Source organism: Ostrinia furnacalis, unplaced genomic scaffold (genome assembly GCF_004193835.3).
Source record: "Ostrinia furnacalis isolate ACB-3 unplaced genomic scaffold, ASM419383v2 OfSCF3507, whole genome shotgun sequence".
In the NCBI taxonomy this organism is placed as follows: Eukaryota; Metazoa; Arthropoda; class Insecta; order Lepidoptera; family Crambidae; genus Ostrinia; species Ostrinia furnacalis.
The window spans coordinates 228095-300183 of NW_021133746.1; the positions used below are offsets into that span (position 1 = coordinate 228095).

The following is a 72089-nucleotide window of genomic DNA, read 5'->3' on the forward strand; positions in this document are numbered from 1 at the left end:
AAAGGTTTTTTGGTACTAAGCTAAATATGCTTGTATCAAGAGTGAGCTCACCACAATAGTCGAGCGGCGGCGGGGACCGAACCCGCGTTCCCCGGATCACGAGCCGGCCAGTCCTATCCACACCCTTCGGCTATCGTGACTAAATGAATTATTATGTATGTATCACAATTTTATCATTACACAGTGAATGTTTGATAACGACGCATGATACGGAGGGCCGACTCCAAATAAAATGGGAATGGACCAGGTAAAAAAGAAGTTAATGTTTGATAAATTAACCAATAAGCAATTTAGTGAGCTGGCTTATGTCTCTACGCTGTGGTATCACGATCGTTTATCGATATTTGACAACTTTACCTTTGAACACTTAGTCTAGCCACCTGTATGCTGGTAGTCGATCGTGATAGCACTCTATTCCTTTAACTTAAAGTTGATAATTGAACAGCAAAGCTCCACTATCAAGGCAGTAGATTTGCGATAGAATATTATTAACCCTAGATATTTAGTTCCTAGAAAGTTATTTAGGAAATTGTGTATGAGGTGGTCTTATTCTAATGTAACAGCTTTTCTGAGCGATATTAGTTTTTGCCAATACTAATAGAGTCAAAGACAAAGTCAACATTTCTTTATTTGTTTAGACTAATAAATAGCTCTTACAAATCGTCATTTTGCTCTTAAGAAGACCTCAAGATAGAGCTGCTGGCGGTTCGTTCGTTTCAGCGAAATGACGTCCACTGCTGGACGAAGGCCTGCCCCAAGGTGTTTCACAATTAATGATCCTGCGCTGCCCGCTTCCAGGCTCTTCCGGCGACCTTTACTAGATCGTCGGTCCACCTAGTAGGAGGCCTGCCCACGCTACGTCTTCCAGCCCGTGGTCGCTGCTGGCAGTGTCTCGATGAAAAACGTATAAGATCTTACCTATTTTGTGGAGTTTTTTGTCGAATGCTAACGTCCAGACGTGGATTACCATTGGCTGAAATGATGATCATTATAGTCTGGTCCGGGAGCACGTAGAATTTTGTCCAGTGACCCCAAGCTACCCATCCTTATCGCTCGCGCGTAATTATATTGCTATCGCGACTATGGGACGGGCGCCCGCAGTGAGTGTGCGAGCGTGACAGCAATATAATTACTTGCGAGCGATAAGGATGGGTAGCTTGAGGTCATTGGACAAAATTCTATGTGCTCCCGGACCAAACTATAGTGAACTCTATTTTTGTATTAAGCCCAAGGCTTTTCTAGTCCTGTCATGTATGTTGTAATAACTTACCCTGCTCATGTACCGATATCGCGATAGAGTGAGCTATTTTATGGTTCAATCGGATCAACTGCGTAACATGACCTATCAATAGCTTATCATGACCAGTGCCCACGGAACTAAAGAGCAGTTTTTCAATTTCCCAATAAAAATCGAACCCAGGACCTCAGTTTCGAAAGAATCTAAGCACTTGACTCTGGGAAGGCTTTCAAAATATGTAATGTATGAAGACATAGCAGTCTTAATACCTGTACAATTTGGCCTTTGACTTTATATTACAGTTTATCCACACATTATTATACAGATGCCACAACACACTGTATCTTATGCTACTTGTGATAAGTGCTATTTTACTACAGAATATGTTGACTGTACGTCCCACACAGCATCAGTGACGTCACAATTATCCCGCTATGAGGAACCTGCGGCGAACCGGGATGACTTAATACGGTCTATCTACATTATGGTTGTAAGGCTTAGTGCAGAAGAACAACAAAGTAATGAATGGACTGCGTTCCATTTTTGAATCATTAAAAAAAGAAAGAAATACTACCTATTTGGTAAATAATATCAAATGGAGAGATAAAAACGATTGAAAACAGATTTTTTTTATCAAGACTTAGTGTGTGTTAAAGTGTCAGGGACTGGGCGCGTGAGTGAAACAAGCTGGCTAGAGACGGATTTATTTTCTATCATTGGTGGTTTACACTTACCTACACATTGAGCAATATTGTTGAGGACAGTGAGGGATCAGAGTTTTGGCCGTATAAAAGAGTGAAAAATATCCAAGTAAATTTACTTCGCGTTTATTTCGTACCGTTGCTAAGACACTACCAACAAGACAGCAGTCAAAATAGAACTCTTAAAGAAAAAAAAATCAAAAACAAAGAGGTTCGGTTTGCCACAAATATAAAAATATTGAATTGCTCACAGTGTGGGGGTATGCCTCACACTAGGTGGTTCGAGATCTGGTGAAGGTCATGGGAAGTACCTACCTGGATGCGGGAAGCGTAGGAATGGTCCTTGTAGAAATCCTTGGGTCTCCCCCAGTCCTTTGTCTAGCTGTGGACGTCATTTGGCTAAAACGAACGACTGAACGAACGAATTGTTTAATCTATGATGATGATGATCATTACTAAAATATTATGTAAAATTATTATGATGTGCCTTGAAATGTTAGTTTTCTACTTTATTGCAAAAAAGTCTAAATCAGTAGAAATATAAATCAACAGACTTGATTCCGTTCTGATGTGGTGGACACAGTTTTAACTTCTTAAATTGCATCATTACAGCTTAATCCATCGCCATTAGCCAATACACGTGAGGCAATAGTCATTACAAAACTAGTTATAGCTGAGCTGATGATGAGGCTGTGTACTCCGTGCTTTATTATTAATGAATATTAAAGTGAAGTAGCGTTTAAAACATCCTTTAAAAATAATAACTACATTTATAGGGTTCCGTTTAGGCAAGACTTTCTCGCTTAAAGAGTGGATTAATTTAAGCAGAGTAGGTATAAGGTTAAATTTTCGCGATTGATGATTGACTTTTTCTAAACTGAAAAAATCTGTGAATAAATATTTAGTCTTACCATATTCTGTAAGAATGAACTTTGTAACAATTCGCAAATTTTGCAACTAATGCACAAGTAGCTTTACTAATTTTGAAGCAGCAGTGTATTTAAGTTTCACAAAATGTATGATAAAGGTTTTATTGACAACAAAACCCGACGGAATCCTTAAAGAAAAACAACATCCAGCTCTTGAGCCCCAGGCCTTACAATTAATGAAGTTAGTTACACAGCGAGTGGATCGCCCGCTAAATTGCTCATCGCGCGAGCGTGTCCGATTTTATGTCCGCTAACAGCCCGTTCAAATGCACGATAAATGAACTTTTTGCGTCGGAACCTACACTGAACGTGTATTCTTGTCTTTGCTTTGGGTTTTGACTGAGCGCTTTCACATTTTGGCGACTTTAGACAAACGCGCGACTGTTGCGCTGTCGATAATTTCATACTATGTGACAGCGGATTATAAAAACGCCGCTGCCGCGCTGCTGTCGCGTTTCTCACGCCCTAAAGTAAAAGCGCTCTTAACATCATCAAAATCTATTTAGATCAAACGGGGGTTGGAAGTTTACACGCATCGCATTGACATCCTCCGACACGTTAAAACAACTCTTTCTTTTATTTTTGTAATGGTCTTTTGAGACAGTATAACAGGTATATTACAAGTATTATACAGCTTGTCATTTATTTCTACAGCTTGGAGTCACATCACTTATCACGTTAAAATAACTCTTTCTTCCATTTTTGCAATGGTTCCTTTCTACAGCTCTACGACAGCTTGTTTTCTCATTTAGCTCTACAGCTCACCTAACGCAATAAGCTGTAAAGGTAAATGGGCTTTTAGATGCTTATATGGGCTGTAGGCATACCCTTTATACAGCTTCTAGTATAAATGTGAACCGTAATACAGCCCGTATACAGCTCAGAGGTGGTAGTAGCCAGTATTATAATTTATTGGAAGCAACGCGACTAGGTAAATTATTGCCTAATTGATTGCGAAGTGCGTGTTCATTAGGTGAAATCACATTAGAGGGCGGCCACGCACACTGTGAACTAAAGCTACGAAAATAACTACAAAGTTTAACTTTAGTTGAAATAACAAATTTCAACTAAAATAGTAAGTAATACACTGCAGCATATAGCAGCCGAAGAGTCAAGCCGTGAGTACATAATGTAACTCATTAATATTCGTCGCGTTAAACCCGTGTCTTACTATTTTAGTTAAAATAAATTAGTGTGTCGATAAAAACATACATTACAAGTGTGCTATATCGGTCTTATAAAACAAGTTACAGTATTTAAGCATCAGAATCACCTTTCGAACAAATTCGAAAACTCTTAAAAGAGTACTTTATTTACTATTTTTCATAACATTCACTTAATTTTTGCAAGAAGGCTTATAAAAAGCATTTTTACACGTCCCAGAATTACTATAACCACTAATGCTTCGGGATATTAAATGGGCCAGTGCCGAGAAGAAGCAGCGCAAGAAACTCAGTCACTACTGTCGACCTTTTTATAAGTGCACAGAACTTAGAAATCTAAGGCTGAGTTGCACCATCTTACTTTAACTTTGACAAACGTCAAAAATCTGTCAAACTCCATACAAAAAGCACCGGTTATCGTTATAGTTACCGTTAAAGTTAGGTAGTGCGTATCATCCTAAGTCTATGCTAAATCCATGGAAAATAGACCTTTTCGTGAAGTCTTTATGTGGCAAACCGAACCTCTTTGTTTTTTATACTTTTTATTTTATTTTTTTAAGAATAATTCTGTTTTGACTGCTGTCTTGTGTAAGCAAGATACAAAATAAACGCGAAGTTTACTTGGATATTTTCTGATATTTTTCACTCTTTTGCACTCTGATCCCTCACTGTCCTCAACACTTTAGTTTAGTTAGGCTTCGTATGAGGCCGAGTGTACCGGGCTTCTCGCCGGGCGCGGGTCAAGCTGTCCCCGGGAACTAATTGCCGTGACTGTGTCAATATTGTAGGTGATCGTAAGAGGCTCAGTTAAAATAGAACAGACAGATCCAACTTTAAAATTAATTTAAGAGAAAATCGTAAGGCTAATTGACGATTTCTCAGATTTCTTCCTCGTCATCATGATTATCATAATTATTGTACCAGTGTAGTGTCTACTGATCAGAACAAAGGCCACGTGTAGTGTGCAAGTTTACAAAAAGGGCTGCAGTGCGGAAAGAATGACGATGGATTGTGAAGCTTGCCACCAAAGTGTGTCGACCATGACCACTCTGCCAAGAGTGTAGCGACGGAGAAGAAGAAGAATGTCCACTGAACTTTTTAACTGCTGTGTCGATAATCTAGCGAGGTAAGAATCTATTAAACTGTTCATAAGGGATAAATTAAATTAAGAGGTAAGCCATCTTCCTGAGGCCAGTAACTTTAGTAACTTTTAAGTAATCTGTGCCAGTAGTCTACAGTTTTTCAGATGATCAACAGCGAATTGCTTTCGTTGTTGTTAGCTGTCGTTTCAAAAACAGGCACACAAGATTTTATTTAGCATATCAAAATGCTAAGAATGAATCATTTTGTGGAAGGCTCCCAGATTTAACAATCCACCGTTTCACTTAAAACACCTGTTTCTACTCGCCAGTTCTGTTATGGAGCCGTATAAAAAGTGTTCTGGCTGTTGTTTTCTGACTATGCCCAGAACATCAACCGCTGGCCGCCCAAATCTCTTGTATTCCACACACACAATCGGTCCTTTGTCTTTCTGAGTGCCTGCTTCTGGTTTTAAAAATGTAATTGATTATTTGTCTTTCTAATTGACGAATAGCTTATTTCTTGTGACTTGGAAACTTGGAATTTAGGAAAAAATGCATGCACAGTTAAGTTGATTTTTGCAGAAATGAACGTAATTTCTGCAAACATCATCATTATCATTTCAGCCACAGGACGTCCACTGCTGAACATAGGCCTCCCCCAATGACTTCCACATCGCACGGTTGGTAGCGGCCTGCATCCAGCGCCTTCCCGCTAACTTTATCAGGTCGTCGGCAAACATAATGAGGCAAAATTTGTAAGTTTGTTTCAAGGAAATGATCCCTAGAACTGACCTCAATGTTTTAGTATTGAAAGCTTCATTATTCTACGTAGAGTAACATAAATGCTCAATCCGCGGGCAAAAGCTAAAGTGTATCATAAAGTACTTATTTACTTATATGCTCTAAGGCTGAGCTGCCTTATAACCGTAACAATAACATTTTTGTATGGGGTTTGACAGATTTTTGACGTTTGTTACAGTATAAAGTACGATGGTGCAACTCAGCCTAAGCCCCTATAGGTAACCTCCCTGAGTTTAACCTGGATGCGGGCAGCGCAAGACCGGTCATTATAGAAATCCTTGGGAGACCTGTGTTCAGCAGTGGACGTCATTTGACTTAAACGATACGATACGATACGACCTAAATTAGTATAGGCGTTAGGATTTTTAACCGACAATGTAAGTGAGGAATGTTTTTGTGTAAATATTGTCTTAAGTCCGCAGTGTGGCCGGTGGCCGTCTGGGTCGGCTAATTACCGTGACCGGGCCAATATTAGATGTCAATTAGAAGATTTAATTAAGTGCCCAACTGGCCACCCCGGCGCTTACTTACTGTTCAACACTGCTCATTGTTTGGTAAATTATCGCACTTTCTAATTGTGATTTTAAACTTTTCAATATTACTAAAGTACCGAAAGTACGTGAAAAACTTAACATTGACACATATTGAAACAAGATTATCTCAAAGAAAAATAAAAACTGCTACATTTTGCCTAGAGCAAAAAAACAGCAAAGTGGGAGTCCCTTGACAACCACACCATCTCGCAAGATTGGGCTCTACTCGTATCAAGTAAGTATAATTTACTTACGAGTACCTACTTAGTATGTATGTGCACTTGTAATTCGAATGCAATAAAAAAACGTTAAATAATTAATTGTTGTTACACCTATTTATTTAGTAAACATTTTGTACTAAAGGAGAATAAATGCATCACACATGACCAGTAGGTAATATTAATTCGAGTTCGACACTCATGTTTGCAGTGACCGGCCAGATGTTTGCCCGTCGGGATTAGAGTGCGCGAGCGCCACCGTCCACAAACACAGCGATCGGCAATCTTCGGCCACAGATATGCATTGGAGCTAAACACTGGATTATCTTGAACAAAACTTCAAGATAGGTCCTATTTTGTAACAAAATTGAGTAGTCTGATGTGTCGGCTGTACATCTTGTAAGCTAGATCCTCCCTTCTCCCTTTATCAGAAAGAAATTATTAGAAAACCGTTTTAGTTAGACCTGTATTAAAACTACTTTGTATAATTATCTTTTGTTTACTTGTGATCGGTCAGGTCATTTAATCTCCACTGTAGGATCACGAGGAATGGATTTAGACTACACTTCTCATCCTACGAGTTTAATCGGTCAAATTACTAAAATTCAACCTCTCGAATCTATGCTTGAGTGTTAAACGTCGTGACAGTCCAAAGGTTGACCACCGCTGACCAGTGTAGACGCCGAAATTTGTCAAAGGCGGCGTTTTTGTCGGCGATGACGCCGTGTGAGTCATTTGACGAGCCGGAATCCAATTACCTTGTTTAGAGGCTGCAGTGACCTCCAAGGTCAGGGGCGTGCAGTGCACAGAACAGTGCAGTGCAGTGCATATTTAGGCAGGAGCAGGGAAGCACCTGGGTCCTGGATGTGGGCAGTGCAGGACCAGTACGGCTAGCACGAAAATTTTTCGAGTTCAAATCGTTTGCGTACTCGAATCGCCATCAAAAGATTTAGTAAGAAAACTACAACAGCGCCCTTGTGAACGTGTCGTAAAGTGAACTTAGTATGAGATGTGGTTGCACGAAACTTATTTTGAGAATAAATATTGTCACGTAATCGTTTAATTCGAAGATTTAGTATCAAATTTTATTGAATACGCAAAACGATTCGAAGACGAAAGTTGTTCATGCTAGAGGTACTGACGTTGTGGAAATCTTTAGGGGAGGCCTTTGTCCAGCAAAAGACGTCCGTTTGTCATTTCTTTTTAGATTGCTACTATGTATTTACGTACGTACCTAGCTATAGTACCTACATAATATTGCTTGGTAAGTAAAGGAACAATGGATTTGCTATTTCTAGCGTAGCCAGGCTCTACAACTGATCGTCAAAGTCAAGGGGGAAAGTTGGATTGTTATTGGTCCCACAGCGAAATTCATATTGAACAAAACTAAAAATTAGTCAGAAAACATCAACAATGAACAACAGAACGGTGGTCCGAGACGTCACTACCTTATTTATTGCCTCAGCTTCATTTTATGATCATTACATTCTATAGAAATTAAAAAAATAATGACCCGTGCCCACTTCTTAACAAAACCGACACCTGGCGGGGACAAAAGGCACTAATTTGCCTTTTATTGCATAGATTCTTTGTTGAAGACCACCTTGGAAGTACCTACCACCAAAATGTACTTTTGGTGGTAGGTACTTCCAAGTACTGGTACTTTTCCGACTGCTTTTAAGAAGGCACTAGTTCATCCTATATACAAGGCTGGGGACAGATGTAGTGTCAATAATTATAGGCCCATATCAGTTTTACCTGTCCTTTCAAAAATTTTGGAAAAAATATTGAACAGAAAACTAATACAGTACCTAAATCATAAAAATATTCTATCCTCTAATCAATTCGGCTTTAGATCAGGAAAATCAACAGAGGACGCCGTTCTAAATTTAACTAGTACCATTGTTAATAATTTAAATCAAAAGTCGACTTCACTATGTATTTTTCTCGATCTTACAAAGGCTTTTGACACTGTGTCTGTCCCCTTGCTTCTGTCTAAGCTTCATCGGATTGGCATTCGTGGTGTGGTGCTCGATATCTTTAGGAGCTACCTTAGTGATCGGTCGCAGTGCGTCGCGGTTGGCGAATTTCAAAGTGATAGTCAATCAATCACCTACGGTGTACCCCAGGGCAGCGTCTTGGGGCCAACCTTGTTTCTAATTTATATCAATGATCTTTGCCAACTAAGCCTGCCCAACTGCAAGATTATAACTTATGCCGACGACACTGCGATTGTTACACATGGAAAAAGTTGGCAGGAAACTCGCTTGTTTGCAGAATCCGCTCTAAATAGTGTAATGTTTTGGCTGTCTCGTAACTTGCTAACATTAAACTTAGGAAAAACTAAATTTATCACTTTTTCTCCTAGGCTTTCGTCTCAACCGGACTCTTCATTTAACCTTATTGCTCATACTTGTAATATGATCCCAAATAATTCATGTGCTTGTGTCTCAATCTCTCGTACTCAAAACATCAAGTACCTGGGTGTTATAGTGGACAGCACTATGTCTTGGACCGAACACATTGGATCTGTTACAGGAAGAGTTAGAAAACTTATCTTTGTTTTTAGTAAGCTAAGGGTTGGTGCTGATCTTGGTACGCTCAGGATTGCTTACTTTGCTCTTGCCCAGTCAATCATATCATACTGCATCACAGTTTGGGGTGGTTCTGGCAAGACAAAAATTCTTCCGCTTGAGAGAGCCCAAAGGGCTGTCTTGAAGGTGATGGCCTACAAGCCTATCAGATATCCCACCAAGACGATACATGATTTCTGGGAAATTCTTTCAGTACGCAAATTATTTGTTTTAAACGTTGTACTCCGTAAGCACAAGCTTCTTATTTATAGTCCCGCTTTACTGGAAGGCAAAAGAAGAAAGGATAGAATTTGTGACACTGTCATAAGTAGAATTGTATTAGCTAAGCACCATTTTGACTGCATTTCATCTTCTTTATACAACAAAGTAAACGCAGCACTCCACATCTACTCCCTTCCCACTTTCAAATGTAAAATCCTTTTAAGTGAATGGCTTCTTGGTCTTGATTATGACGCAGTAGAAACTTTGATAAAGTAGTGGTAATGGTAATTGTATAATTTGGAAAAAATTGGTATTAAAATTAAAATAAAAAATAAAAATAAATCTAATCATAATGAAACTTGCACTCTCAGCACGAACTATACACACACATCACTCACAGTTAGTTACCTACTTCTAAATAATGTGTAAACTTAACTATTTAATTTATAAATTATAAGTTAAAATTAAGACTAAAATTAAAACAAAAATACTTTTAAGTCTGCAATGTCAGCCTGTATGAGGTGGGCGCTAGCAACTGCGACACAGTCCTTGACTAATGCAGTTGCTAACGCAACAATGTTTGTGCATGTAAGTGTTTTTGTTGCCAATAAAGATTTATTTTTAAAGATTTTATTTTTTAATATCAGCTATTGTGGTCGCACAATAGAGCTTCAAGATGCTAGCCGTAAATTTTGCGTAAAATACCTTCAAATTGAACTTAATGTTTTGGGTCAATTAAAAGCACCCTTGGTGTGGAAGAAAAAATTGTAAAGGAACAGTTGCACTTACAATAAGAATAGTTATAATAAGTTGACATTTTACAAGATTTGCTGGTAACGTGGCGCAAAACTGTAGATTACTTACCTTTTTAAAATATTGTCAGTATTTAGGTACTTGGCTACTTTAGATTTAAGTATTTATTGTGACATGGTAGGTAATCAGAAAAATAGTATAGGTATCTACGAAAATTGCACCCTCTAAAAAAAGTATTTAAGTATGTTTATATCCGTTGTCTAGTGCCCATAGCACAAGCTTTGCTTAGTTTGGGACAAGAAGCGTAGTGTAAAAATGTCTAGCGATATTTATTATTAATAATTTATTTAAAAAGTTTTTCGTATCTTTTAGATGAAATTTTTTTCTAATAAGTACTAACTATGTACTAGTAAACGGGACTATTTCTACCTTTCCTTCCCACCGCTGCAACTCCGTCAGAATTTACTTTTTGACCGCCAATAAAAACCCAACCAGTGAAGGTCAAGTTCGTCCCGGGGGAAAGTTAAACTGTACTTATTATAGTAGCCTTATAATATTCTTAATAGAAAAGTGTATGCCATACAAAGAACAGCAATTCTTCATCCATTACCAATAGAAATGAGCGAATAGATCACTGTCATAGTATAAGTGAAAACAGATTCAAGGGCACATTCGGGGCATAATGGGGCATTGGGCGTATAATCGGGCCATCTGCGGGGCGTGACGGCCGTTACTCGGCAGGCGCCGTGCGGAGTTTGTCTTGAGCTCTTGACTCTTTAATTTGACCGCTGCTATGTAGGATATGTACGGAGGAGAGATAAAACAGTATCTGAGTTTTTTGCACAGCATCTTTTCAGCAATGGGCTTTGTCCCAAAGCAGTTTAATTTTTTTAAGTCAATTTGCAAAAGCTTGATTAATTTTATGACTTTTGTAAAATATATAAGTAGGGTCATTGCATTGGATTTTCGTAATTTATTTCGCATCACAAAGCTGGCAACTCCGATAATTGGACTTTGGCTGGATTGGATTGGAAAACCAGCGAAATGACCCTACCTAAGTGGGTACTGTAGAGTTCACTTAGAGAAAATTCGGCTACGTGCGAAATTTTTCTCGACTTATGCGACTGTATGTTTAACTTCAAATTATAGTTTTATTGATTACTTTATGAATCGCTCCATCTCCATCGCTCTTGTTCATTGAACGTTTTCTCTCCGTTTTGATTATTTTTCAAATGCCTAGTTTTATCTCATCTACTCGCATATACTACCTCTAGGCAACTTTCAAACATCGAGGTCCGGCGAGACTGAGCGGCGTTTGCGAACTTCAAACGACCGCAAACAAACGTGGGCCCACACAATGGCCGAATTTGTTCTAATGAACAGGCACACGCCCCGCACTTTTTAAATTCGAATTTAGAACAACCGTGGAACATTAGTGAATGAAGTTTCGATTGGTTTTAAATGTTTTTTTTTAAACATGACGCACGATTTTTGGCCAGTATTGTCAGACTTGCAGGTTGGAATCAACCCGACTCTTTTGAGAATATTCTGTCTTTTGTAGAGGACGTGTAGTATCTTTGAATTTAGAACGAGCGTGGAACATTAGCGAATGAAGTTTCGATTGGTTTTTAAATGTGGCGCATGAACTGGCCAGTACAATGGAGCGGTCCAAAAAGTTTTAGCACATTGCAGGACTTGCAGGTTGTAATCAACCTGACTCTTATACCATAGACAGCTTACCTGCCGTTACATAAGATGCCATAGTGTTTGATGTGATACTACGGACTCTGTACAATAACAAGCGAACGTAAAAGACTAATAGGGAGGTAAAGTGAAGGATTTCCTTTGTGTAGTAAAACTTTCTCAATTCGATAAAAGCTGCTGTATGTAAGGGAACAACTTTGATCTTGAAATCTTGGAAGGAGAAGTTTGGCGTTCGTTAGTACGAGCTTTTGTAGTAAACTCTAAAATAAGGTGCTTAGTGGTGTTGTTAGGTAAAGTACCTACTGCCAACTGTACATTGAAAATTGTAACCTTTCCATTCCATATAGATATGGCACAGTAGTAAAAAAGAATTCAGTTCTTTTTCGGACACTCCCATAGACCTATTGAGTTAATTCCAAATATAACACACCTTAAAAAAAGTCACAGAAACTCCAAGCTGAACTTCATAAGAGCTATTCAAACCAATAAAATTAAGTGGCGTGATTACAAAACAATGCAACAACGTTTCTCTCGCGTATTAATTATAACAAATACTATTAAAATACCGCGAAACGAGTCTGTAACTTTTTTCCATCATGGCGGTTCCCTCCATTTTGAGTTTGAAATTTTAATTGGAACGCAACGGCTAGTTCGCGGAAAGAGGTCCACCAAAATAAAAGTTTTTATCTCGCGCCGATTAAGATTCCGTGGCCCGGTTGAACAAATGAGCAGTTTTTGTTGGACCACGCCTGCGTAACACCTCGACCACCAAGATGGCGGACTCACGAATTTGTAGTTTTGCGAACTCATGAATGACTGATTGTTGATCAAATAATGAGAAATGGCAGGTGGTTTGTGCTAATGAGTTTTTTGAGCCGCACTCTGTTTAGTGTTACGAAATTGTGTCACAGGTTCGATACCTGGATAAATAATATGACAAGGTTTCCGTGTTAGGTTTGATCTTTGGTCATATCAATGGTAGAAAAAATCGTTCGATTAAAATTTCAATGGTCGACGATTTCAGTTTATAGCATAAGAAAAGACGCAGTAAATCACATACAAGAGGTTTTAGAAGATTTAGTACTAAGAATGCAAATACTCATAGTCTTCTTTCGTTTCTATTCTGTACCTGAATTCGAAACATACGTAAAAGCGAAATATGGCGATGCGTCAACAGTAAAAACTTCCCAAAGCAAATTCTTAACCATTGCTCTCACTGAAATCAACAACCTTCTTAACTTGGACATATACCAATCATTGCTTACACCCCACTCTAGATAACAAAAACATGATAAATGTCATACAGTTGAAAGTATCAGTAACACATTCCTGACATGCCACTGCGCACCTGCGCGCTATTAACACTAATGTCAAAATAGAATCGACCACGAAAATATTTCCTTCCAAGTCTAATTAAGCAGACGACTTCACTAAACCGTCAATAAATGACGAAAATTCTAATTTGAACTCTATTAACTGGTTCGTAGGGTTCGTAGTCGAGTGAAGGGAACAGTGCTATAGCATATTGGTATGGAATAGGCAAGAGTGCTTAATAGACTCCCCATGAAAGCTGTGGTTTGGATTTCTGCTTTTAAGTTAGATTTTGACACCGATGATGGTTATTTATGCAGTATCATACAGTACTTATAACTACCTACCTAATTATCTACCTACAAGAATAAAAAATAAAAAACTTTCCTATTACCCTCTTGACAGCTCTTGAATGCATGTCCGTTTCTTATCAATACTAAAACTACAGGGCATGCTGTGTAAATTTTATCTTTACATCTTTAGCAGCACGCAGTGCTATACAGTGTGTCCGGGCATGTAGTGATCAAACTTAAAGGGCGTAATCTATGGACAATTTTATCGATAAAAAAAACTTCAAATTTGGGGCTTGACCCATTTATCGCAAAATTACAAGGATTTAAGTTTTTAATTTTTAGTTTTCACCTTTTCCTTCAAAAACAATTGAAAGCGTGGGTAGCTTAACATTAATAAGCAAATATTTTATATCATGCAATAGCAATAAAATTATCTTTTAGTAGAAGTAGAAAACAGACACAAGTTTCATACATTTTATAGGAGTAAGAATGGATTTAATTAGAAAAATACATGACTTTTTCACTTCTTTTTCAGTTATTTTCCAACACAAGAAAAACCAGGTCGTAAAAGTATGTTTTTTTTGCATTGTATTATTAGTATTTGAGCTATTCTACAAAACCAATGTAAANAATGAGTTTTTTGAGCCGCAATCTGTTTAATGTTACGAATTTGTGTCACAGGTTCGATACCTGGAAAAATAATATGACAAGGTCTTTTTCCGTGTTAGGTTTGATCTTTGGTCATATCAATGGTAGAAAAAATCGTTCGATTTAAGTTTCAATGGTCGACTATTTCAGTTTATAGCATAAGAAAAGACGCAGTAAATCACATAGCATAGGCCTACAAGAGGTTTTAGAAGAAATAAGACAGCCTACTAAGAATGCAAATCCTCGTAGTCTTCTTTCGTTTCTATTCTGTACCTGAAATTCGAAACATACAAAAAGGCGAAATATGGCGATGCGTCAACAGTAAAAGCTCCCATCAAAGTCTTCTTAACCATTGCACTCATTGAAATCAACACCTTCTTAACTTGGACATAATACCAATCATTGCTTACACCCCACTCTAGATAACAAAAACATGATAAATGTCATACAGTTGAAAGTATCAGTAACACATTCCTGACATGCCACTGCGCACCTGCGCGCTATTAACACTAATGTCAAAATAGAATCAACCACGAAAATATTTCCTTCCAAGTCTAATTAAGCAGACGACTTCACTAAACCGTCAATAAATGACGTGAAACCTGATTTGAACTCTACGTAACTGGTTCGTAGGGTTCGTAGTAGAGTGAAGGGAGCAGTGCTATGGCATATTGGTATGGAATAGAAAAGAGTGCTTAATAGACTCCCCATGAAAGCTGTGGTTTGGATTTCTGCTTTTAAGTTCGATTTTGACACCGATGATGGCTATTTATGCAGTATCATAAAGTACTTATAACTACCTAATAATCTACCTACAAGAATAAAAAATAAAAAACTTTTATTTTACTCTCGTGACAGCTCTTGAATGCATGTCCGTTTGTTACCAATACTAAAACTAAGGGGCATGCTGTGTAAATCCTATCTTTACATCTTTAGCAGCACGCAATGCTATATAAAAGTCGAATGGAAGTTGACATCCATGATCCAAGTTCCTGAAGTTCCTGGAGCTATCTCAATACTTCTTAGGACACTAAAAATGTAAAAAGCAACCACGAAGCTTACGAGTCGCTGTCAATCAGCTGAACCTCACGCTGTTTCCTTTACAAGAGGTGTTGACACCACCAATCAACTGACGTACTTTTTAAAACTGACAAAACGAGACTCTCCCATAGATTTTGTATGGCAATACAAGCAAGTGACGTCACTATTTTGTCAACTAAAACTACTTTTGTCCATTACAATGCAACCAAAAATCTTAATTTACAGGTAATTTAACATTAATTAAGTTTTTATGAAGTGTCTTTCTAAAAATGTTGTGATTTCGTATTTTTGGTGAATGGTGTCAAACAGTCTAGTCAAACAGGCGAAGAAGATGGAAGGGCCGTCTATTGGCTTAATTTGTCTACGCCTTCAAGCAAATCTTAATTACTGCTGAAGTACGGACACATGGGTAAATCTCGGCCCCGTAATAATTACCAGATCGCTTCCCGTATCAGATGTCCTTTGGTACGCTAATGGCATAATTATGGAAATGTGCTCTGTGTGTGTCTAATTATCGATATCTGACGATATAAAAGTGGGCGGTAGGATATAGAGTTAAGATATAGAACTTGACACTTATCTTGAATGAAATGGTAACGTCATAATTTTTTTATCCACAACGAGGAAGCTCTTGGCCTGTATCTCACCTGATGGTAAGTGATGATCAGGCCGAAGGTGGAAGCGAGCTTCACCCGGAATCCTCAACCACGGAGGAACTGGCTGCCTTACCTCTAACTGCCGGAACACAACAATGCTGTTAACATTGTTGTTATGGCAACATACTTAGGTAAGATGGTGGTAGCTAGCTAGGCGGACTTGGAACAAGCCCTACCACCAACCAAACCGAACAGAAAATTCTGCCCCCACTGGGAATCATCCCGGGACCTCTGCTTGCGGGATAAACCTACTTAACCTAGTCAAGGACATTCTTTTGTCCATAGAATTATGTCCACTGCTGGACAAGGGTTTCCTCCAATGATTAGGTAGTCTTACGCTGCCCACATCTAGGGGCTTCCCGCGATTTTCGTCAATCTGGTTAGGCCTGGTCCGTGGTCGACATCATCATCATCATCATCATCATTTCAGCCACAGGACGTCCACTGCTGAACATAGGCCTCCCCTAATGACTTCTACATCGCACGGTTGGTAGCGGCCTGCATCCAGCGCCTTCCTGCTACCTTTATCAGGTCGTCGGTCCTCTTTGTGGGTGGACGTCCCACGCTGCGTTTTCCGGTACGCGGCCTCCACTCCAGAAACTTGCTGCCCCATCAGCCGTCAGTTCTGCGTACTACGAGTATGTGTCCTGCCCATTGCCACTTCAGTCGTGGTCGACAATCGAGAACAATTCTACCCCTTTCTTCTTTTCTACGACATACATATGTCACTTCAATCTCGAGACTTGTTTTTATTCAGTTGCTTAGTCTAGCAAAACTAGACCTTGATCGCAAATCCAAAGACATTTTTGTAAACAAGGATCTTTTTATTTTTAGTTGCCTTATTGGTACCAAATGTAACCAACATCACCTGTAATGTATTTTACGTATTCATTTGGGTTTACAGAATTAATTACGACAAGCCTTTTAAAACGCCATTGCATATTATGCAAACTCATAAACTTTTTATAGCGAAGGCATCCATTGCACTCCGCCACTAATACAACAAGGAAAACGTCAATTAGCAGCGCGTCGGTTTTTGTTAAAAAAAAACTTATGATTTATGGTCCCTGTAATGTGAGACTCGTTAGAATGTTACAAATTGTCTATGGTCTTCTAACGTTTAACGCTCGTTGGACAAGCTTGCAAATTAGTTTGAACAGGATGTGAGAAATAAATGCAAGATTGTATTTAAGTAGGCTTTATTTATTTTTATCTGTTTTTACGGTAGTTAGCATTAACTCAAAAGATATTTTATCAGAACTGTAATAAATAGATAATATAGTGTGTTATTCAAGGTGGAAACGATAAGTGATCTCACTCGATTATTTCTAAACTATACAAGATATCAAAAAACTGGTAGCTGGAAACATTGAATTTACAGATGGATAACCTATTTATTGATACCGTTTGATAGAGCTCGTGAATAACTTTTAAGATCAGTATGATGATCGAGTGAACGAGTAAAGTAAACTTATCGTTTCCACCCTGTATAAGCCGCATAAAAACCATACAGCCATAGAAAAACAAAAAATCATGGAAAAGCTTTGAAGCTTTTGGTAGAGCTAAAAATATATGAATACATAATGAACTCCTTCAGTGAAAATATTATGTACTTGGTAAAGTACAGTCAACGGTAAGTACAAATCAATAATAAAATGTATTCCTAAACCTAAATTTCAAATTATCAGTACACAATATTTTGTACTCGCGCCGAAACTAATCGCAACGCATCTGGCTAAATCATCTGTCCTATAATAGGTACTTTCCGTGTCCTATTTATAACCATTAATGAGCTCATTAGAACTAATGCATGGTATCTCATATTTTGATTTATATCTGCATTTGAAATAATACTTATATTGCTTTAATAACCCGTTCTAATGACACCGCTGATAGCTATATGCGTAATGCCGTGTAGGTTGTTAGAAAACACGCAAGTTTGATAGATAATATTAATGTTGCTACTTAGAAGGTTGTTATCTTTTTAATTACATAGTTTCATTAATGATGATCATGATAATTTATTCAGAAATAGTGTACTTGAAGCAATTGTTTATGTCGGTGAAGGGCCGGTTTATATCTTTACATGACTTCATGGACATTTCATGGAAGGCGCTGGATGAAAGTCGCTACCAACAGGTCCGATGTGGAAATTATAAGTCAATAGACTTTTGGGGGAGGCCCATGTTCACCAGTGGACATCCTATGGCTGAAATGATGATGATGATGAAGGTTACTTTAGTCTTCACTCTAAGAGCACAATCCTCTCTAATTTACCAGATGCAAATGGAGGATTTGGCCTATACTTTCAACGCTGGTCAGACGGGTTCACATACTTGTTACTTAGTCGCCTTCTACGACATCCACGGGAAGAGTAAGAGTGGTCCTATAATCCTATTCTACTCTCCCATGCCTTAGTTGAGTAAAATTTTGAATGGAAAATGATTTCTAAAAATTAAGCGCCTTTCTAATAGGTGAACCGACGATCTACGATTAGTGAAGGGTCGCGGGAAGTACTTGGATGCGGGCAGCGCAGCATTGGCAGTTGTGAAAAGCGTTTGTCCAGCAGTGGACGTCATTTGGCTGAAACGAAGACGATGAACGATGAATGCTTTTCTAAAATTAAGAAAATATAGAATCTAAACAAAAGAAAGATGAAGAAGAAAAACAACCAAGTGCTGCAATTTCAGTGGATCAAATTAGTCCCAATACACCATAAAAACTTTTCTTAAGCGACACACGCTTTGACAAACGGTTTAGTGCCCCTAAAATTGGAACCCACTGCTAATTATCGGCTTCCTCATTTTTTGCGGAACCCCAAAACATGGTCCTAAATCATAAGTTCGCATTCCATACATAACTTTGGCCGTATTGTGCCATATTTAGACTGTTAGGCAAATTCCTTGTCATTTGCTTAACACTGTGCATTTTTATGTGCCATAAAAAGCACTCTGAAATGGAATTTCAGATTGTTTTTATGCTATGGGAAGCTTTTATTATCTAATCAGTATATGGCATACTTTAAATTAAGTAAGAATTTTCCAGTTAACAAGAAAGTAAAATTGAAAGCGACTATCTCATATTAATATGTCTAGACTCCGAATGTTGTTGAGCCAAGAAGAATTTAATCTTTCTTTTTCTTTTATCTTGTGGGTTTTAACAACTAAGATCGTAACCCGTTCAGTCTTCGTACCGCTATACGTAAGTATTTGGCATAGCATCCACCAAAGGCGCTCTCCAAAGCGTAGAATCAAAGAATTTGTTAATTAATACATATGTAATACATACTTACACCATTTTACATAATACCAATTACTTACCTAAAATATCCACAATATGTAATGGATAAATAATATATTCTAGATTTTAAATTAAAACACCAATAAGTAACTGAAAAAGAGTCTTCCTAAACATTGTTATTTTTACCCTTAAACTTATTGTCTATGGAATCCGTTAAAAAACCAAAGAGTAATGCAGCCGATACATCAGCTTAAAGAGCTCATTCGTATCCCATTAAAACCCTTCGTTTGAACAGATTTAAAATAACTGTATCACTTCACACTCCGGCACACTACCGAAATAGACAGTCGGAAATATGCAGCAAAAATAGAGCCAAGTTCAGTTTACGGGACTATTCTCATCTCTCGTTCCCACCGCTGCAGCTTCTGTGTAGCCAGGATTTATAGCTTGACCGCCAACAAAAACCCATGTTTTCCTAAAGGTTATTCAAACAGTTTTTTTGACAATTTTCATTCAATTTGAACTTGAGAGAAGTCGTAGCCTAACTTCGAATTCCTAAATACAATCTAAGGTGGTAAATAAATTCCTATTCAGTCCTGTCTTGATGAAGCCTAGATCCTCAGATGAATTTAATGTAAACGACTCTTGTGACTGAATATTTTGTTGTTTTGTAATTAAGAGCTGCAATAATTACCTTTTTGAATTATTATAATTAAATGATATTAGAGCACATAATTAGAGTTGAACAATTACAAATTTAAAACATTAGATTTATATAGATACTTAAGCATGTTTTGGAATTTTGCATCGTAAGTTAAACATTACGTATTTGTCGTAAAGTATAATTACAATGTTTAAAATTTGAGTCATACCGCTACTGCTATTGACTCTGCAATTTTATGTTGAACCCATATTTTTCTAACTTAAAGAAAAATATCAAATACTTTAAAAATCTCTGACTTTCATTTCGAGCTTGGCTAGCGCACTACCTTACTAAATACAGGGAGATGTTTAACGCCACCCTAACACTGCCACTGCGACGTGGGGTCCGTTATACCCCAAGTCACAACATCTGTCTCTGTCACGCACACAATAAACCATATACCTGTCTCGCCGCTTAGATAGTGGTACTAAATAGGTATTTAGTATTCGGAAGGGAGCACAGTTAATTATATGGGGTGAGAGAAAAATAGTTAACGTGCTTCTAATAGCTTTATTGTCGCCCTTATGGGTATGATTACAAGGTCGAGTTTTGTTGTGATTTGTGGGCGATTGTTAAGGATCGGCTGTTTGGTTTCCTAAATGGTAGGAAGATGTGATATAAATATATTATTAATAATTATGAACGCACCATTGAGCCTGCAATAATGCCGCGAGATTTATTGAGTATTAAATGTGTGAAAGGGATTTTATTCGGGATTATTAGATTTTTTTGAGCGAAAATAATATCGGGGGTATTTTTTTTGTTGATTTATTGAATTGTATGAAATAGGTAATTAAATATTGAATTAGAAGGATAAAGTACCTACTTTTCATTTGACCAAAATATTTCGGAATGATTTATTACTTAGTGAGTGTATAGGCCTTTGTCCAGCAGTGGACGTCATTTGGCTGAAACGAACGAACGAACGAACGAGTGTATAAGGGTAGGTAAGTATTTCAGATAAGTATTTAGTACTGCTTTGCTGTAAGACAAAGTTTACTATTTTATTCAATAAAATCTCAGTAACTTAGTGTATAATTTAGATGTAGCAAATCTATCACTTTCACGAAAGCGTATCGATAACAGGTAGGTAACATTGTCTAAAAGCACAAAGCGTATAAAGTTTCCTTAAAACTTTGAAAGTTTTGTGACTCTACAAAATAGAGTTCTTGAATTTTAAGTACGTAAATACATGTAACTAAGTGTTACAAAAAATAAAGAAAGCATAGATAAATTAACAACAATTTCAATAATATGTAAAAAGTGTGATATTTACAATTGTTTTCTTCTGTAATTCTGAAATCATTTGAAAAAATACGAAAATGCTCGTAGAACGAAGCGCTACGAAAAAAAAATGTTACATCGATGACATCCTATTACAATATTTCCCTATCAGTGAAATTTCTATTGGAAGTTTATAATAAATTCATGTTTACACCGAAATCTATACACAAATACACATACAACTTACACAAAGAAAGAACCTTCATTAATTATGATAAACGGTGATATAACGACCCAAAACGCTTTAACGACATAAATCGCATCCGTATCACAATAAATAATTGTTACTACTGTCGCAAATCAGGCCCGCTAATTTGAAACGGATCCTCCAAACTCCCGACACTAATCTCTCAAAGGGCAGCTCCGCTCAAAGGTTTTAACAAGCGACATTCACAACTGCTCATTATATTTTTATACTTTATACCTCAGTGGCGGACATAAACTGCGCGATCAAAACGCGCGAACCCCTACAAAAGGTAATTATGTTTTGATTCCTACAAAAAAAAATCGAGTATCACAAAGGAGACTAACGAGATAAGAGCGTGCTAAATCGCTCTCCGACTCTCCCCTCGCCCCCGCTCGGATCAATTCGGGAGAGAACGGTCGATTGGCGGAGCGGGACAGCTTCATTGTGGGCGGGGCTTGTACAGACCACGCCCCGACACGGCAGCAGGGTCCCCTGCCCGCCACAGCCGCCAGTCAACCTCCGACCACGGTCGCATGCGTACACGATCTCAGATCGCGGCTCGAAGTGATGTGCTAATGGGACTGACCGGTCAATGTTAAAGAAACCAAGTTACGAGGAGAACGAAGTGAAAAATATGGCGATACAGAGCGTGTCGAGATACCCCAGCAGTCCGGCGGAGGCCACCGAGCCGCCGAAGGCTTCGCGGATCAGCTTCAGCGTGGCTTCCATTTTGGCGGATACGAAGGCTAACCAAGCGGACGAGACGGCGGAGATGATCAGACATCATAGGACGATACCGGAGTCTCCGTTACGGCAGAGTCCGTCAGCGCAGCCCGAGCTACCAGGGGAATCCCCTAGGGCGTCCAGCCAAACGCCGCCCTTGAATCTAAACGCTTCCGCGACTGTGACTTCATCTGATGACGAATACGAAGATTCTGTTAACCAGGAAGACTCCATAGTTGATGTGGAGGACTTGCAGAATGGGGGGCAAAGCGAGGATGAGGAGAGAACGGGAGATAAGGGGAGATTGGTCAGGCCGACCCCTTTCAGCGCGCTGGCGGCGGCGGCGGTCGCGTACCACGGGCTGGGGTGGCCGGGACCCCCGTCGGTGGTGCCTTCGTTCGGGCCTCTGTTCCAGTCACATTTCCCCGTTGGACATTTAACAGGTTAGATTTTTTTTTGTATTTTTGTAGAGTAGTTAGTAGTGTGGTAGAATGTAGAGTCGTTGAGTATTTACAGGTTTTCGTTTTAAATACTGATTACAATTTTGTAGTCTTTCCTTTTTTTATTAGTAAATACTTTTATGTAGAGCCTAATTTTATTGTTGTATGTATGCTTGTTCTAGCTAGTAGACAAATAGTAGAACTTTCGTAGACCGTAGAGCATTCGTAGCGTTTGAACAAATTCTTAAAATAGACATTGGTAATCAAGCTTTGTAGTTTTAAAAATATACATTATTATACAATATTTTTTCTACTAATTTTAAGTATTTTCCATTTTTTAAAGATAAATAATACCTTAATTAGTCCATGATAATTTATTAATAGGTAGGTATTTAAAAATTTGGTAGCGGTTTAATTAAGCTGAAAATCCGTGTTTACTTTATCTGTTTTGATTTACGCTTACTTGAGTTTAATTACCTTATTTGGTACTTATATTAATTACAATAGCTTTAATTAATAAGTAGAGTACCTATGGGTAGCGGCGTAGCTGTTTTATTTATTTATTTATTTCCAATTTATTAATCGGACTTGGTTTATATATTTAACTAAGAAGGTTAATTAAATGATGAGTTAGAGATAAAATGTTTCTTCATTCATCTATACTATATCTAATGTTATAAATGCGAAAGTAACTCTGTCTGTCGGTCTTGATTTCACGCCTAAATCACTGAACCGATTTTGATGAAATTTGGCATAGAGATAGTTGAGTCCCGGGAAAGGACATAGGATAGTTTTTATCTTTTATCACGATTTTTGAAAGAGGGACGCGCGCGATAAAGTTTTTCTGTGACAGACAAAATTCCACGCGGGCGAAGCCGCGGGCGGAAAGCTGGTAATCTATATTTTATTACTCTTTGATGAGCAATCTGAATGTGTACGCAAATGGTTAATAACAATTAATAATAATTGCAGACTTACGCAATCGCTTATTAATTAACAATAATAACAATTACCGTTAAATACTATATGTAATTAAAATTATCGGCTTCAATTTTGGTAATCATCAATTAATTGGATGCCCGAATATCGTTGAGTTTCTTGATTTGTTTTTTTTAAGTATAAAAATTAACGATTCAAAAGGTCAAGCGTTATAAATGTGCGTCTGCAATAAGTATGTATGTGTGTACATAATATTTATTTACATAAGTATCTTTGATTTAAACTACACTAATATTATAAAGAGAAAAGATTAATTGATTGTTTGTATTAAATAGGCTCCAAAACTATTGGACTGATTTGAAAAATTCTTTCACTATTAGAATCCTCCATTATTTCTGATGAATATAGGCGGTACGAAGTTCGCCGTGGTGAACTGTTAGGTAAAGACGCGCATAGTTTTATTTCGAAGTAAATACACTAGGTACTCTACATTATGGATTAAATGGCCCTTTTGTATTACAAATGCAATTGTACTGTTTAAAAGATAATAATTAGTTAATGATCTGTAAACATTTATTGTTAGTTCCTTATAAAAACTAGGAAACGGTTCCTTTTATTTCGGGAAAAAGGAATCAACAAGTTATTGTACCTACCGGTTAATACTCCAATAAACTTTTCTTTTAATTTTCTTCAAAATTTAAAAATACCGGTTGTTATTTCTTAATAACGTACCTATAAAAATCTAAAATAAATACTACTACTAAATTAAATTAAATTTTATTTTTGAAACACAAGTTAGTTAATATTATCAAAATTATTTTGATAATTTTAACTAACTTGTGGTTAATTCCCACCTCATTATAGATTTTACAAACCGTTAGTTACCATTATAATTATTTTGTTATTTACCTCAATTAAGTTTCAGCTGAGTAGTAGGTATCCTCACGCTATAACTCAATGCAATTTAACCTCTTTATTCGATACAAGATTTAAAACCTTCAAATTTTAAAAAAGTTGCATTCAAATAGGGAACGGATTAAAAAAATAGACTTTCGTGGAAAAGGTTACGTCATAGAGCTTTCAGAATTCACACAATTTGAACATTTAAATAATACAAAGTAAATACCAAAAATATTACTAAATTAACATTATTAAATAATGATGAAAGTTTAATTCATTTTGACGTTCGTAGGTATTGATTGTCACATTTAATATTTGAGCATTGATTGAAATGAAACCACAACTGACTAATATTATTTTACTATGATGTCAACATAACATTTTAATGAAGTCACGTAGGTATTATTACTTTACTATAGTCTTTTCCCGCTAATTCTAGCCCTAAAGTCAAAATAAATCCTTTTACTTTGACTGTGACCAAAAGATCCAATTAGCTAGCTCAACAATAAATCTCGAAGGGATCCCCACAAATCTGTTTCTAAAATATTATAATAAGGCTCGTGTTTCGGAAATCTCCGAAGACACAACTGAATAAAGGCTTAGGAGGAACATAAATACAGGATTTCACGAATGCGAAAACAATAAGGCAAGGATTGGAAGAGGCTCAGGATCAATGGGCACACAACCTCCGCATAAATAGGGACCGCGAAGGTTGGATTCTGAGTTTGAAACTTTTTGCGTTGTTTAAATGCTCGAATGTTTGCGTTTTGAATTTGGAATTCGCTTGGTTTAAAATGAGAACTATGGATATGCATTTCGAATTTTCTTAATTCAAAATTTGCTGACACTTTTTTATTGAAAATACAGATAACAGTAGTGATGTTCGTAAAACAAACTTAAAGTAAAAATTGCTATATCGATTACCTACATAAAAAATAATGCAGAATACGCTAATCGACCTATTTACTTGTTACATATTAAGCTACTTGGCGGAAAATGAGCCAGATTTAAGGGTAACGTTAAAATAGTAATTAAAAATAACTTTAGGCATTTTTCTCTATCTCACATTTCTTTCAACATAAAAAAAATACGGAGTTTCTAAATAATTTAAGTAATCAGAACATTCAGAACCTTGCCAAAACCAGTAATTATGAAAGTGCTATTAATAGACTAGGTGTGTAACGGGAAACTTCATGCTATTATTAAGTATGAATGTCAATTCTCCGAACGCATTATTATTGAATTATTAATTTCCTGTCGATATATGAGTATTAATAACCACAACAATACATAATTAACAGGTAAGATTGTACATAATTGGGTTTTAAATCATATTTCCATGTTATTTATATAAAAACTTCCAATAAGAGGTTTACCAACTTTATCTTATTAGAATTTTCAAATAAGAATTTATATGCAAAATTATTACCATGAATTGAAGTTTTAAAAACGCCAAAAAACATTTAGTAAATAAAAATCTATCAACATTAAGAATCACCTAGTTTCGGCCAATAATTTAATAAATGTAATAATAATACAATTAACACAATCGATTTCACTATTCCAATTAAAATTAATAACAATCGATTAGTTTTATTGCTCGTATTTCATTTGATCGATTCGTAAACAGGAAGTGGGAATCTATTTCACACATTAAACAAAATTAATTAGTATTTTAAACTAATTTAGGATATCCTTCAATAATAAATTTAATTAGAGCATTATTGACGTTAACAATAATATGTTATTAATTATTTCAATAATGTTTAAGTTTATTTCGATTATTATAACTTTTCAACGGCTAGAAATATTTGTTGTTCAACACGTTATTATTATGTGATTGAGTTTGTCCTTGATTTGGTTTCACCATTTAAATCATTAGTGTTAATATTATAAAAATGTTAAATTTATTACTACATTAGAATTGAGATCATTAGTTTAACTTTTATTTAGAACTATAACTATCTCTCGTTCTCACTACTGCAACTCCTGTATAGCTAGGATCTATAGCTTGGCCTGCGAAGAAACCCAACCAGTGAAGGTTTAATCCTGGGGGGTTACTAACTGTCCTGGAACCTTCATCAAATTCAATCAGTAAGCTAAAAACCATCATCTGCACTGTATATACAGTCGACTTTAAAGACTAATTTACGGACTTAAGGAAAAAACACTAGCGCGATGCAAATTTAGTACAACGCCATCTATTGATTTCATTCAGTACTAATTAATTCAGTACTTGCTTATCACTTGTCTTCTTTTCATCGTTATCGGATGCAGAGTGCAAAAAGCCACTAAGAGGGATTTTTTATAAAACATAGCTACTATACATCCATCCATATTAGTATTAAAGTAATTTGTATTAATTGCCCTAGTTTCGATCTTTTGTTAATACCAGCTAGGGTTAAGCTGTAGCGTGCGAAGCAGACATTATGCGGACCGACGCCCTCAGATTGCGCTACACGGTTATCCTATTAGCCATGCTAATGTCTAGAATCTAGATAAATCCTATAGGCATTTAGAATTTGTTGCCACATCAAATAGGGAATTATAAAATGCCTAGAATTATTTATCCTCAATAGTCCAAGGACACTTCTGAAATATTAATTAATTAAGATAACGAATTTTAGCGACAAATTCTTATTCATCAATATGTTCAAACAAGTAATAGGTCTAATCTTTATTTTAATTTTGCCCATAAATTGATAACATTATAATAATATTATCTAAATAATATTATTATCTAAAAATCCTCCTGAAATTACTTGGCATGCACTGTCAGGAGTTATGCTAAGTCGGGACGTTATTGGCACACTTTTTTTTTTATTATTATTTTTTTGTTCCAATAAACTCATTCTATTGTACGAGTATAAACTTTTTTAAATTTTATCTTACAGCTTATTTTTATTCATTTAAACCTTTATGGATTAGCTCTCTCTCTATTTCTCCCATTGCGTGGTTACAAAGCGTTTGGCGTGCAGAATCTGTCCTCAACATGGCAACACCAATCGCGGGTAAAGCGCATGGATACTAATTACCACCTATTTAGGGTAAATCGAAGTGTTTATCTTAGTAATGACTGTTTGCACTGATTTATTCTAGCTAGGACTCTAGCTTTTGTTGGAGGGAAAATTAGAAGATTAAATTTCATTTATAAATGTCGAATTCATTTGTTTTGGGTAGAAAAAAAAAACATTACAATAGAAGACTACCTAATATTTGTATCATTAGGATTTTAGCATTTGTTGGAGGTAAAATTAGACGGATTTAACTAAGTAATTTCAATTTAAAATTTTATTTAGTGATCTTTTTTTATCTCCAAAGTTTTATAACGTTAGAATAATACCTAATAATTTGCATCATGACTAAATTGTCTTTTAAATTATTTGAGTAATATTATTGTTTTGTATTTTTGATATAAAATGTATTTCGTGTTTTTGATATAAAATAATTAATATAAACCTGACTATTTCCTATTTTAATCGCTTATCAAAATTAATATTTTCCTTAAATATCAAAATACTTTAGTTGTTTTAGTTAAAGTAATTATTTTAAACAAAGTTTTCCGTAACGCACAGAATTATATTTTGTGTATAACAAGGCCATGATAAATTATGTAGAATTCAAAACTTTTAGTGTAAAATTCTTAAAACTTTCTAGTACCTACAATAAGTTTAGTGTCTCGGTGCACATTTTTTTTCATTCATTAATTTTTTACACGTCCCAGTATCACTTAAACCCTACCACTGCTTCAGGACAATAAATGGGCCAGTGCTGATAAGAAGCAGCACAAGAAACTCAATATTTGATTTGCATTTTGATTCTTCAATTTCAATTTAGTCATAGCACAAAAGTATCAACATTTCTTAGGCTGAGTTGCACCAAGCAAGCGTCAAAAATGTGTCAAACTCCATACAAAAATCACTGGTTATCGTTAAAGTTAGGTGATGCAACTTAGCCTTAATATCATACGAACATTCAAATTATTTAATCACATAACCCTAAGTACACATAAATTAGTTCATGTCCATTGTATGAACTCCATTCGTGCTCACGTGGTTGCGTGAACCATTTACTTTATTTAGTTCGTGCAAATTATTTGACGGCGTGGTTAATTTTTTTATGGCAACATTCTTCAATGGTTCGTGATTAGCGGCATTTGGAATATTAAAATATTTGTACTTATGCGGTTTTTTAATCCGAACTAGAACAATGTGGGTATTTTTGTTTTGAATTAAATGTAGAGCTACATTATGATTGTTTACTGTGGTAGCATTTAGCATCTAATGCTAGTAAAATAGGTGTTGTTTCAACAAAAATGTATAATCTGTTGTAATTCATAGATTATGACATAACAAATAAGGCATCTTATTACAGTCGTAATAGGCGCTATTTTGCATCAAAAATATATAATCTTACTAGCTATGCCCGCGACTTAGCACGCGTGAAAAAAGTTTGAATAATATTTTCACCCGTTTTTGCAACATTTTTCCTCCTATTGGTCGTAGCGTGATGCCACAGATTTCCTTGGTTTTTTTATATTTCAATCAGTACTACTTAGTTGAAACAAACAATCAAAGCTTTTTAATATTAGTATATGGTTTGCTGTACATAATATAAAATAATACAGCGAGTGCTAAAAGGCTCCGTCTGGGAGCATTCAGAATCAATCTGCGAGCGCTGAAAAACAACCGCGACAGAACCTGTATTTTATCGCACAATGGCTGCCCTGCCGTAGTGCTGCGCTCGGAAGGTTAAACGTCGATTGTTTAATCGATAAAGTTCAATTGGACGATTTTAACGAAAAGTAGCAACTGTGGTGTGTTAATTTTTTTTAAACTTCAATTTTAGATTTGTAGAATATACTTGGTAGAATAAATAAAATTAAAGGCGTATTTTATCTCTAATTAGTTATGTGTTCTCTAAGAAGAAAATTGAAAACCAATAGTCTTATTTCACGTCATTTAATGACCAAAACCAATCAATTTTTCTTCACTTTACGGCAATATTGCACTCATTGGGAAATCTTGATTAATTTCCATGATTGATATTTTATCGATTGTAACGCATCACGTCACTACCCCGCGAATGTAATAAGCGCTAACGCCATTATTATCGGCATTTTCCTATTTGTTTACGATCCGACATAATGGTCTATTAAGAAATTTAAATTGCTGAACAGAAAAACGGCTACTCGATTAGTTACATAATCTCAAATTGTGTCTCAAGCGTGGAACGGAACGTTTTTATTAGCAGTTGCACATTTTCTTACAGCTTCCCCTAGCATCGCTATGTAGGCTGCAATGTATATTGTTAAGACGCAAAGATATAAAAACAATCAGCCTGCAGATGTTGAAATAATTCTGATACTGGAACGAAAAGTTTAACAAATGAAAAAACCCAAATAACTTTTTTATGCTATTTCAGCTTGGCCAGTGTCACAACCCCTACAAAAAAGGATGTTTTGAAAAGTTTTAATGCAAACTTTCTTCTGTGTTGTATTCTAACTATTTTTAAATAACTTATCTAATGAAATCTAATAAAGCTGTTCCAATTACGCTTCAAATTACTTTTCCCGCGATTGATAGGTTTTTCTTTCATACTTACTTATTGCGTATATCGTTGCAAGTATGCGTCGTAAATGGTAAATTACTGAATATTCAGCAATTTTATTGGAATGACTGTTTTCCAAATATGAATTATGTAATAATTAATACTGTATGTAAAGATGCCTATTTTCAGAATTAGGAACCCGATTTTTCGGAATAAGGAAAATTACTGATTTTCAATTAATACCTCATTTAATTTTGTTTCTATGAATGGGACATTATTAGAACTTATAAAATTATAACCGTGCTAACTGGAGTGTGGATGATACGATTAAAATTAATTTACAACTTATATTAACGTGCTAAATGAAGTTGTTAAAGTGCAATTGTCAATAAATTATCTTTTATTAATATAATTAGACGAGCACAACAATAAAGCATGCTATAAAAGTAATAAGATATTAAAACTACGTGATTAGGTAAGTTAATTTTTGCTTGAGGAAAAAATTAATTTGTGTTGAAACAAATAACTGACTATGTAGCCAATTAAAATGTGTAGCAGAATATAAATCCAGATAAGTACATACATTTTGTTCGTTAAATAGGTACACTGGGAATGGTAACAGGTAGGTACCTAAATAATAAAGTAAAATTGTATTAAAACCCAAATGTTTTTGTAGGGTTTTGGAAATAATGAAAAACGATTTTGTGAAAAGTAACTATTCTTCATTTCGTCCCATTTGTATTTAATTAGAGATAAAACGAGAAATTAGGTAGTTTTAGTAGTAAGTACTCATTATTAAAAGCTTTGCTTAGTTTAGGACTAGAAGCGTAGTGTAAAATGTCCAGGGATTTTTTTTATATTTTTTATTATTATTCATATGTGAATTATCTTCTACGATCCATTTTCTCACAAGCTCTAATCATTTTAATAATTAATTTAAATTAAATTAGACAACTCCAACGACGGAAACAATTTGTTTTCGTTCCAAACATCAGTGTGCCTACCATGAGTTTACGTTAGGTGTACTCGCTAGCGACTGCGTAAAAAAATGACATTTAAATGTATGACATATTGTGCAGCGCCCCTAGCGGCTACTTTCAAGAAATAAAATCTTCATATAATTTTTTGACGTATTCGCTAGCGAGCTCACATAACGTAAACTCATGGTAGGCACACAGAATCCGGATTTCGCAGAAATCGACAGAACAAGTGAATTATGAATGAACTAGCGGCCGCCCGCGACTTCGTACGCGTGAATCCCGTTTTTCCCGCTAATTCCCGTTCCCGTGGGAATTTCGGGAATTCCTTTCTTAGTGCACCTCTACGGTACCTAAGCTACGTCCCTTCCAAATTTCAAGTGCCTACGTTTAGCCGTTTAGGCTGTGCGTTGATCTGTCAGTCAGTCAGTCAGTTTCTCCTTTTATATATTTAGATTCCAAAATGGCCGCCAATTAGATATGTTCGCCCACGAATTTGTTTTTCGAACCTTGAATTTGACATAGCACAGAAAATAACAGTATACTCACTTTGACCAAAACTGAATACAAACCTTTTATGGACCAAAATGTACTTAAATTGAAACTCTTATGCTAATGACTACTCATGCATGCGTTATAGCACCGTCAAAAAGATTAAAAAGCTATCTAAGTAAGTATATTGAGCTAGTAGTTCTATAAAACGGAATATTAATTAATCCACGCCTTGAATCCCGATATCTGCACTTCACAACTTCTTTTATCGGAGAAGAATAATTATTCGCTCGGAATTGGACTGTCTGTTTTTATTTCGCTGTGGCTAAACTAATTAGCACTTATAATGACATAACGCTGGCCTAACCGTACAGTAGAGTGCAAATTAATGATAAACGTATCCATATTTGTCTATCAGAGAGACTCGGCTTATCGACGAGAAGTCTCGTTAGGGCCTGTAATCTGAAACTCTGGAACTAAATTTTATTTAACTCTCGACTTTGAGCCCTTAAAAATAAGAGCCAAGTTATCAAGGACTCAACCAGGTCTTTTTTCGTCCAGTACTCGCACCATTGCCTCTCCTAATTGGCTCGGCGTCTGTTTTAATTCATTTCGCGATAGTTTTACAAGTATTTTATTGACGCGTGGCTCCGCCTGGCGGTGAAACGGAGCGACTAATCGATTCGTTGGCGTACCAGTCCTCCGATCGCTCGATTACTCGAGTTTCGAACATTGGCCCTTTATTATTGGCCAGCATTGTTTTTTCAAGCGCATAATGGCGGTCGCCGAGCGTGTAATTTGCAATTCTAATTATGGACGCATAAAATATTATAAAAATTTTACTGTGTGATCGTAATTAGACGCATAGACGCGGCTCCGTTTTATCTGTATGAAATATTGCTTTAAATGAGATAAAACTTTTATGAGAAAAGCGAAGTGATAATTTTAATTGCGTTTATTTGAAACGACACGCTGAATTCTATGGTTATCAACCAACACTAATTATTTACTATTACACTATGGGAGGTCTGCTACAAGTCTTGAAAGTTACCTTCCTATAATCTGTGGCGTAAAGTTGAAATTGGCGTCGCATTTATAAAGAAAAAGATAAGTCCAGTAGCGTCGCCAGTGACGCGTGCTGCCATCTCTCGGACGATGACAGTAACTAATAAATCATCCGATAACATCAGAGGCGAAGATTATACGGTACTGGGTTCCCCATCACGCCATCCGTGCTTCCTGCAAGCGCAAATTAGTAAAACACTTACAAACAATACGCGATCAACACACTAACGAGTATTACACCTTACTGCACTCGCAATAAAGCTCTCATTCCAAAGGAAACTACCAAAGTAACAACAGCCAATAATTGCCACTGCAAAACACTGAAATATATTTTTAGTAGTTCGCGGAATCGTGTTGGCTAAAAGTTAACGCCGGTCGAACTGCAAAAGACAATGAACACGGTTTAGTTTAACTGCCCAGTTAACGTATTACCGTCAAAGAGGGAAATTATTATTCCCGGTTAAATAGTTTACATGTTGAACTCGGAAATGTGCGGTTTTTCGGGCCGCGCTTGTACAGTCAGCGTCAAATACGTGACACCCAAAGTAGCCAAAAAGTTCGCAACCGCGTCGTTTTTACAATGAGCTATCGTTTTAGCGCTTACCAGTTAGCGCCACTGTAGAGTAAGGTCCTGTCACTTGCTAGTAGCGAAGACAGTGGCACCAACTGGTGAGCGCTAAAGTGGTAAGAGGACTATCGCATTTGCACTCATCAAGATGGCGCCACTGTAGAGTAAGGTCTTGTCAATCGCCAGGGGTGCCAACTGTTAAGTATAAAAACGATAGTCCTCATTGGAATAAGGTTGTGTTATCAACTTTTTGGCCACTTTGGGTGTCACGAACTATTTGACGCTGACTGTACGGTCTCGGCCTCGAACTGTGCGTTGACCAATTAGAAACAGCTATTAAACAGTGGACCGGTCACTTTGCCAAATGCATTCTTTCACGAAAACAAGCCATGCGATTTTATTCATCAATTTGCACCGGACAAAATTGCGACCGGTAGCCCTTTTGAAAAAGGAACGCCTTTTATTTTTTTCTTAATGGCCAAAGGAGGTTTGCCGTGAACATGATCCTAATTAAAAAAGTCAAAATTTTCGCCACGTTCGATGGAGAATTTTGAATATATTCCTTTGCCCAATTAGCAATACTGGCAATTAAAAAAAATGGTTCGAAATTTTGAAATTTAAATCGAGAATGCTAATGTAATGTTCGGCGGCGACCAAAACGTTCGGTAGCTTGATTTGAATATTAGACGAAAGAAATGTAGGTTTATGTTATTCGAGTTTCGGCCTTTGGGCCAATAAAATTAATGCTCGCTACTGTTTCCTAAGAAAGATTAAGGCGATATCGTTCATTGCGCTATAAAATTAAAATGTAAATAGATTCAACGTCAATGATGGTTCATTAAAACTGTGGAGTAAATGTTAAAACTCGTGGTATTCTCTTTAATAAAAATGTTACTCTTTCTTTTGTGCATATTTTCAAAATTACCATTTTTGTCAAGATAATAACTTTTAATAATTCCTGTAACTTAGCTTGAATGGATACCATTTCAACATGACAATATTTCAACCGTCTGCCCTTCATCTCAATCATAAATAGCCGATGCCCCAAAAATCGAGCTTCGATATGAAACATTAAAAAACATATTATTTATGTTTTGGATTTTAATTAAAATAACTTACCAGAACGAATCGGATAATTTGTCATCGGTTGGGATCCATTAGGCTGTATTGTGTTTGGCCCATAACTCATCGCGGACCTTCTTGGAACTATCGGTGGATTATGGCCAAGCACGAGTTAGGCTGCCAAAAGTTCGATTCCGTGGTCTGAAAAAAAAAATAACAAGCTGCCAAAAGAAAAAAAAAAGTTGGCTAAAGACTAAAAAAAAGATGCCATTGCAAGCCATTAGAAAAAAAATCTAATTAATTTCAAATTCGAACAAACATTAAAAACAACTACGTACGAATGAAGTTCGAAATTCAAAATTCGAAACAATTGCTACTGCATTTTTTTTTTCAAATATTGTTTCTGCACTATGCGTAGTAACTTTTAGTAATCTGTGACAAAGCGTTCGTTAAAATGAAAAAGAAACTCCATCCACGGAATCCTAATCGTTAGACATAAACGATACACATGTCCGCGGTTTATTAATAAGAATTCAAAATAAATTAGGCGGTCAATTTATTAATTACACCCAATTCAGTTAATGTGTACGTGTTGAAATATTTATGCGTGGATTTGCTTACGGAACAGGTTTTTTAATGTTTGAATGGAGCTTGGAACTTTACCACCGGTCTAAGTGGATTTATAAGGCAACGAGTTTCTTTCTTCAAAACGTCTAAATATCTACTAATGATTTAATATTGATAGTATAAAAACAAAGCCAAGTAGGTGTGCTTTGAGATAGAACAACCTAATCGAGCTCGTATACCTCTATTTTAGACATAAAAAGTGTACCATAACATATTCGTTACAATTACTTACTGTCACATAAAAAAAACGTGAGATATGAACTCAATCTCACTTTGTATCTCAAAAAAATGGGATAGAGAGACTACATTATAGTCAATAATAATTCATATCTGAAATTCTGGATATTTTAATTGCCATCATCAAAGTACATGTCCCTTCTTGGAATCGAACCTGCAACTTATACAAAAGTAATCCCACTCTAACCACCGGTCCATAGAGCCTGCATCCTGCATTCTTACCTACAGGGCGATGCCGCGTGGGCGACCGGCGTCCCGTCGCGGGCGCACGCACGGTATTAACGTGTTCATTTGTTAATTGCCATAGAGTAGGAGGGTGTAGAGAGGTCACTAGATTAGATTATGCCCATTAAATTATCATTAAGATTGAAATTTTGGTTAAAAAATGCACCAATAAGAGTCCGTGACTGACTATGACAAATGTCATTCTTGTTTCAGAACACGAGCCTCAAAAAAAATTTAGATTAAACTCTACCACCAATGGGATTGCTTCCTTTTCATTCATTCATTTTGAATTTGACCTCTAAATCCTACTTATTTAGGCATAAAATAGAACCCAATTTATTAAAAAAACATCCTTTTATTGAACATTATTTGTGTGTTACAAGACTTTTTTCATCAATAGAGCAATTTTAACGAACTAAAAATATTATCCAACATATTTTGAGCTTAAGCTTACGACATTTAATTAATTACGTTATCTTGTATTACCGTAGTTATATTTTCATCGACGCGGTCAATTTGTTGTTATAAATAAAAATCAAATTATTGTTAAAATTCGCTATAATTCACCAGTTGAAAGTAATTACCCGTGTAACGTTGTAAACATTCTGATATTTGTTGCACAAGTTGTTCAAAACGATTTCCTTTGTTCCGGCATTAATTATTTATTGTTCTTGTTATTTAATAACTTTAATAATTCATTCATCGTTACGTATCTGTGTTAGTAGTAAAACATTCTTAGACAATAAATGCAGCGTTTTCACAGTGAATGAATACGCTGTAATAGAGATGTAACGTTTTCTCAATTTTCACTAATATCATTTACGTAACGGGATTACGGGACTACTTATTCCCACCTCTAGTTCTCACCGCTGGTCTACTTCTGTGTAGTCAGGAACTACAGATTATGAACTCAGTTTGAAACTGTCTGATTTTCATTGTGTAGGTAATAACTAAGCGTTCCTTTTGAGATGAGTAAACACTGGACACTCTGACCCATAATAATCTTTGTTGTATCGATACTTCTATACTAATTTATAAAGCTGAAGAGTTTGTTTGTTTGTTTACTTGAACGCGCTAATCTCAGGAACTACAAGTCCGATTTAAAAATTATTTCAGTGTTAGATAGCCCATTTATTGACGAAGGCTATAGGCTATAAACAATCACGCTACGAGTAATAGGTGCAGAGCAAAAATTAAAAATGTTGCGAAAACGGGTTTTCACGCGTACAAAGTCGCGGGCACAGATACGTCAATAAAAGCAAAGAATTCCAGTGAAACCAATACCATTTAACATTTGGTTTATTACTTTCATTAAGTTCACAATGTCCAATGATTAACACCGCAGAAGTGACAAACGGTGTATTTGCAGTAAGTGAAAGCTGACGGATTGTTAGCCAACTCGTATATTAATTATCTTTATCGTTAGCGTTGTTTGTCTGTAACCTTTCAACCGAGGTATTTGTGTTGCCAGTAACAAGGCGTTGTTAGATACTTTTGAAAACATTTAGCTAATAGCTCTGAGGAAATTAGCACTTGTTTTTAAACAAGGTACGTGAAAGTTTGTGGACAGTCATTAAAATACTAGAGACATTATTAGTGTTGAGTATCACAACCAATCGCAGCGATTATCGAATCACTTTTGAAAAAAAAAAATTGAGCTCTAATTTATTTATTATGAATCTTGTAAACAATGTATTTAATGCAAGCTGCACAGCACAGTTGACAATCGTTTCAGAGAAATGACGTCCACTGCTGGACAAAGGTCACCCCCAAGGTTTTCCATAATGAACGGTCCTGCGCTGCCCGCATCCAGGCTTTTTCCGCGACCTTTACCAGATCGTCGGTCCACCTAGTAGGAGACCTGCCCACGCTACATCTTCCAGCCCGTGGTTGCCACTCGAGAACTTTTCTGTCTGTCTGTTGACAATATTGCGGCAATAATCCTCAATCACAGAACATAGAAAGTTCTGTGTCCTCAATAATCAACATTTTTTTCACTCTGACATTGTTTCTGTCTTCCTTCACGCTAATTCTTTGAATATTGCTAGACAATATTGGCAAAATACTTTCTCAGTGGTCAACTATTATCCACGAAGACGCGCCTCACCAATTTTTGGTCGATGGAAGCGCGGGGTGCGGGGAGTTTGATTCGAGCAACCCGAGCGTCATTATTGTAGTGTGCGTGTGCACTCATGGATAATTTAGCGTGTACCGATAACAATCAAACATTAGCGGAAGAATGGTGGGGCGTGTCTTCGTGGATGACAAGATCTATATCTTGCACCACAATATTCAAAATGTTACATACCGTAAACTCCCACAACATTGCCAGACAATATTGCCAAAAATCATCTTAGGTGTTTTATACTCTATGATAATAATTATACCATCAACAAGCCGCCTCTAGTAGCGTACAGGGCGCGTCCCCCGCTGTGCGCGGCTTGTCTTCTGGAGTACTAATAATAATCTATTTTATGCCTTTAAAATTTTAGTCGCTAATTCCTGCAATATTGCTAGACTATATTGCCGAAATAATTTCCTAGTTGTCAACTATCTTGCACTATATTCACACTATATTGTTCCATATCTGAATATTGCCATAAGCTCCCGCAATATTGTCAGGCAATATAGGCAAAATCCTTTTTTGTTTGAAACCAAATGTATTTTAATACTCTATGATAATAATTAGGTATATTTTTTGGATAAACTCTTGTTGTTTATGCTCTATGATAATAATTATACCATCAACAAGCCGCCTCTAGTAGCGGACAGGGCGCGTCCCCCGCTGCGCGCGGCTTGATAAAGCCCTCTCGAGTACAAAACAATCTATTTTATGCCACAGTGCTTATTAAATAATGGGCTAATGCGATGGCAAGTGCAACGCACTGAATTATGGCTTGCAATGTTGGAGAGATTTATTGAGCAACGTTTAAAAATAAAAAAAAATAAGAGGCCAATATTCTAAGACTGAGTTGCACCAACTTATTTCGATAATTTTAACAATAACCGGTGCTTTTTGTATGGATTTTTGACGTTTGTTAAAGTAAAATTAGAATGGTGCAACTCAGCCTAATGGTTGTGTAACCATAGAGCAAACCTCACACAGTCAGAGTCAAATACATAGTTCGTGACACCCAAAGTGGCCAAAAAGTTCGTAACACATCTTTGTTACTTGAAATGAGGTTGTGTTGTCAACTTTTTGGCCAGTTTGTGTGTCAGGGACTGACTGTACCACCGGCAACAGTGTTAACTGCCCATTGCTGGTCATGTCGTCTCGTTCTATCGCAAAGAATCACCATTTGATGAGAGCGAGAGCAAAAACGGAAATGGATAGATAACACTGTCATTTTTGTGTTCGACTTTGTCAACTGTCAGAATGTATGAGAAAAATTAAGCCAGAGTGGTCTAATTTTAAATGCCTCGCCACTTTTGGGCTTACTATCCATCACTAGACTTTATAAATCTAAAGTTGTAACAATACATTATAACATTAACATTTTCTAAAGTTCACATTAGTAAATTGAATTATCCAAAGCTCGCCCACACATTATAATTCTCAGCATAAAATGATTATTGAATTAAAAATTAATACCACACCGATGTCGGCCATGATTATGGATATTATCAATTTATAAACATGTTAAAGTTATGGAGCTATCGGGTTTCGGAATAATGTTCTCGCCTTAATTAATTTTAATTATAATATACGAGGCTGCAGACATGAGGTATTGAGGAATGATTGCCTTGAATGAAGAATCATATTTAATATTTATCAACATTATAGTGTTTGTGATAAATTGGATCAACATAATAATATAATTTTTATAACGTCAAGTCAATCTTTGAAAGTATTAAATTGGTCTGTAAAATTTTAACAAACGTCAAAAATCTGCAATAGCAGAGAATAATAATATTACTTTTATTTTCGAACGATTTTTCATAATGGTGCTAGCTAACAATTCTGAGATCTTTTTTGAAAATTATAAATAACTTAAAAAAATCGAACTGCCTAAGGCGGGAATTGCTCTGAGATCGATTGCTCGAACAACATTTTGATCAATGTTGACCAACTTTCGCAACAATATGTCGATTCATTTATTTTGTTTTATTGAATCAAGACTCGAAAAAAAAGATTTCGTTTCATTACAATTCGATCGAAACCTGTTTCCACAATTTTCTTTTGCAATTTTTTTTATTTTATAACTTTTTGAGCGCTTGATTTACCCGACAATTTATAATGTTCGTGTCGAATTCAATTTCATAATTGGATTCCATAAACGATTACTTTTAACGCTGCATTAATTAATTAAGTTCTTAATTTATATTGACAGTAAATTGTATCTATCGTTTACAATTGCATGCTGTGATATACTCGTACCTATTTATATTTAAGTATGTATTTGCATACTTGAAATATCTACACGTGTACAGTCAGATGAAGTTAAGTTTACGAAACATTTTATTCACAAAATCTTTTAATCTTAACAATTATTAGTATCTGACAGAAAATGATAGAGCATTTATTAACTAAAACGATATTTATACTTTTTATGAAGGTAAAAAATGTATTAAGCTTACAACTTCTCTGGTGTATTTTTCAAGAAAATCATGAATCAGAATCATTATTTATTTGCTTTAAATGTGGTACAGAAGATGGATACAGTTAATTGTTAGGTCACACAAGTAAAAGGATTGTCAAAATTCTATTCTATGATTTATTTTATTTATTATTTAACAAAATTTTAGCCCAAATTCTAATTGTGTCAACACCGTTTTAGCATTTAGATAAATTCTTTAGCACTATCTGTCATAATCATAATGGTTTCACTTACATGAGAATAAACAGTGTTTTGAACAGGATTTTTTTTATAATTAAGATTTAAAATATATTCAAATGGATATCCAGTCCGAGTGTACAGTCAGCAACAAGAGTCACGCTCCTAATTATAGAAGCATTCCCAATCAATTACCGCTTCGAAACAAAACTGTCGCGACTTCATTTGCTGTAGCGTCAGCAAAACAGTTCAACTGTAATTAAAAAATATTTTAAATTACCTAAAGAATTACTTTTAGTACCGATCATGAAAGAAAATCATAGAAGCATAACTTCAAAAGTTGAAGAGTGATTCAATTTAATAACACAAATACTAATGTTATTTTTTAATTCATAAAAAAATTAACACTAAAACCATTATAGTGTGCGCGTGTTGTATTTTTCCACCACACAATTACAGTTTACCATCCAACTAGCTATTTCAACGGCACTAAAAAAAACTAAAATCACAGCAATTTACAAGACACTAAAAAACTAAATTCAAAATTAATCACTCGCCGTTGCGCGAAACTAAGCTATTCCACAATAAATCACAGCGCTCAAATGACTTCAAAATCACTATTAAAACATGTCAAAATAGTTCCCTCGCTAGTGTTGCGGAACCATCGAAGGTTTCAGTATCGATAGTTGACCTAAAAATATTCAAGATATCGATAGTGCTGTCGTATCGCCATGTATCGATCCTTTCTATATTATTGTGATTTCTTATTCTTCTTTTTCTCAGTTATTACACTCTTCACAGACTGGTTTTGGTCGTCGAGAGTGTGGATTGTTGTGGGTGGATATTGATCGCCTTACAAAGTTACGATGACTCGCCATCTTTCCCTGTTCATGATCAGCTCTGTGCTAAGTGCACACACGCAGGGGTTTTCTAATACCATATAGCATAATAGTTATTTTTGTCTGTTTCAGCAATAAAATAGATAGTATCGGATGTAAAACTATAAATAGTATTGCCCTATAGATCGAGTTTATCGATAGTATCCATACTATTATATATGTCGATACTAAATCTATCGATACAATTATTTTTGCCTTGCCTATCGACAGTCACACCACTACCCCGCATGTTTAACAAGTAGTCAAACGTTGTCAGTGGCTGGCTCAGCGCCAAGGCACTAATGTTTCACTGAATGGTGCTATTTGTACTGCACCGGGACACGTATAAGCATTTCTTATTCTCTTAATAGACTATTGGAGGCCATAGAAAAGGCTGGACGAAAGCTTAGAAATTCAGGACTTTTTCGAAAAAAAAAATACATTTATAACACTTCCTTCTGGCGCAGTCGGGTAAAAAAAAGTTTGATTGTGCTAACCTCCTAGTTGACAAAACATTTACGTATTTAAGTTCTATTCATATATTTTTTTAATTACACTCCAACAAAAACTACCTAACGTAGCAATAGCGAAATCGAATGTCATTTTGTCTAGGTTGGTAAGTGGGATCCTGTATTGAATCGACCTTTTGCATAATGACTGTCGAAAACCATATTTATTGAATGAAGGCATGCTCTTTTCTAACCCAACTGGAAACTAAGAACAGAGTGGCTTTTAGCAAAGTGTGTCCTATTCCTATCTAAGACTCTAACTTAGAACCTACTAAGCAAAAGAACCGCACTCTAGCCACTGATCACGAAGGCCAATCATGACGTTGACCGGATGACATTTGTTCAACAATAAAAACATAACAAAACCATATTCATAGCTTTTTAATGGGACCATCAATGATCTTAATACCGATACCAATCTTGTGCCATTATTATCTTAGCTAGATCTTTAAAACCGACCTTATAAGCTCGCACCCATTATGTTGTTCCGATATCATCTATTTTATTGAAAATGTTTGAATAAACCTCTTTTAAAGACATCTTTGGACTACCAAAACAATATGAACTATCTGCATAATAAAATAGTCTTAACGTCTTCCGCGTTTTCTATGGCCCCAATTTAAAGAGCGATCCAGTTGTTGATGAATGGTAAAGTAAAGACGTCTTTGATCATCTGATAATAAATATGACCCTGGTGAACGAAAAAAGTGCCATTAACTCCCTTTGAATTTAACCTATTAGGGTTCTCAAAAGTAAACTGAGTGATTGAAGTCACTCGGAGATGTACTGCAAAGATACCTTAAATGAAGTACAAAATATAAACAAAATTGGCGGTATCATTATGAAGATCAATACCTTCCACTAAACACAATTTATTATTAGCATTAAAACAATCTTTATTGCGTTTTCTATGCACTATAATTCTATGCCAAAATAGACGCTTATGCTAAAAATCATAATTCAGGAAACGGGCGTAAATAAAAATACTGTACAGTGCAAGTCTCAATTTTTCAAAGTACTTGATTGACAATAAAAATAGGAAGAGCGAGAAATAGAGTCTATCATTCTTCTATGATTCTTTCGTTCACAATCTCAAAGAATCCTGTAAATATTGCAAAGGAATTCGAGAAGATTTTGTGGGTAGTTCTTTGTTAACTATTTATTTACAGCCTGTAGCGACTTTGATGTATTTTGTTTTGTGGAAGATATTTAAATGTTCATTCTGAGGTAGAGTTCGACAATTTATTGTCGAAGTGATTTAGATAATCGTTCGTTTAGTGAAATTTTTGGATGACGACGTGAAAGTGCTTAAGTTAGTTTAAATGGCCCAGGTTGGCTATTAGCCCTAGTTTAATTTTAACGGTTTTTGTTATATTTGGCACCACCTTAATATAACCGTAACTATAGCCATAAGCGGTGTTTTTGCATGGAGTTTGACAGATTTTTGACATTTTAAAATAAGATGGTGTAACCCAGCCTTAGCCTTAGTGTTGAGCACAAGAATTTAAACCCAAAGTCATAATCTGACAGATAGTGTTAACGTACCTGCCTAATAATGACAGCCTAATAAAAAGCTCCAAAGAAGACGTCTTTAAATTTTTTCAGGCACGTCTTAGACTACTTATTACAAGACAATCAATATAATTGTTTACATCTAATTAGATGCAAGAAAACATTAAAGAAACCTCTCCTAACGAACCATCTGGTTAAGAACCCAGACAAACCTTAATTACCATTGTAACTAGATACTAGAAATAACTATTAGTTAGCAGTATAAGGCAACATGTGCTCATGTAAACTTCTTGTAGCGTCCACTAAATGCTACTTAAACACATTTACAGTGAAAAAGGCTGACGTATAATTAAACATAATTTGAATAAACACACCGCGATAGACATATCACATTCTTTCTACCTGATTTGCATTTGCTTCGCAATTTGCGGGCAAAAATGACGGCCGTTTTTAACTTTAATCTAATTTTAACTATAAGAATGCCACGTCCCATTCGCACTTTATGAGAACCGATCTCTCTACATTAGCAGAATAATACCGTTTTAATATGGAAATCCGAAGTAAAAGGAAACATGTTGGAACAGCCCCCGAGACGCGTGGAATGCCCGCCTCTCTTGTACGGACAACAAAAACGTCAAGCACACAGTGACCGTTTAAAATATTGGAATGAATGACATACCACGCCTCGCAGGATTAATGGTGCAATGCATACAAAAAGCAAACACTCATTAATATATCAACTGTCTTTTTAGCAGTCCGACCATTAGGTACCGTCGGCAAAAACACGGATTTTAATTCCAATTTTAAAAACACCCCAACTTTTCATAATTCATTCTCGCGTTCCTTTTTTAAACGCTACAATGGATGCTTAAGTGAGTTAAAACGACTCATATTTCTCTCGTCGCTGGCGAGTCACAACAACATAACTCCGTTCTAACATCTGCAGTCGATATCTCTTTAGACAATTAACAAGAAAACGAAATCCGACAGCTCCATATAAGTATTTTAAAGGTAATTTAACAGCTCCCGCGTATTAGGCCGTTGACACATTAACGACGCGAGTTACAGACTCCGCTCTTTAAGTTACACACCGCTGTGTAATATGATATTGATGATGACCATTTGGCTTGTTATTGCTACCAAAAGCGGAGTTTATTCACATTAATATTAATTGATCATTAATAAATTAGTAAATTGTGTATAGCATGGTTTCGATATTATCTAAAGATTTATCTTTGATATCGACTTTCTTTCTTACTTGACTTTTTTAAAATAAATAAATAAGTAGGTACTTACTCAAAATCATAAGGGCGCTTAAAGCCTTAAACTAGTTTTAGCATTCGTGTGCGCCTGCTCTAAGTTTTATTTCGGTCGCTCGCGCTCGTCGGCGCTTTGACGTTCGCCAAACACGACATTAATACACTTTAACTTTTTTCCCCTGTCACATAATTTACGTCTTTTTTCACCCGACTTTTTTGGACCATTAGCTATTAAGCGACGTCGCTTACGCCCTTTATTCGACTGCAGGCGCCGTGATTATTAATTTCAAAGTTTATTAATGCGAGTGCTACCTGTCAAAGTATATTAACATGTTTTCGGAGTTATGGACGGCAATAAATTTTGCGTATAAATAAATTTATTAACATAATTAGGCGGTACACGGATTCGCGTGTTTCTCAAGATGATGTTTGACAGATGTTTTGAATAAATGAGTTATTGCTCCACTTTAATTTTTTGTTGTTATCATAAAAATGTACTGTAATATTGTACTATTTAAGGACGCTATTAAAGTTTCGATTAAGGCAGGAAACTGGTAGTATAGTCGACAAAACATCAAAATGTTGCAAATCAGTACCTATTACAACCAAATAAGATTCAATGGTGTTAAATAAGCTCTTAATAAGTCCAAAATATAATTAGGTGCCTCCTTTATGGCCTGATAAAAAAACAGTAATCGATATAACGTAATTAGTGAACCATAACTATTTTATGGTCGCGTTCGTTAGCTCTCAGATAGGAAAGTAGACGACGCACATTAAGGTATACATTTTTGTTGGAAAATAACCGTTATTACCATTACGTAAGATGACACAGTATTCAGCTTGAAGTGCCCCTGTTATCTAGCAATAAACTCTCAACACGTGCTCCCCAATCCATCATCAGTCAAAAACGTTAATTAGTACTTAAACAGCAATTAGTTGATAGCTAATTATGTGGGCTACAGTCTATTAAAACGGTTCATTCAGGTCTGTAATCAATTGTGTACGTCTCAGTCGATCAGTGTTAGATAACAGTGATTCATATGAATTAGGTCACAGCGAAGTCTCAATCAGTAGGCTGAGTGTGAGTTTGCATCAAACGTTCTCACTAGTGAGCGCGATAAAAAAAATTAAGAAAAAATTAGTTCTTGAACGTTTCCGCTAGGGGCGCTGTACAATCCGACATACATTTAATGTCATTTTTATACGCGCTCAATTGTGAGGACGTTTGATGCAAACTCACACTAAGCCTTCAGTAAGTTTAGTAATAGGCTGACTACTTATACAGCTTTTGGCGCTCTATTTATGTTATACTAGTTTTAAGATTCTATGCGTATCTAAAATTTGGTAAATAAATATTCGAATTTAAGATAATAATATTTAACTGACCGCGAACGGTTAACGGAACTATTAGTAATTTGTACAATCTTCTTTTAAAAAGATATCGATGCTAGCGTCAAGTCAAGCCATTGTAAAATTTTAAACAGTAATTTTTCTTTTTATCGGATTCTTAGGCATCCTGGATTCAAATAATAAAAGATTCCGCATACATAATAATATTATCATGTTTTTCTTTGATCATCTAAAAAAACTTAATAAATACGGTAATTCTTCAAGTTCTTCACCTTCTAACATAGTTTTGCGTGCGAACATACTTGACTCTATATTTATTGTGGAATAAATTTCGTAGTATGTAATTGAAATTGGTTATAATTATTAATATTTACGATGAAAACAAGTGTGGGAAGGTTATAATTCATTGAATTTATGTCGATTAGAAACAACATTAATTAATTTTGCTATTACTTAACATTGGTAATTTAAAAATTAAATAATATTATGTACAATCATTTTCATTGATCGAAATAACATTTTCGACTTTAGCAAGTTCGAGTTTAACCAACTGAATGAAGATCGTTGGATTTATCAGTTTCCTAGCAAGTAAAGGGTCGTGGGTTCCATTCTCACCTGAGGCAATCAATTTGTTCAAACTCCAATATTAGTTCAGCATCTTATTATGCAAAAATCCTAATAACCTTGAATTTAGGACAAACATCTGTATTGGTTTAGATAAAAATACCAGAGACAAAACAGAAGATAACAATCAAAAGTTGCGCCACCAAACGGCACAATTAAAATCGAGTTTCCAAATATCTCGATATAATACGATTCTGACGAAATTTTATCTCGATTCGCATCGGACAAAACCACGCGTGGGCGTTTAAATCAAAATTTTCTACGTCACCGCTATATCACCGCTATAAAACTAAACGATTAGCTTACTAATACTTGTTTTCATCGCTAAATAAGTTAAAAATTACCTCTTTTTAGATTTTATCGGCAATGGCGCGCGGTTGCTTCCTGCGTCTCTTATTTTATATGAGTTTTATTATGCGATTTATTAGCGAATGAATGAAGCGGCATTCTTGGGTTGGATTGTTTCGTTTTATTGAGATGTGGATGGATTTGGGCATGCTAAATGGGGACGGGGGATTCATTTCTAATGTTTCGAATACTTACCACATTGTTCAAAGGCATTAAGAGTAGGTAATAGCAACTACTAAAGATTAACTTCTGAACTCAATATTACCAGCCCTTCTTTCAGTAAATTTATAAAATACTATGTATTGTAAAAGTACTAAAGTTTGAAATGGTAGTCATTTAGGTAGGTACGCCTCGTTCTTAATCCAGCTGTTATTCGAACATTTACGATTTGACAAGACCATTTAAAATTATATTATTATATCATTAAACCAGTAATTTACCAAAGTGATTCAAGGGTTTTTTAGTAAAGTGAAAATTTTGGTAATTGGGGAATAAGTAGTATAGTAATCATATGTTACATTTTTACTTTCTACGAATATCGTAACGAAATACTCTGGAAACTAACGCGTCAAAGACATTTCATCTTCCCAAATCTTAACCCTCCACCACCATCTAACAGTTTATTCTCTTCGACTGACGCTAAGCCAAATTGGAGAGGGTCTAGCTCCTACAGTAGAGACAAAAGCTTGTGATTTTTGATAGGCTGTGATTATTTAATAAATCCTCCTCCCTTTGATTGCAGTCCAGGGTTCATCATAGAGATTTGTCTAGCTTTAAGCCTTATCTCCCCTATGTGACATTATGGTGATTCAAATAAACTATATCAATGACCTGATGATGACAACTAACCGCTTCTTCCTCTTCAACAGACGCCAACGGCGAGCCGGCCAAGCTAAAGTGCAACTTACGCAAGCACAAGCCCAACCGCAAGCCTCGTACGCCCTTCACCGCGCAGCAGCTGCGAGCGCTTGAAAGCAAGTTCGTGGAGAAGCAGTACCTTAGCATCGCTGAGAGAGCAGAGTTTTCTTCGTCACTTGGACTGTCGGAAACTCAGGTATGTCAGCGATTCGCTCAATCGTTTCAGCCAATTTCCCTCCACTGGAGAAAGGTCTTCTCCAATTATCTTTACAACGACCAGTTCTACCAGCCCGTGGTCTCTTCATCACTCGGACTATCTGAAACACAGGTACGTCACCGTTCTACGTTTGTATTTATCTGCTGACAAGTTCGTGAAGTTCAAGTACCTCAGCGTCGCCGAAAGAACAGGATTCTCCTCAAAACACTGGTATACTTTCTCTAACCTTTGCGTCACTCGTACTGTTACATCTGGAGTCGCAAGCCTCGTACGCCCTTCACCGCACAGCAGCTGCGCGCGCTTGAAAGCAAGTTCGTGGAGAAGCAATACCTTAGCATCGCTGAGAGAGCAGAGTTCTCCTCATCGCTTGGACTATCCGAAACTCAGGTAACAAGTCAGCGATCCATCATTTGCTCCATCGTTTCAGCCAAATTGCCTCCACTGAAGAAAGGTCTTCCCCTATGATCTTCTAAACAACCAGTCCTGCGCTACTCGCATCCAGGTATACCCCATGACCTTCACCAGATAGTCCGCCTTGTGGAAGCCTGGCCACACTAAGTCTTCCAGCCGTCACTCGGTATATCTGAAACACAGGTACGTTATTCGGGACTGCTACTTTTCCCCACCAGTGAATTCTTATGCAGCCAGGATCTACAGCTTTACCGCCAAGGATAACCCAACCAGTGAAGGTCAAGTTTGTCCCAGTACGTTAGTGTTCTATATGTAAACGTATAAATTCACTGATGATGATAATGCGTTGTTACAACTTAAGTCATAATAACTCTCACAACATTTATTTTACTATAACAGGTATTTATTGTTCTAATGTTTTGATCAAAGTATTTTTTTCAGTAATACCTTTAGCCATTTTATTATATTTTTTTACATGATTGGTCAAAATCAACAAGATTGTGAATAGGAGCTTTCTTTTTTTTTAAATAAACAATATCGATTCATATTATTTTATAACTACGAGTATAAACACTGAGGCGAGAAAATTAAAACGTTTGAAACTTGGTCAGCTATTTGGAATTGGACTTTCTATTCGCAAAATTATGCGATAAGTGATCTGTGATTTTATACTCGCGCCTATCGTAAAATTAAATGGCCCAATACTCTAAGCATTATAATTAAAGCGAAATTTTTTATGGTCGCATTTTGTGAATAAATAAACATACAAATTAATTGCTCAGTTTAGAGATCTAACTAATAATAATACCTGTTATAAAACTAGTACTAATTTTGCTTACACTCCATTTCATTTAGCATCATCATTATCATTACCTACTTACCTACATTATGTAGGTACATACGAGTATATCCCATATTGTCTGATACGACCAAGGACTCCTAATCGTACTAAGTACTGCTTACGCTTTACTTACATAAATATCTAAATTTTACCTAGAATAAGCTTTAAATCACTTAAAAATATATTATTTGTACAATGAATAGTTGTCTCTAGGTTCTGTTGACCGCTTGACTCAACAACTTAATCAGGAAGGGTCTACTTATTCCAATCATTGCAAAACAAACTAACATCAAATCTCTTTTGCCAACAGGTAAAAATCTGGTTCCAAAACCGGCGGGCGAAAGCGAAGCGTGTACAAGAGGCGGAGATCGAGAAACTTAAAATGGCGCAATTTTCCCGACACCCCCACCACTTGTACCCCCACCCGGCGCTCCAGCAGTACTTCCACCCCCACCCCTTAATGGGGGGCGGGCGTCCGCTACCCCCCATGGCCATGCCGCCGCATCTAGCCATGGTTCAACCACCTGTCTCTAGTTCTCCGTCGCCAAACGCGCCGAGTGCACCGCAGTGAATTAAAAAACAAAATGACATTCTATTTTCGATATTTGAAATTTTAACACTGTCAACATGGAATTATTAGACTAATGTAGCCATTTGTTGAGTAAAAAATGTAATTTCGAAGACAAGAAAATTGTAAGTTATTCCATTTTTAAAATTCAAAATGTAATTCAGCAGCCATCTTTTACAAAAATTATAAAATTAATTTTTGTCTTTTTTGATGACGGTAGGACGAACAAAGGAGTATGAAATGTACATTTTGTAAATATTAATTTAAGTATAGTTTTACGTGCACTATAAGATGTTTGTATTAATTTAAAGAGATATTATTTAGTTTTATTTAGATAGGTAAAGTTTTACCTTTTACCAAAAGTACAGTTATATTAATGTCAGTACAAGATTTATTTGGATTTTTTCATGTTTGGGATGTGTAAAATATTGTTGTAAATAGATTTCAATTTGTACATTGTTATGTCTATCTATATTGTAAATATATTATTTCTTTCATAATGAAACGCTTGTTTTACTTACTTATGGTAATGCAGTTCTCTTGACATCAGGATTTTAGGATCATCTCTTTTGAATTAACCTTAAACTCTAACAGAGTGATTATCCGTCTCGACTATACATTTTAGCATCAAGGTTGTGTGGTTTCTTTTGCATAGTTCTTGCAACTCACGAAAGCGAGTGAGCTTTACTCGTGTGTGTACGTATACATGCACATAACGATAGTTAGTGTAGTGTCTATCAAAACTTTTGAAAAGAGTTCAAGACTCACGTAAGACAGTAGGTACATTTTTTCCGAGTGAAAACTTTGTCAATCTGTGTTAAACTAAGATTGATGATTATAAAGTTATTATCTATATACAGGGTGTTAGGTAAATGGGTATATGAGCCGACACTAGCCCATGTTCACATGGGCATATAAATGGTATGATGAAGTCAGAAAATTGATATCTTCATTAAAATTATTTTAATTTTCATATAAATCGGATGATTTTATAAAATTTATTTTTTTCTTCCTGTTCCTTTTCTTTCTGTTCTTATCTTTGGTGTGCAAAGTGTAATTATTATTATTATGGTGATATCAAATTTCTGACTTCACCATACCATTTATATGCCCATGTTAACATGGGCTAGTGTCGGCTCATATACCCATTTACCAAACACCCTGTATATAAAAGAAAGTCGTGTTAGTTACACCATTTATAACTCAAGAACGGCTGAACCGATTTAGCTGAAAATTGTCAGGGAGGTAGTTTAGAGCCAGGAGAAAGACATAGGATACTTTTTATCCCGTTCGAAATTAAAAAAAAAGTCTGCTTATTTATTGCCATTAAGGCTGAACAAATTTCGCCGGGTCAGCTAGTTTGCTATAAGTCTAGCCTTAACTCAGTGCCTGAGGAATGAGTGTGGCACGGGAATCAAAAACACCCTTTTTGGGACGTCAAACGTCTGCTAGACTTCAAAATTAAATTTGCTTCAGATTTGTATAGATGACCCACGCTGAACCTCAGAATACGGAACAAACCAGAAACCGTCAACGGGCGTAAATGTGTATTCATATAAATTACTCCAAAACGCACTACTTTGACTTTAGAGCAATTAGTCAATGGCCGGCGCGCGCATTGTTTACATATCCGTCAGATTGACACTTTAAAATTAAATTATGCCGTCTTGTGCCGTTCCAACATGTAGGAATGCTACTGGAATTACGAAGAAAGTGCATGGGAACATGTTTTATCCGTAAGTAGCACATTTCCAATTCATTTTAATTAAATAATAATTTTCAAAAAAAATCACGGTTGTATTTTGTAAGTGTTGCCACAAGTCTACGGAATATTTTACCCTACTTTTTTATATTGAATTACATTTGTCTATAAAAAATTCACGCGTTAATTTTGTTAGCGTTACCACAGAATAATGGAATATTTTCCCCATCCTTTTTGTTTTAATTAGTTTTTAGTGTATTTTCATCCATGACAATATGACAACCTGATTAATTAAATTATAAGTGCCACTTGTGGTCTAAACTGAATAAATATTTTTGATTTTGATTTGATTTTAATATTTGAATTAATTTATAATATTACTCCCTAAATAATGAGGAGATAATAAATTACTATCGTGAATTTCATACTTTCCCATTTATTCAAAAGTAAGGCATTGGTATCAACAGATCAGCAGCAGCAATATTTGTATATTTAATAATAATTTTAAGTAATTAATTATTGCTTACATACTTACTCTGATTTTCTTTCAGGATACACAGCCAGAGTTGCCTCGCAATCAAATTCAAGTATTGGTGATGTTATTGATTTGGATTCTGTTTTTGACTCCAAGAAAAGTTAAACTAAAAGCACTACTGCGCCGTAAACAAATGTTTTGTTGTCGATATGTTTACATAATAAAGAACCTTAAGTTTCTTTTTTGTTTTACTTGGCATTCTAAAATTTATATTCGAATTTTGTAATTGACTTTTAAATAACATATTATACCTACATGTAGTATATTACACTATTTAATAGAAATAAATAATCATCTACACTTAGTTACTTCGGAGTAAAAATTAAATTCATAGGTAGGTAGGTACTATCTATGCCTATGGCCAGTCATGTCGTCTCGTTCTATCGCAAAGAATCACCATTTGATGAGAGCGAGAGCAAAAACGGAAATGGATAGTTAATACTGTGGCCGTGTGTACTTATTTCACTTACTTATTTTTTACTTGTTTAACATCTCATTAAAAAATTACATAATTTTACCCCGAAAATGGGGGTGTCACACGGCGCTAGTAACACTAAAGGGGGTAGAGGGGCGCGGGAGGGGAAGTATTTTGGACACAAGTTGCCGCGTAGAAATGTTATCGAACACTCCTTCTGGTTTGTTCTGTATTCTGAGCGCTGAACTGTCCCACCAAACTCAATGACAGGGGGGCGCTACCATCGTTCAACTATATGGTTTCAAACATGGCAAAAATCTGAACCAGCGATCCGGTATTGACGGTGGCGCCCCTCTGTCAATGTCATCCATAGGACAGTTCAGAATTTTGGAACTATATCTTTGTCACGTCATAATATGTCAATGTCACCCCTCCCGTGCCGCTCCCATACCGCTTTCCGCGAAATTAGGTTATTGTCGAAAACACTTACCTAGGTACTTGTTGGTGTGGGTATCTGAAACAAAAGACGTTGCCGCTATTATTTTTAATTATTATGCTCGTGTTTACATTCAAGATTAAGTTAAAAACATAAACTTTAGACATTGGTAAATTCAAAACATCACGTAGTCTACGCAGATAAGTATGTACGACTTTTTTCATTGCAAAATAGCCCCAATTAAGGGAGAGTCCGCTAATTTGGACCAGTTTTTTTCAATCCCATTTTACACATAGTTTTCTTTTGTTTTTGCTAATGTCCATGGTATATTATAAAAGATACATTATTCAACTTACTATTTCATAAGTATTAATTAACATGATTGTTGTATATTTAGCACAAATCAACAAAGTACGAGTTCAGAGCTTCGGTCCAATTTAGCCAACCGGTTCGATAATTTGTACCACAGGGTTACTAAATTGGATTTCAATAAATTTCAAGCCTATAAAAAAACTATGGCAAAATATTATACGATACATTCTTAACAAATTAGGAAACGAAAAGGAACAGTAGTTAATAACATAGACAATCGATATTGTTTTACACGTTATCACGATTTTGAGTACAAGTTTTGTAATTCCAATTATCGTAACGCACACTTGTACCTAATCTACTTTGCCAGTCTTTTGCTTTCATTTATTGTTAGTCAAACATAACTACGCTATTATAACTTCAAAATATGATTTACTAAAAAAAATTTCAAAATCCTTTGGTAAAGTTCCATACAACTTGATGTGGTACAATTTAGCCGACTAGGTGATAGTGCTTTTGAAAAATCGGTAAAAAAATATAGCTTATAAATACCGAAAAATGTTTCAAATAATTGTAATTCACACTAATTTACGCTTCTAAATAATATATTAGAAACACCCTGTGATTAAATTTAACAAAATTACAAACTAAACATGTATTGTCAAAAGTTACTTGAAAACAATGAAAAAATACTTTTCAAAATAAAACACACGTCTTTGTTGTCACGGCAAAAACCACATGGCCGATATTAATTGATTTTAGTTGTGTATCGCTGAGTGTTGCAATTACAGACATTCAATAAATACTTTACGAAATATGAGGGTGGTACAATTTACCCGGCGGTACAATATACCGAACTCTCCCCTACAAGCACACAAGATGCCTAATTATTTAGTTTGACGTGCCATCATTGTATTGATAGGGGGTCAACCCTGAAAAGTATTTTCGACACATTGAATTTTTCGCCTCTTTTAATTATTGCATGAGGAAGGGAGATGGATAAAGTCGAATATTATAATAGAGTTTCGCAGTAGGACCCCATAGTTTTTCGGGTATTATCAGTGCAGATAGTAATGTTGTCAATTGAGTGTGGAGCACTAATTTAAATATATCCATTAAAGTTAATTGTCAGATAGCGGGGTCAGGTCTAGAGATATGCATTGATAAGATATGTACAGGGTGATTTTTCTTAGCACTAACAAGGTTTCTATGAACGAAACATGGAACTTTTACGAATAGTATTTCGGTCTAAATAAAAAAGCAAAGTAAGCTTAATGTATACTAGGTAGCATCCCATTTCGGGGCATAGGCCTCACTCCAACCACAGAATGCTTCATACCCAATGGCACGGGGGGCAATGGGTTATGTGGGGCTCTCCCTGCCAGAAGAGCAGGGGCTCCAACCATTTGCACTGGCAAAATTCCACCAGTACGGATTGGTGAAGAGTACCATAAGTATGTAATGTACAGATGCTAAAAAACTTCCCTCAGACTAGGCAAAGTGACAAAGTTGGAACCAATTTTTAAGATGTTTTCCAAAGTATTGAGATAACTTAAATGACACTAAGCCTAGGCGCAGACCACCAACTTTTAGTTGGCCGAATAGTTGGGCCCGATTTTAATTTGTATGAAGAATCGGCCGATGTCAAATCGGTGTAATGTGCGCACTTTCATACATGTCCATCTGATTAAAAGCCCGACTGAACTATCGACCAACTAAAAGTCGGCAGGAATGGCCATCATATAACGACTACAAAATAGATTCACTACCACTAAGTTGAGTTTGTCATCACTATAAAAACATCAACCTGTATATCCAAATTTGCTGATGATTCCGAAAACAATTTTTATCACTTATCACTTATAATTTATGGCAAACGATTTACCTACAGCGAAGAATTGTTTGCTCTATATACGATGACTCGGAGTCATCAAGCGATCAGCTGCTGCGGTAGGTATTACATAAGTTTCGGCGATTACAGTAAGTATATAAGTGGTTAATTGTGTACAAAGTGCGCAATTATAATATTACTAGCTGTGCCCGCGACTACGTACGCGTGAAAACAGGACTTTCATACATATTTCCAACCCGCGTTTTACTCCCTTAGTTTCGTAAAATCTGTTCTTAGCGGATGTCTACATCCTGTAAGGAACCTACTTACCTGCCAATCAAGTTTCATAGTTTCTGAGATTTCGCTTTTACAGGTACAAATTTTACTTAAAAACCTTCCTCTTGAATCACTCTATCTATTGAAAACAAACCGCATCAAAATGCGTTGCGTAGTTTTACAGATCTAAGCATACATAGAGACAGACAGACAGGAAAGCAACTTTGTTTTAGAATATCCCACCAAAAACATAAATTTAGTAAAGGAGAGCCAAGTTCAATACAAAGATTATGCTTGGCTGTGGGCTTCGCCGAAAAAAGACTTAAGATCTAAATGGGTGCCAAGTTTTATGCAAAATCCAAATACCTATGTGAGATCTTTTAAAGGAGGTTAGATTAGCACCGGCTGATATGCTGTCCCAAATTGGCCTACATAATTGAACTACAGAAATAGAAATAGACGAAATACTAATAAATAATGCGAATTTGATAGATTTATTGAATTCAATCATTTTCATGAGATTAGAATTCAGTGGTTCTTAACCTTTAAGTCATGAGGGACCATATTACCAAATTTTTGTCTTGTCAGGGACCATCTCATAATCGGTCAAAACCAGTTTGACTGCAAAAATCTGTTAAAAATGGTTTTGACCAAGGTGTGCAAGTGCACTTCGTGGACCACTTGGAATGCCTCCAGGGACCACTAGTGGTCCGCGGACCACCAGATAAGAACCACTAGATTAGATCATAAATAAAATCAACATTATAATATCTCAAAGTGGGTGATTTGGGCACTGGAGGCATAGAAGGGGCGGTAAGAAGCCCAGAAAAAGTGTTATAGTCATTTAGGGGGTTATTTTTAATTTTATCTTAGGTTTAGCGCTAACTCAGTCAGTCGAAGTATGGGAGCGGCACGGAAGGAGTGACGTTGACATATTTTGACGTGATAGAGCATACTACGTCTAAGGCTGAGTTGCACCACCTAACTTTGACCGTAAATTTAACGATAACCGGTGGTTTTTGTATGGAGTTTGACAGATTTTTGACGTTTGTCAAAGTTAAAGTAAGATTGTGCAACCCAGCCTAAGTCTAAGTCTCTACCGTACCGCTCCCATACCTCAGGCACTGACTGACTTAAACGCTAGAACCTCTACTATACTCAATATTGTAAAATTTACTGAAATTAACCGCCTCTGTGGTCTAGTGGTAAGACCACCTGCTTCAGACGCAGAGGTCCCGGGTTCGATTCCCAGTGGGGGCAGATTTTTCTGTTCGGTTTGGTTGGTGGTAGGGCTTTTTCTAAGTCCGCCTTGCTAGCTACCACCATCTTACCTAAGTCTGTCGTCATAACAACAATGTTAACAGCATTGTTGTGTTCCGGCAGTTAGAGGTAAAGATAGCCAGTTCCTCCGTGGTTGAGGATTCCGGGTGAAGCTCGCTTCCACCTTCGGCCTGATCGTCACTTACCATCAGGTGAGATACAGGCCAAGAGCTGCCTCGTTGTGGATAAAAAAAAATTAAAATAATTCGGGGTCGAAAAAAAATTGGATTCAAAGTCGGCGCTAGCCGAAATTAGTTTGAGAAACTGCATTAGAATGACTGAACACAACTATACCTTTCAACGGCCAAACAAAATCAAATCAATTTGAAATTAGAATAGCATCGAACTGGCAACATGACAGATCGAATTCCCGCCCGAGAATTGCGCGGGAGATTTGCTCCCAATGAGCGTGGCCAATGCTGCCAACACACAGGCAGCCCCTGTGGCCTGAAAATTAACAGGCACGGTACATTACATGTGATTAATTTAGGCAATTAAAGCGAAGAGCCGTGGCACAGCTTAAATAAATGAGCAAGGGGTTCGAAAAGCTTAAGGAAGCTTTGAATTTAGAAAACTGTTTTTTATGCATAACTAGCTTTCCGCCCGCGGCTTCGCCCACGTGGAATTGTATCTGTCACAGAAAGACTTTTAAAGTTTTAACAGACTGTTTCAAAAACCGGGATAAAAACGATATGTACTTTCCCGGGACTCAAACTATAAAATCGGTTCAGTGGTTTAGGCGTGAAAGGAAGACAGACAGACAGACAGAGTTACTTTCGCATTTATAATATTAGTATAGTAGATAAGGCAGATATTTGACCGCAGTCACACCTGGTGTTAAATGATATGCATTCTATGATTCTAGGATGGTTTAAGTGCCCTATGAGTGCCTATTCACTCACAATTACGGGTCTAAACGTGTCATTTTTATGAAGAACATTGAGTACTGACGTTTCGGCTATGCTATGCTGCTACAACAGTGGGGGCAAGCAGTTTTATAATGCTTAGATTATGAAGATACGTCTCCAAGGTTGATGTTTTTTTGTTCTATTTGATTATTTCCCACTTCCTTTCATCAATACTTACCTCATCATAAAAGAGTTGTAATTTTATAATGGACTTAACTTCTATTGTTAACTAAGGAAATTATATTTTTCATTGGTATAAACTGGTCAAAATCTAAATCTTTCACACACGCGATGAGTCGCGACTCTCTCTGAATTATTTATTTATTTTCATAATATTGACGAAAATGTTTTATTATCGTTCACAGGTTTAGTTGTTTTCAACAAGTTCATAAGATTTGACTTATTTTTTTGTAAAATAATGGCCTGGCTGATCTCCCCCGCCCACATCCTTGAGCTTACTAAATGAATAAGTTATTTTTAATTACAGAGTAATTGCGAACACACGATGCTCGCTGCAGATTAATTTGCTCCAAATGATGCGGCAAGCTCGATGAGCCCGCGAAATGGGACGTGGAAGGGAATTAGTACTAAATTAGTTCGTACAAACCACTACTTACGGTTTAATGGGAATTGTGAGTACATACCGTGTTAACGACCGAAATAAAGTGCGTTGTTATTACGTTTTTTGGTCGTGAATCTGTCGCTTTGTTGGTAAAAATTAGCTGAAACTTTCATTACACTTACTATGGGGACTCACAGTGCGCGTGGACGTATAGGGTGGTGACACACAAACCAATCACAGAGCTCTATTCAACGCTGTGCGTTCCTTACTTAAGCAAGCATCGTTTGTGAATACGGGCGTTAGCCTAAGACTGGGTTGCACCATCATACTTTAACTTTAACAAACGTCAAAAATCTGTCAAATTCCATACAAAAACACCGGTCATATGTAGTTTTAGTTGCGGTGAAAGTTAGGTTGTGCAACATAGCCTTAGCCTCAGTTGCACCACCTTAACTCTAACCGTAACCATGACTTGTGTTTTTGTATGGAATTTGACTTTTGAAGTTTGTTATAGTTAAAGTAAGATGGTGCAAACCAGGGTTAATGTCCAGAAACGAGACACAATAAAAGTAAATAACAAGATTCGTTTTTCCCTGTCCTGGAACTTAGAGACGCATCTGACGAAAGTTCGGCGAACAACAGCGAACGAACGCGAGCAATTTGAACTGTTCGCGAGCGAGCATTGATAATATAATTTAACATCTATACCTACTATAGTGAAAATTCACATTGTATTTTATAACTAATTTCATTTCATGAAAGAAACAAAGAAAATACATTTAAATAATTTGGCACATCAGAAAATTACAGAATTTAACAGTACCTATTGTATGAAAATTGTATAAAGACTATAACTACTACTTTAATTTCTATCTCCAATAAAATATCAAAGATAATAAATCCATGTTATTCAGAAAAAAAAATACGTTTAACGAAATAACAAAATTAATCATTAGTTGTTTTCGTAGAAAAAACTTTATAGACGCTGACCTGATTGTTATTTATTGTAACGGAAATCATTGCAATTAATTTAAATTAGACGTTTTCCTCTTAATAGTGAGACATGAACTGACAAACATATACATTTATACAAATTACGCGTATTGTTATTCCATTCACTACAAATATACAGTAAAAGTAGGCAGTAGTACCCCACGTGGTACTACTAAAACACTCTGATTACCATATGTGACTCTAAGAGTGTGATTATGCAAAAAAAATCACTTGGTTTGTCCTTGTTGTCCTTATTACATTTTCAGGACCGAAATAGGTCGTAAGCAAACCTCCTAGTCGGTGGACCGACGATCTTCTACACTATAAATAGGTATAGATCCTGGCTACACAGAAGCTGCAGCGGTGGGAACAAGAGGTGGGAATAGTCCCGTACACTAATATTATAAAGAGGAAAGATATTTCATTGTTTGTTTGTATTGAATAGGCTCCGTAACAACTGGACTGATTTAAGAAAATCTTTCACCATTAGAATCCTACATTACCCCTGATGAACATGGTCATACAACTTTTATTGGCGGTACGAAGTTCGCCAGGCCAGCCAGCTTGAAATAAAGCTGCGCACTTCGCTGGAATGCGACTCGCACTCACCAGAGCGTCGATGTGACGTCAAGGCTGACGGGTGCGCAATTAAGACTGGATTGCACCATCTTATTTTAACTTTGACAAACGTCAAAAATCTGTCAAAACCCATATAAAAAGCAACGGTTGTCGTCAAAGTTACGGTCAAAGATAGGTGGTGCAACTGAGCCTTACTCAACCGAATTGTAGAGGTACTACATTTATTTCCACTGTGGCAATAATCTGAAAGACATTAAAGTCTTTATCGTCAGACGCATTTCTCAATCATTAATAATTAATGTGACACTGTAATTTATTGATCCGACCATTATAATTATATTGTAACAATTATTGCTCCGTAAAGGGACGTTAAGATAATAGAGTCACAGAGTCAAGAGACAGTGATAGTGAAGAGGATTTTCAGTCTGAAAATAATTATGTAAAAGATTTCTACTTAGAATAGGCTAGTTTCCTAAAAATATTTTTTTAGTCCGTCAATTTTAATATAAAAAAATATTAGACAAGTATATTTTGAATTGTCAATCAAACAAATATTACAAAGTTATAGTGCGTTGAAGTTCCGCGCGACGTCACCAAGTGCTGCACTTTTACGCACTTACTGACGTCACGGGCCTTTTCTTTAGAACTTAGGCACGCCTTTATCTCTTTACATTTCCATTAGTTATAAAAAGTGAAAAATACGTGTCGAGTAGTTTTTGATAAGCTAACTGACGGACTAATTAAAACTCTTGCTTTTTTACCCAGGAAACATCCCTATTCCTATCTTAGGCTGAATTGCGCTATCTTATTTTAACCGTGACAATAACAATGACCGGTGCTTTTTGTATGGAGTTTGACAGATATTTGACGTTTGTCAAAGTTAAAGTAAGATGGTGCAACTCAGCCTTAAAGTACCGGAGGTCAGCTTGCAATGAAAACTATTGGAATAACAATAAAGGAGCTCGAAACGAATGAAGTGTATTAATAAGAAAATTAACGCCCGTATTTACAAACGATGCTTGCTTGCTTAAGTGAAGCAGCTACTACAACTAATTGAACGCACAGCGTTGAATAGAGCTTTGTGATTGGTTCGTGTGTGACCCTGAGCATCGCGCACTGTGAGACCTCATTGTAATGTTTGTGAATACGTAAGACGCTTTAGCTAATAGAATTAGAAGTTCGAAGCATTCAATCCTAAATTACCTACACATCAACCGAATCATTCTTAATGATAGAAAGAACTTAATCATCAATAGCAGCATTGAAAGCCGTAAGTAGGTGTGTACTCAATACACGCCTATATCCAGGCTTTGTAAGTTCTAGGGAAACGGGACTATTCCCACCTCTCGTTCCCACCACTGCAACTCCTGTGTAGCCAGGATCTACAGCTTGACCGCCACAAAAACCCAACCAATGAAGGTCAAGTTTGTCCCGGGGGAAAGTTAAACTGTCATTGGACCCGCAACGAAATTAATCAGAAGAACATAGGAGGAGTTCGAAATTAAGGTTCTAGGGAAGAAAGTTCTAGGGAAAGTTATAAACATTAGCTGTGTTACATAATGAAGAGTGATGCAGTAAGCCCTTCTTAAAAATCTATAAACTGGCATGCATCGCCACAGATCACTGAAACTAAAGGGAGATGTGACAAGGGGGCGGAGCCGGTGTCGCAGCAATATGCCCAAATATAGAACACATTGCTCGTGACAGCAATGATGACAGCAGCGACGTCATAATGTAAACAGATAACATTGCTTGCGTAGTACTATAGATTATTCGAACGTTGAGTACTGATACCGCAGTGGATAATGAGCACATATTTTGATTACTTTGTGTGTGTGAATTTCTAATGCGACAATGAGTTTCGAACTAAGTGAGGGAGGTAAAGACAATAGTGAGNTAGGTATACCATGATTGATACTTTTGGAGTCGGTGCAGGCAAACTTTACATGTTTCATAATCTTGGCACCGACTCCAGAAGTATCAATCATGGTATACCTACATAAATATTAATAATTCGTCCTAATAAATAAGTAGGTAATTAGTAATTATTATTCTGCTTTTTAGTGTAGGTTTTTTGAAGTCGGTTTTATTTTTTTTTATAAAATTTAACTTATTGGGATGTCAAACGTCAGCTAGACTTCAAAATTAAATGTGCTTCAGTGGGTCTAGACAATGTGCAAATTATAATCGCAAACCAGTCGAAAAGCCCCTTTTTTGTATGGAGTTTTGACGGATTCTATTTTCGATTCGATCAAAAAGTGCGTTTTGTCTATAGTCTCAGATTTGTATGCTTTGTCACGTCATAATATTATTATGTCAATGTCACCCCTGACGTGCCGGTCCCTTAACACTTTCCGCGAAATTAGGTTATTGTCGAAACCATACTTACCTATTTACTCGTACAGTTGCGGGTATCTGAAACAAAAGACGTTACCGCAATAATTTATAATTATTATGCTCGTGTTTACATTCAAGATTAAGTTAAAAACATAAACTTTAGACATTGGTAAATTCAAAACATCACGTAGTCTACGCAGATAAGTATGTACAACTTTTTTCATTGCGAAATAGCCCCAATTACAAGCACACAAGATGCCTATTATTTAGTTTGACGTGCCTTCATTGTATTGATAGGGGGTCAACCCTGAAAAGTATTTTCGACACATTGAATTTTTCGTCTCTTTTAATCATTGCATGAGGAAGGGAGATGGATAAAGTCGAATATTATAATAGAGTTTCGCAGTAGGACCCCATAGTTTTTCGGGTATTATCAGTGCAGATAGTAATGTTGTCAATTGAGTGTGGAGCACTAATTTAAATATATCCATTAAAGTTAATTGTCAGATAGCGGGGTCAGGTCTAGAGATATGCATTGATAAGATACGTACAGGATGATTTTTCTTTGCGGAAGGTTTGTATTTAAGAAATAAAATAATAATAAAGATTAATAAAGAAATTTTTTAGACGATCGTAAGTAAAAGTATTGAATGGTTTTGGAAGACTGGCCTTACTAGAAAAACAAAGTAAGCATTTGTAAATGCGTCCCACTGTTGGGCATAGGCTTAACCCCAACAATGGGGTACTTCAACCAGGTTCCAGGTGGAGGGATTGTAATAAGGTGAGTGGCCAAACTTTTAAGTAGGTTATTCACATCATGCTAAAGGTAGAGTCACATTGTTAAGAAACCACCCTAACCTAGCAAGTGATAAATATTAGACAGGATCAACTTTTAACGTGTTTTTCGAATGAGTCCTAACTTGTGTCTATTCCGCAATTTAAGGTTAGATACCCATCCTCTCACACTTTGCCACATAGATTCACCACCGAAATGCAGTCAGCTCAGTTTGTCAACACCATAAAAAGATCAACCTGTATATCCAAATTTGCTGATGAATCCGAAAACAATTTTTATCACTTATCACTTATAATTTATGGCAAACGATTTACCTACAGCGAAGAATTGTTTGCTCTACATACGATGACTCGGAGTCATCAAGCGATCAGCTGCTGCGGTAGGTATTACATAAGTTTGGGTGATTACAGTAAGTATATAAGTGGTTAATTGTGTACAAAGTGCGCAATTATAATATTACTAGCTGTGCCCGCGACTTCGTACGCGTGGATCCCGTTTTACCCCCTTAGGGGTGGAGTTTCGTAAAATCCTTTCTTAGCGGATGCCTACGTCTTAACATCTACCTGCATGCCAAATTTTATTCATCCCGATCCGTCCAGTGGTTTGGGCTGTGCGTGCTGCGCCCGCGACTTCGTAGTGAAAACAGGACTTTCATACAAAATTTCAACCCCCGTTTTAATGCCTTAGGGGTGGAGTTTTGTAAAATCCGTTCTTAGCGGGTGTCTACATCCTGTAAGGAACCTACCTACTTGCCAATCAAGTTAGTAGGTGTTATAATTTCTGAGGTTTCGCTTTTATAACTAGCGACCCGCTCCTGCTTCCCACAGGTACAAATTATTATTTAAAAACCTTCCTCTCGAGTGCTATATTGAAAACAAATCGCATCAAAATCCGTTGCGTAGTTTTAAAGATCTAAGCATACATATGTACACATAGGGACAGACAGACAGGAAAGCACTTTGTTTTATAATATCCCACCAAAAATATAAATGTAGTAAAGGAGAGCCAAGTTCAATACAAAGATTATGCTTGGCTGTGGGCTTCGCCGAAAAAAGACTTAAGATCTAAATGAGTGCCAAGTTTTATGCAAAATCCAAAATTTATGTATGCAAAATCCAAATGTATGGATCTTAAAGGAGGTTAGATTAGCACCGGCTGATACGCTGTCCCAACGTGGTCTAAATAATTGAACTATAGAAATAGAAATAGATAACATAATACTAATAAATAATGTGAGTTTGATAGATTTATTGAATTTAATCATTTACATGAGATTAGATCATAAACATCAACGTTATAATATGATAGTCTTTATCAAAGTGGGCGATTATGCCCCCTTTTGGTCACTGGAGGCATAGAAGGGGCGGTAAGGAGCCCAGAAAAAAGGGTTGTAGTTATTTAGGGGGTTATTTTTCATTTTATCTATAGATTTAGCAGACGCAGGCCGCTACCAATCGATCAACATGGAAAGCATTGGGGGAGGCCTATGTTCAGCAGTGGACGTCCTATGGCTGAAATGATGATGATGATGATGATGATGATGATGATGATGATGATGATGATGATGATGATAGATTTAGTGCTAACTCAGTCCGTGCGAAGTATGGGAGCGGCACGGAAGGAGTGACGTTGACATATTATGACGAGAAAGAGCATAGGTACAAATCTGAAACATATCTGAAATCTCTACCGTTCCACTCCCATACCCCAAGCTGATACCCCTGAGTTAAGCTCTGAAATACTGAAATTAACCGCCTCTGTGGTCTAGTGGTAAGACCACCTGCTTCAGACGCAGAGGTCCCGGGTTCGATTCCCAGTGGGGGCAGATTTTTCTGTTCGGTTTGGTTGGTGGTAGGGCTTGTTCTAAGTCCGCCTGGCTAGCTACCACCATCTTACCTAAGTCTATCGACATTACAACAATGTTAACAGCATTGTTGTGTTCCGGCAGTTAGAGGTAAAGATAGCCAGTTCCTCCGTGGTTGAGGATTCCGGGTGAAGCAAGCTTCCACCTTCGGCCTGATCGTCACTTACCATCAGGTGATATACAGGCCAAGAGCTTCCTCGTTGTGGATAAAAAAAATTAAAATAATTCGGGGTCGAAAAAAAATTGGATTTAAAGTCGACGCTAGACGAGATTAGTTTGAGAAACTGTATTAAAATGACTGAACACAACTATACCTTTCAACAGCCAAACAAAAGCAAACCAATTTGAAATTAGAATAGCATCGAACTGGCAACATGACAGATCGAATTCCCGCCCGAGAATTGCGCGGGAGATTTGCTCCCAATGAGCGTGGCCAATCCTGCCAACACACAGGCAGCCCCTGTGGCCTGAAAATTAACAGGCACGGTACATTACATGTGATTAATTTAGGCAATTAAAGCGAAGAGCCGTGGCACAGCTTAAATAAATGAGCAAGGAGTTTGCAAAGCTTTAAGAAAGCTTCGAATTTAGAAAGCTGTTTTTTTATGCCTAGTAAGGCCGTTTTTTGATTCGTAGTAAAATAACCAATAGTCAACTTTGGCAGATGTCAAGTGACAGGTGGTTCAATATCAGAAAAAAATGTTTTTCGAACAATGGTTAGTTTAACTTTTAGTAATTTTTTTAACTATTAGTTTACAGTTTGTTAATATTTAACCATTAGAAGCAAAATTTAACAATTCGTTATTTTAACTATGAATAAAAAATAGATAATTTGACCGCAATCACACCTGGTGTTAAATGAAATGCTTTCTAGGATGGTGTACTCGTATGTGCCCTATGAGTGCCTATTCACTCACAGTTTTGATTTTAATAGAGAATCACGGGTCTAAACGCGACATTTTTATGAAGACCATTGAGTCTTCATGGTTAGGTACATCAACCTTTTTGTTCTATTTGATTATTTCCTATTTCCTTCCATCAATACTTACTCATCATAAAAGAGTTGTAATTTTATAATGGACTTAACTTCTATTGTTAACTAAGGAAACGATATTGTTCATTGGTATAAACTGGTCAAAATCGAAATCTTTCACACACGCGATGAATCGCGACTCTCTGAATTATTTATTTATTTTCATAATATTGACGAAAATGTTTTATTATCGTTCTCAGGTTTAGGTTATCTTCAACAATCCATAACATTCGACTTCATCATCATCATCATCTCAGCCATAGGACGTCCACTGCTGAACATAGGCCAATGCTTTCCACGTTGATCGATTGGTAGCGGCCTGCATCCAGCGATAAGATAAGATTAGACTTATTTTTTATAAAAGAATGGCCTGGCTGATCTCCCCCGCCCACATCCTTGAGCTTACTAAATGAATAAGTTATTTTTAATTACAGAGTAATTGCGAACACACGATGCTCGCTGCAGATTAATTTGCTCCAAATGATGCGGCAAGCTCGATGAGCCCGCGAAATGGGACGTGGAAGGGAATTAGTACTAAATTAGTTTGTACAAACCACTACTTACGGTTTAATGGGAATTGTGAGTACATACCGTGTTAACGACCGAAATAAAGTTCGTTATTACGTTTTTTGGTCGTGAATCCGACGCTTTGTTGGTAAAAAATAGCTGAATTAAAAACACATTTGGCCTAAAACTGGGTTGCAATATCTTACTTTAAATTTAACAAACGTCAAAAATCTGTCAAATTCCATACAAAAACACCATTTATAGATACGGTTAAAGTTATGACGTCAAAATTTCTCGTCCAGAAACTACACACAATAATAGTAAATGACAAGATTAGTTTTTCCCTGTCCTGGTCCTGGAACTTAGAGACGCATCGGACGAAAGTTCAGCGAACAACAGCGAACGAACGCGAGCAATTTGAACTGTTCGTGAGCGAGCATTGATAATTTAACAACTATACCTACTATAGGGAAAATTCACATTGTATTTTATCTATAACTAGGTTCATTTCGTGAAAGAAAGAAAGAAAATACATTTATTTGGCACATCAGCAAATTACAAAATTTAACAGCATTGTTTGAAAATTGTATGAAGACCATACTACTTTCATTTCTATCTCCAATAAAATATCAAAGATAATAAATCCTTGTTATTCAGAAAAAATACGTTTAACAAAATAACAAAATTAATCATTAGTTGTGTTCGTAGAAAAAACTTTATAGACGCTGACCTGATTGTTATTTATTGTAACGGAAATCATTGCAATTAATTTAAATTAGACGTTTTCCTCTTAATAGTGAGACATGAACTGACAAACATATACATTTATACAAATTACGCGTATTGTTATTCCATTCACTACAAATATACAGTAAAATAAAACAGTAATACCAACTTAGGCTCAGTTGCACCACCTAACTTTGACCGTAACTACAACGATAACCGGTGTTTTTTGTATGGAGTTTGTCAAAGTTTATTTTACTGTAACTTCGACAAACTCCATACAAAAAAGCAACCCAGCCTTAGTATAAAAATGAAGATGAACACTAATCTTATTAATCAGTATGATTTTGCACAGCTGACTTGTAATTTAACATTAAAATAATGGAAAGCGACTCTCCCTCGCACTCACCAGCACACCTCCCCGCGTTGCCCCCGTCCGTACCAGTGGGCGTAGAGTGAGTTTACGTCAAACATTAAATGTATGATCGATTGTACAGCGCCCCTAGCGGAAACTGTCAAGAACTAAAATCTTCATATATTTTTTCAACGCGCTCGCTAGTGACGACCGTTTGATGTAAACTCACTAAGCCCTCAGAGCGTCGATGTAACGTCACGGCTGCCAAGTGCGCAATTAACTCAACCGGGTTGTAGAGGTCTTACTACATTTACTTCCACTGTGGCAATAATCTGAAAGACATTAAAGTCTTTATCGTCAGACGCATTTCTCAATCATTAATAATTAATGTGACACTGTAATTTATTGATCCGACCATTATAATTATATTGTAACAATTATTGCTCCGTAAAGGGACGTTAAGATAAAAGAGTCACAGGGTCAAGAGACAGTGATAGTGAAGAGGATTTTCAGTCTGAAAGTAATTATGTAAAAGATTTCTACTTAGAATAGGCTAGTTTCCTAAAAATATTTTTTTAGTCCGTCAATTTTAATATAAAAAAATATTAGACAAGTATATTTTGAATTGTCAATCAAACAAATATTACAAAGTTATAGTGCGTTGAAGTTCCGCGCGACGTCACCAAGTGCTGCACTTTTACGCACTTACTGACGTCACGGGCCTTTTCTTTAGAACTTAGGCACGCCTTTATCTCTTTACATTTCCATTAGTTTTAAAAAGTGAAAAATACGTGTCGAGTAGTTTTTGATAAGCTAACTGACGGACTAATTAAAACTCTTGCTTTTTTACCCAGGAAACATCCCTATTCCTATCTTAGGCTGAATTTCGCTATTTTATTTTAGCCGTGACAATAACAATGACCGGTGCTTTTTGTATGGAGTTTGACAGATATTTGACGTTTGTCAAAGTTAAAGTAAGATGGCGCAACTCAGCCTTAAAGTACCGGAGGTCAGCTTGCAATGAAAACTATTGGAATAACAAGAAAGGAGTTCGAAACGAATGAAGTAATATTAATCAGAAGAAAAATAACGTCCGTATTCACAAACGATGCTTGCTTAAGAGTAGGCGCACACCGTTGATTTTTCGTCGGCCGATAGTTTAGTCGGGCAGTTGATCAGTATGGGCATGTATGGGAGTGCGCACACTACGCCGATTCGATTTGGTCGATTCTTCATACAAATTAAAATCGGGCACAACTATCGGCCAACTAAAAATCAACGGTGTGCGCCTACTCTAAGTGAAGCAGCATATTGAACGCACAGCGATGAATAGAGCTCTGTGATTGGTTCGTGTGTGACCCTGTGCGTCGCGCACTATGAGAACTTAGACCTCATAGTAATGTTTGTGAATACGGGCGTAAGACGCTTTAGCCAATACAATTAAAAGTTCGAAGCATTCAATCCTAAATTACCCACACATCAACTGATTCATTCATAATGATAGAAAGAACTTAATCATCAATAACAGCGTTTCAAAACCGTAAGTAGGTATGTACTCAATACACGCCTATATCCAGGCTTTGTAAGTTCTAGGGAAAGTTATAAACTAACGGACGCGAACATTAGCTGTGTTACATAATGAAGAGTGATGCAGTAAGCCCTTCTTAAAAATCTTTTAATCCGTGGTCGCCACAGATCACAAAGACTAAAGCGAGATGTGACAAGGGGGCGGGGCCGATGTCGCAGCAATATGCCCAAATATAGAACACATTGCTCGTGACAGCAATGATGACAGCAGCGACGTCATAATGTAAACAGATAACATTGCTTGCGTAGTACTATAGATTATTCGAACGTTGAGTACTGATACCGCAGTGGATAATGAGCACATATTTTGATTACTTTGTGTGTGTGAATTTCTAATGCGACAATGAGTTTCGAACTAAGTGAGGGAGGTAAAGACAATAGTGAGGGAGCTGACCTTTCCTGCCCTTTTGTCCCTGTGTCTGAGAGTCCTCCACCTGAACATGAGCTCCCCTGGCTTACTAGGAAGTCTTTAAATAGATTTCGGACGCAGGTTGGTATTAAGGACATTCTGCTCAGGTTCTTGGAGGGCTCAAACTTGGAGTATAAATGATGTCGTGCCCTGCGTGTCCAATCAAGCACGCAGGAAGATTTAATGAAGGCTACTGATAACGCCACTAAGTGACGGAGTTTTGGGCTGACACTGTGTAGGTTTGTTGTCGACGCGACAAGAAGATTGTGCGTATCAAGTCTACCGCATAGACTTCCATAGCCTACATCGTTTCCCTCGGATGTGGGTGTTAATGGTCCAATCAATCGTTATTATTTACCGCAAACAAATATCGGATTCGTTTAATAAGACATAACTTAGCGAACTACCTGCCATTGTTTTTGCTGGTAAAGAATGTTAGATTGTAANAATCTATATATATAAAAATGAAACCCGTTTCGCGTTGTCACGGCATCACGTGTGAACGGCTGAACCGATTTCGATAATTCTTTTTTTTAAATGTTTGTGGAAGTCCAAGGATGGTTCTTACGGAAAAAAATATTAAGAAAATCTCTACGCTAAGGCGGTACGAAGTTCGCCGGGTCAGCTAGTACTAAATAAATCTAGTTTATTTTGGCCAAACCCATCAAAGAATTAGGTAACGAGGCAACTGGTAATTGCTGGTAGTGTTATTGTAATTTATTGTTTGTAATGTTTTCGTACTGTTAACAGGGCATTAGTTGTAATTATGGCAATATTTATTGCAGTTTCTAGCTGTAATTTTTGTCATTAATATAATAAGCCTTTTTATTCTGGTTACATAATAATTACAAAAAAATGTTAAATATTAAGTTCTGTTTTATAAAATATCCCGAAGCTCAGTTTGCCTCTTGGCATAGGCCTCCTCCATCGATTTCCATTGGGACCTGTCGCGTGCTACCCTTCTCCAAGTGTCCACTGTGAGTTTTAGGTCGTCTTCCCATCTTGTTTGTTGGCGACCTCTACTTCTCTTTCCATCCTTGGGATATTAGTCAGTGACATTTTTTGTCATTACAATTGCATTAAAAATCCAAGTACCTCTTCATAACTATTTGTACCAGTATCTTACACATTACTGGGTTTGGAGCTTCCTTTCAGGTTGATATTTTTAGGTATTACCGTTTTTCTATGTCATTATTCGGTGTAGAACTACCTACGAAGGTGTTAAGTTAGTAGTTGAAATAGAAACGTTTTTGCAAATAAAATGTCTGCTGTACTTACTGGTAGACTTTTTAGTCCACTGCTGGACATAAGCTCTTGAAGGAGCGCCATAGAGCATCTTGCGCCTGGGTCTTCATGAGATCGTCGGTCAATCCTTTACAACTTTTTCTGACACGTAGTACTACTCATAAAACCACATTTTATTTTTGTAAGTAGGCTTTTAAAAACACTTTTACACCTCCCACTATTAACCCTACCACTGCTTCGGGACAAGAATCTTCTTGTCCATTTTCTTAATTTGGAAATAAATTGTAAGTGTAGATAAATTCACGGGGTGACGTGACCATGGTGCTTGCAACAGCAAGGTACATGGTAGCAATCCCGTCAGTAATAATAATTATGTTAGTGACCATGAAAGTTTAAAACAATATGTAGGCTGTACCTAGTTAACTTTGGAAATAAATAATACAGAATATTCTCCGCTCAACAATTCCACTTAAACGTCGATTGTCATTTATCTGGCATGCATTAAATATAGCGCAATTAACACCGTCATTCATACCTCTACCGTCATTCATGGCCTGAAATAGCCCGTTATCGGCGCCCGCGCATCGCAGGAAGCCATAAAACACTTGCCGGTCAATCGCTCGTTGGCATGTGTCAGACACTTCTAGTGTCAGTATTGTGTTTATTTGCGAAATTGGGGCACAGTATACAGTGGCCTGAGTGTGAGTTTATATCAAACGTCGTCACTAGTGAGCGCGTAAAAAATGACATTATAGTCCGATTTTTAATTCGACGGAATTCTGACAGCTGTCATTTTTTGACAATTCAGATGTAATAAGCCTTTTTTGCTTTGAATTAATAAATAATATGAAATGAAATTTCATCAAGTACAACTTACAAGAATGAACTTATTTTTTGTTTTGTGAATTCAATGTACTCTAATTATTATGTACATTTTAGAGATTAAATAGAATAAAACGTGTTTTTAACACAGTAAAACAACATATTATCATAAACGAAAATATATATTGATCATCAATCATCATTATCGTCATCATAATCAACTTGAATTATAAAATTGGCATCTTGTTAAATTGATTATTTTGTGAAGCTAAGATTTTATTAAAAAAAGGATTTTCATAAAAAAGGTTTGTCACCCATAGATTATTGGCCAGGGAGTCCAGTAATAGAAAAATAATTTCCCAATTTTTTTTGTAACTTCAAAAATATGATAAAAAAAATTCAAATTACTAATGATCATTTCAGATCAGTACATTTTTAAGCCTTAGTTTTTCAAGTGAAACCTTAAATTCAAGAAAGGATTATTTTTTAATTTGTGAAAATGCTCTCCATTCTTAGTGGGAATGTTTCAATGTTAGCAACACTTCTGAAATGTCAAAATTCCGTCGAATTAAAAATCAGAGTTTAGATGTATGACGGATTGTACAGCGCCCCTAGCGGAAACTTTCAAGAACTACAATCTTCATAGATTTTTTAATCGCGCTCACTAGTGACGACGTTTGATGTTAACTCACATTCAGCTCTCTGGAGGCTTGGAGAAACGAACAAGTGCCCGAAGAATCTTTTATAGTAAAAATATATTTGCATTTAAGTCAAAGTCAAAGTGAAAATTTCTTTATTTGTTTAGACTAATAAATAGTTCTTACAAATCGTCATTTTGCTCTTAAGGAGCCTCTACATGTCTCATAATCTTTTTACCCTACCAGCGCTTCGAGACCAACATTTGGCAAGTGCTGAGAAGAAGCGCCGCAACAAACTCAGTTAAAAACTCAGTTTATATTTAAAAATAACTCAAAATTTTCGATAACTCAAATTCTATAAAAACAGCATTCCTATAATACTTTGGTTTTTACTTAAAACTGATGCCTTTTCTACCTATACATAGGCATATGTATAGGTAGCCTCTTTTAGAGTTGTTAAGTTATACAAGTATCTACAACTTTCTGAAAACTGCTGAAAATTGACAGAAGAAACTCTGTCGTCTTTGTCAGCCTCTTAAATTACAGGGAATGTTACTTTTTACAAAATAGGACAAGTGGATGCTAGGCAGGATAATCTTAAGGATTTATTTTAAATCTGTAGTTGATTAATAAGGTGTAAGCTCAAATCAGTGTGTATTTTTCGTCG

General features: G+C 36.3%; 1 protein-coding gene across 1 annotated transcript; it reads left to right on the forward strand.

Annotated features, from left to right (window-relative positions):
- Positions 1–21804: 21804 nt before the first annotated feature.
- Positions 21805–49643, forward strand: LOC114357840 (muscle segmentation homeobox). Its single transcript, XM_028311626.1, has 3 exons — positions 21805–22445; positions 47212–47396; positions 48980–49643. The coding sequence occupies exons 1-3, from the start codon at positions 21872–21874 to the stop codon at positions 49238–49240; spliced, it is 1020 nt and encodes a 339-aa protein (XP_028167427.1). The 5' UTR covers positions 21805–21871; the 3' UTR covers positions 49241–49643.
- Positions 49644–72089: the final 22446 nt, after the last annotated feature.

Coding starts and splice junctions, on each gene's coding strand:
- LOC114357840 (XM_028311626.1), top strand. CDS start 21,872: ATGTTAAAGAAACCAAGTTACGAGGAGAACGAAGTGAAAAATATGGCG. Junction 22,446..47,211: donor CCCCGTTGGACATTTAACAG/GTTAGATTTTTT, acceptor CCTCTTCAACAG/ACGCCAACGGCGAGCCGGCC. Junction 47,397..48,979: donor TTGGACTGTCGGAAACTCAG/GTATGTCAGCGA, acceptor TTTTGCCAACAG/GTAAAAATCTGGTTCCAAAA.